This window comes from Mus musculus, chromosome 4 (genome assembly GCF_000001635.26).
Source record: "Mus musculus strain C57BL/6J chromosome 4, GRCm38.p6 C57BL/6J".
Taxonomy (NCBI): Eukaryota; Metazoa; Chordata; class Mammalia; order Rodentia; family Muridae; genus Mus; species Mus musculus.
Window position 1 is genome coordinate 148,234,907 of NC_000070.6, and position 70,955 is coordinate 148,305,861.

General features: G+C 50.9%; 1 protein-coding gene across 6 annotated transcripts; it reads right to left on the bottom strand.

Moving 5' to 3' along the window:
- Positions 1-1,526: 1,526 nt before the first annotated feature.
- On the bottom strand, positions 1,527-53,290 carry Disp3 (dispatched RND transporter family member 3). Of its 6 annotated transcripts, none has more exons than NR_149755.1 (21): positions 52,817-53,059; positions 36,535-37,498; positions 35,471-35,690; positions 26,158-26,294; positions 25,574-25,708; positions 24,924-25,084; positions 23,793-23,932; positions 23,183-23,331; positions 22,843-23,004; positions 21,882-22,043; positions 20,215-20,328; positions 19,329-19,465; positions 17,788-17,911; positions 15,979-16,109; positions 15,713-15,885; positions 14,835-14,956; positions 14,234-14,379; positions 9,200-9,359; positions 8,425-8,538; positions 7,839-8,005; positions 1,951-6,712 (listed from the first exon to the last, which is right to left on the bottom strand). NR_149755.1 is itself a non-coding variant. In NM_001083342.1 (21 exons), exons 2-21 carry the CDS (start codon positions 37,493-37,495, stop codon positions 6,350-6,352), a joined length of 4,044 nt encoding a protein of 1,347 aa, NP_001076811.1. In that variant the 5' UTR covers positions 37,496-37,498; positions 52,817-53,059; the 3' UTR covers positions 1,951-6,349. The 6 variants fall into 6 exon arrangements, 3 of the variants coding, with proteins under 3 accessions (XP_006538922.1, NP_001076811.1, XP_011248556.1); NM_001083342.1 differs by having other exon boundaries at positions 14,835-14,961; positions 17,788-17,972; XR_390748.4 differs by having other exon boundaries at positions 5,358-6,712; positions 17,788-17,972; positions 52,817-53,290.
- Positions 53,291-70,955: the final 17,665 nt, after the last annotated feature.

Consider the following 70,955-nt stretch of genomic DNA (forward strand, 5'->3'; position numbering starts at 1 on the left):
GTTTCTCTGTGTAGCCCTGGCTGTAGACCAATTTGGCCTCAAACTCAGAAATCTGCCTGCCTCTGCCCCCCAAGTGCTGGGATTAAAGGCATGTGCCACCACTGCCCGGTTAAACCTGACTTTTTGTAAAGATTATTTTTATTGTTTTTTTAAGTGATGGGGGGGAGTGTGTGTGTGTTGTGGGTGGTGTGTGTGTGTGTGTGTGTGTGTGTGTGTGTGTGAGAGAGAGAGAGAGAGAGAGAGAGAGAGAGAGAGAGAGAGAGAGAATAAGTTTTTGTGTATGTGCATGTGTGTGCAGTGCCCCCAGAGGCCAGAAGGTGTTGGGTCCCCAAGAACTGAAGTTGTAGATGGTTGTGAATAGCCCAACATGGGTATTGGGAGTCAGACTTGTGTCCTTTGGTAAGAGCAGCAAGTGATTTTAACTGCGGAGCCATTGCTTTAGCCCAGGGTAGTTGTTTTAAGCCAGTAGACTTTGAAGTGGTTTGTTAGACACCAAGAAAGAACATATACACAAGTCTCAGAGACAAAGGGGCATGTTCAAGGTCAAAGCACTGAAGCTAGGAGTCAAGTGGTTCTGCCTCTAGGATCCAGCAGTGTTGAAACAAACATTCTTGAGCCTTTCTAGAGTCAAAGCAAGAACCTGGGCATGGTGATTCAAGCCTGTAATGCCAGCACCTAGGAGACAGAGGGAGGATCAGATGTTCAAGGCTGTCCTTAGATACACCGGCAGTTTGAAGCCAACCTGGTGATATATAGCTGCAACTTAAAAAACAAAAAGAAGGTAGAGGGTGGGGTAAAGACACCATGATACCTTTTACCCCCAAACCTTGCCCTGTCCCTGTGGATGTTTGAATGAGCCTATAGGCTCAGATATTTGAATGCTTAGTTCCCAGTTAGTAGGCTATTTAGGAAGGGTTAGGAGGTGTGGCCTTGTGGAAGGAGGTGTATCACTAGAGGTAGGTTTTGAGGTTTCAAAAGTCCATGCCAGACTTCGTCTAGTTTTCTTTGTTTCCTGCTTGAGGGTCCGATGGAAGCTCTCAGCTACTGCTCCAAGGATCACATCACGCAAGAGCTTGGATATCCATCCTTTGCCTGTATGGAGCACTCCCTCATCCACTGGGGTAGACAGCCAAGTATCAGTCATTACAAACATGGCAAGGGGAAAGCAGCAAGGTTCTATGTGGTGACTAACCCACACTTGGGGTCCCCACAAAGGCTTCTGAGAGGAAGCCGACTCGTTCAGGGCAAGAAGGCACTGCACAGTGCAGTGTGTTCAAGATGAGGACAGCTGCAGAAAGGCTGGGGGTGAGTCATAGCACCGCACGTGTTAGGGGTGAAGTTTGGTTACAGAGGCCTGAGAGCCAAAAATGAGGGTGTGGCTTCAGATGATAATGGGGGCATGATTGGGTAGAGCTTGCAGAGCCCCGAGGAACCCTCAGCTTAGTTCTAGAGGCTCCAGGCAGTAGTGCTTCAGTCAGTTATTGCTGTCATACTGCTGCATAACAAACATCCCCAAACACAGGGTCTTCTAATATTAATCATTTATTGTTGGCAGGGAGTCTGATCTCTGCTTGATCATGGCTTGGCATCTCAGCTTCCTGGAGCCAGTAAGGTTGGGGACCATGCCCTTTAACTCAGAAAGACAAAACACAGAGCACAGCAGTATTTCAAGACTTTACTGTTCCCTGCTTGCTATATCCCATTGAGTAGCATGGGTCCCACAGGCAGGCTTATTTTATTGTCCATAGGACAAGGAAGCATATTCCACCCCAGTCAGAGGGACCGGGGAGGGTAGCTCCTGCTTACCGAAGAGCTTTGGAATGCTAAGCACATCCATCTACCCAGGGTTGGGAGAGACCTGTCTGATAAGAGGGACGGCAGGGAGGATGGCATGACAGGTATTACCGTGGCTACCGCTTGGGCAAACATCATCTTATTGAAACACAAAGGCCACGCTCAGTGGGTATTATTCTATTTAACGGATGAGCAAGCATGTAAAGACAGAATGTGTGACTTGCTTGGACACAAGGCCAGCAGAGGCAGGATGAGGGTGACACTGTGAGAACATTCAGGGGGCAATGAGCCCAGCTGACCTGCTACCCAGGGCTGCCCGATCTGAGCATCTCCTTGCCCACTTGTCTACACCTGGGCCAGGGACTGCATCAGGCCACCATCTTTGACCACTTCAGCCTCTCTAGCTCCAGCCCTGACCTTGCTTGGAGAAGGTGGCAGGGTACCAGACATTGCCACTAGCAGCTCCTGGAAGGGTATCAGATGTAACAAATGTCAGCTTGTGTTAGGGCCTTTCGGGGAGACTCCTCTCCTTCCTCCTGAAGCTGGAGTGAGTTTCCCAAGAAGCCAGTGTCAGCCACCCCTCTCTTTACAAGAAAATCATCTCTGCAATCGATTCCTGCAGTTGGAACACCTGAGCACACAGAGATTTATGGTGAGGTTTCTGCCTCCTAGTAGCATCCCCCTCCTTGCACACACAGGTAACCACTGTTGCAGTTTCTCCTTGTATTCTTCTCCAGGATTATTTAATGCACATGCAAACAAAAATGTGCACACGTTCGCCCCTGCTTGGGTCGTTTTCAAACACATAAGCTGCATAGTTTTACATTCTCTCTCTCTCTCTCTCTCTCTCTCTCTCTCTCTCTCTCTCTCTCACTTAATCTTCGTTGGCAGTTTTTCCATCCCCCAACGGAGGAAGCACCCTTGTTCATTTTCAGCCACAGAGCACAGACCTACATAGCTCACTTTCCCGTCCCTGTGCTGATGCTGTTGGATGTGTGGGTCTCTGGTTCATGGATAAGCCAGGCTGGTCTTCAATGCACACCTTCTGCACTCTGACAGGGTTAAGTTTACCCTTCAATTTGCAGGACAGGGGTGCTGAATCCAAAGGGAGGCGTGGCTATAATTCTGCTACTGACAAACTGTTCTGCATGGCTGAACAGATTACACAGGCGAAACCCAAAAGCCTGCTTTCCCACAGCCTCACCTCAAAACTTTTAAATCTACCAACCAGATAGAAAGTGGCCTCTATTTGGAAAAGCATGCTCTGCACCCCCACTCTCCCCAGGACAGAACACAGCATCTTTTGGCAGATGTGGAGGTGGGCATAGTTCTGTCCATCTCATAGCTATGGTCAGCTAGAGGGGATAGAAACAGCTTCTGACTGCAGCTTCCTTAATGGAACACAACAAAGACACTTTCTTGAGGCACACTGGGCATTTTCAAAGGGGCAGGGGGCACCCCTTAAAAGCAGAATAGGTACCCCCTAAAAGCAGCTGCCATTGACATCTGGTCTCAGTGGAGAAGCGGGGGCCATGGGATGCTTGGTTGGTGAAGGGTTTTCATTCACTCAGATCCCACTCACGCCCTTGGCTCCTCCTCCACACAGGACTGTCACCTTGGCATGTCGACGCCTGTACATCCTGGGATGCGGAGCTCAAGTGAACAGAGATCTCATTAAGCTCAGTGAAGCTCATTAAGACTGCAGCCCACATCGTTGTCAAAGGAAGGTCAAGCTTCTATTCACGGGAGTTGGTGCCTCTGGGACCCGGTGGTGCCAACAGTTACGAGGAAGATGAAGGGGATTAAAGAGGCAGACAGCTGTGTGGCCCAAGTTCCCTAGGGCACCCAAACTGTCACCACCTCCTTTTCCCAGGCCTGTCCCTGCCCCAGGGAGGCCCAGGTGGGAACTAAGTCTATCAGCCACCACACAGCGCTTCCAGGAAGGAAGGCAGCCAGGGAAGTGGGGCTGAGAAGAGACAATTTGGGTGTTCAGAATGCCATCTTTGTAGGAGAGAGACAGTGAGCATGGCCAGAGGCCAGGCTGCACATTCACTTGCCCTCTCTGATAACCAGACTCATCATCTGTAAACTGACGGTAGTCCCACGGGTCACAGAGTCGCGCAGAAGCTACTGAGCCTGAGTCTGTCTCCTCCATCCTCCGCCCTCCTACACCTACACAGCTCTCTGCAAAGGTAGAGGTCTGCCCTTAACTGGGCCAGGCAGAGATCTCCCTGAGCCAAGCATCATGTGGACAGCATGCAAACGACCCAGCTCCAAATTAAACCGAGTTACTGGGAAGATCTCAGAACAAGAGCTTGCCGACATCCATCCTGAAATATGCTGTCAATCTGACAGGCCCCTCCCCCCAACTCTCTTAACCTCTCAACACTCCACGTTGTGGTCAGTTTCATGGACCCTGTACACAAGGGGATCCTGAGGCCCTGGGTCGGAGCCAGCCTGCTTCCTGAGACCTTCCCCTCAGTGACAAGCCTCCCAGGGCTCCAGCGTTACTAAGTGAGGACTGAAGAACTTGCTTCAAGAGTTCCAGAGTAGGCCCCTTGGTCTGACTACAGCCTCCAAACTCTCTAGCAACACTGTCTGCCTTTGTGAAAGGCTTTTCTGGCGGTTGGGGATGTGCTTTTAGAACACACCTGGGCTCCAGGTCAGGCTCAGGGTCCAGGAAAAACCATTGCTCAGGCCTCGGCTCCCTTGCATGCATCTACACCTGATGATTAGAAAAAGAACTTATTCCTGCCAGGCACAGTGACGCTTGCCTTTAATCCCAGCACAGAGGCAGATGGACCTCTGAGTTTGAGGTCAGCCTGCTCTATAGAGCAGGTTCCAGGACAGCCAAGGCTACACAGAGAAACCCTGTCTCAAACTGAGCTGACTCCTGTGTGTGTAATGACCCTGCCTCCCAAGTATGCTGGGATCCTAATGCCTAGTCCCCAGGGACAGGAGCTTATGGGGTGGGACGGAGTCTCTATAGCCAACCAGGTTAAGATGAAGTCATTAGGGTGGGGCCAACTCCAGTATGACAGATGTCCCTCTTAGAGGAATGTGGACATGAAATGACAGACACACGGAGACCAGCAGATGCCCAGCAGCCAGCGGGCCTGGATCAGATCCCTTCTTTGGGTTCCCGGAGGGAACAGCCCTGCCGTCAGAGATGAGGGTCTTCTGCTGCAGACATCTGTGGTGCCATCATGGTGCCTCAGGGAATGAATACCAACTCCAAGAAGAGCGTCTGTTGTGTCACATGCCAGCCAGTACCCGCTTGATCGCTTCATTTCTTCACTGTGGATGGTGGGTCTAAAGGTTTGAGATTTCCTCAACAAACACTGGGCACCACGCCACGCCAGCACAACTAGGCAAGGATACAGTGGTCTCAGTCTTGCACCCAGCCTCCCCTTGCACATCTACTGGTGACCATGTGAGCTGGTGTGTAGACCACCCTGGAGTCCTTTCTCACCCTCAGGGATGTAGCCTGATCCCCGAACTGTCCTGTTCGGTCTATGTCCAGCTTTCTAAGACCCAAAAAGCACAACGTCTACGCCCAGGAAGAAGTCTGATGGCTGTCACAATGCCAAGCTTTTAAAAATGCTCAACTGTGGGTCCGGATGGACCCCATAAAGGCACAAACATCTCCTGGGTCCACCCACTTCCCACTAGGAGGCCCTGGCCTCACACTGAGCCCAAGTGCTCCCATCTCTGTACTGGACACCTTCTACCCAGGTCTGGTGTCACCCTCTGTGTCAGGCTGCATGTGAACACTTAGTTATTTCAATTTTAAGGACATGATGGAGCCAGCGAGGCTGAAAATGCTTGTGTTAATAGCAGCGGTCTGCAGTTTCGTCTCTTTAATAGGGACCATCTGCCACGAGCAGGCGGCAGGCATAGCCAGCTTCTCCCCATTTGTGCAGCACCCCGCCACACACCAGTCATTCACTCTCAGTCAAGTGGGGGTGCCGAGGTTTGGATCTGTAGGGATAGTAGAGCCACAACTCCAGGGAGGGATTTTGAGGTGCCCCGAAGGCTGGGGCTTGGGCTAGGACATGCATGATCCCGAGAAGTGCCTCTGTCTCTGCTGGCTTGGCCCACAGCAGGGTGACCAAGCACTGGCTGCATAGAGCTGGGGGGTGGGTGGGCCCCTTATCCTGGATTTGCTGTGCTCTTCCTGCCAAAGGCCCAGGGAGACCTGTGCTTTGAGACAACTCTGGCTCTGCCCTGATCCAGCACAGTGCAGTCCCTGCCTCCTGGTGCTTTAGTTTCCACATCTGTAGAATAGTTGGTCCTGAAATGCCCACCCAAGCAAGTCACGAACACTGAAGCAGTGAGAGGAGACCCCGGTAGGAAGCCACCTGCTTGGTGGTGACCAGGTATAGGAGGAGGGGCCAGGCAAACTTCAGTGAAGGGGCCCAGATAGTATAGGGGTATCTGACTTTACTTCCAGTCTGAGCTGTGCTGAAGGTGGTGTGGCCCCACAGCTCTGGGTCTCAGATGTCTCATCCCCCGCTGCAAGGCAAGTTGCGTGAGTCTGGACGCAAGCATAGGGCTATAGCGTGGCCCCGCTGGGCAGGGGGATCTTGTAGCCACTGCGCAGGAGCACAAGACAGGCACCCAGTCCTAGGGCTCCTGCCAGCAGCACAGCACCCAGGGCCTTAAGAAAGGAAGTCCTGGTCCGGGTGAAGGAACCGGGAGCCATGATGCCCAGCAGGGCGGTGCTGACGGTGAGAGTGTAGAGGATGGACACGCCTGTGTTGAGTGCCACGATCTTCCCGAACTTGGCGAACGGGGCGATGATGCAGAAGAAGAGTGGGACGGTGGCAATGACGGTGGTGAGCGCACTGGACACGATGGCCACGCCTACATGCCGGACAGCCTCGAGGGTCCTCCACTGGCGCTGAGAGCTGGGATCCTGAGACAGGAGAGAGAGAGAGAGAGAGACAGAGAGAGAGAGAGAGAGACAGAGAGAGAGAGAGACAGAGAGAGAGAGACAGAGAGAGAGAGGCAGAGAGAGAGAGACAGAGAGAGAGACAGAGAGAGAGACAGAGAGAGAGACAGAGAGAGAGAGAGAGAGAGAGAGAGAGAGAGAGAGAGAGAGAGAGAGAGAGAGAGAGAGAGAGAGAGAGAGCTGGGGCTTGACTGTGGGGGTACACCAGCGTATACTGCTGCCCCAGGCTAGCTCTGCCTGAGAGGCTCCCATCCCATGCTGATAGGCTGTAGGACAGGAGGGTAAGCATGGTGGATCCTCAAAAATGGGAGCTCTGACTGGAGTTACTCTATCCTTCTAACCAAAAAATGATTAAAATTGTAGATGACTTGATTTTAGTCAGTCTTAATTTTATAAGTCTTCACATCAAAATAGGAAAAAAAATGAAACTGTGGATGTTAGATTTAGTTGTTACCTTGACACATCCCAGAATCACTTGGGAGAAGGATCTCTGTGAGGGGCTGTCCACATTGGGTTGGGTTGAGGGGGCCACAGCCTACCATTGGTGGTACCATTCCCTAGGCAGGGGATTGTGAACTGTGTGGCAGTGGATTAGTCAAGCTGAGTGCAAGCAAGAGAGTGAGCCAGTGAGTGAGTGAGCGAGCGAGCGAGCGAGCGGGCGAACAAGCAAGAGAGCACACATTCAGCTTCTCTCTGCTCCAGACTAAAGAAGGATGCGGCTAGACGTCTGAGGCTTTGGCCCTAATCTGTCCATAACGATGGGCTACAAAGTGGAATTATAAGTCAAACAAACCCTTCTTCATCTGAACTGCTTTTTGTTGGGGTTACTTTATCACGGCAATAGGTATTTAATTAGAACAACTCTACCCCCAATCCCCTCCTTAGCTCCACGGCAAGCTTTGGCTGTGGTCTCCTGACTGGAAAAACACCCCGTGCACCTAGGGCTGAGGATTGAGACACTGCAGTCTTGGGAACAGGTCATCAGACATGGCTTGCCTGGTATGGGGGTGTCCATCTGTCCTTAGGGGCCCTGCCATTGTCCCAAGGTGGGAGCTGAGTCAGGGGTCAGGCGTACATGGGGGCTGCTTACCTCAGCCTGCTGTGGGGGTAGGTTCTCCCCAGCCAGCAAGTAGCCTTCTACCAGATGGACACAGTAATCCACAGAGGAGCCAACCAGGATGGACAGGGAGATAGCCTCCACAGCACCCATCTCCCAGCCGCTCCAGTACATGATGGTCACCACGAGGCAGACGATGCCTGTAAGAGGGACGGCAAGGGTATAGCCTAGACCTTTTCCCACCCATGTGGTACTAGAGGGTCCCTGGGGAATGGAGACATCTGGAGTCAAGAGGGATGCTGGTGCTCAGTGGCGTAGAGAAGGGACAGGAGGAGGGAGGAGGAAAGAGGGAGAACGCAGACACAGCAACATGTCACACCTACAGGATGCCACAGACAGATAGGGGTGAGGATTGCAACGAGGCCTTTGCTAAGACTGGGTGGCCAGAGGCTCAGAGAAAGTCGTTGCCTTGAGGACGGGAAGACCCCTACTTGATCCCAACCCCCACCAGCCTGTCCCACTGTCCCACCAACCACATACCCACACCCGGCCTGCTGTCTCCTGCCATGTGCCCTGGCCGATGCCATCCCTGGTGCACCGTCACCCTGGCCACACATACCTAGGATACTCAGGAGCACAGGCAGCAGCAGGAGGACATGGGTGGTGAACACGGCCACCGCAGCCACACAGATGAGTAGAGAGAGGACCAGGCCATACAGGGCACTCTGTACCCCTGCAAAGTATGAGAGAAGGGAGCTCAGGGGGCTGCAGGGCAAGGAGACTGAAGCTCCCCTTTCCCCCAATACAGAGGTCACCAGCATTGTACGAAGTGCCAGTCACAGCAGCTTGGCCACCCCGAGGCACATGGCCTCCCTGTTGCAGTGTGGACTGCACACAGGTGAATTTTATTTGGAGCTTGAGAAGTTAAACATGCCCCCAGAGAGCGGTGGCCTAGGAAGGGCCATGACATACTTTTTAAAAATTATTATTGTATGTGTGCAGGCACGTGCCCATGCGCCAGAGCACACGTGTAGAGGTCAGAGGACTTTGTGCAGCGGTTCATTTCTTCCACTGTGGGATTCAGGGGTTGGCTCAGCCCACCAGGCTTGCACAGCAAGGGCTTTTATCCACAGAGCCATCTCATTGGCCCCAGTGTTACTTTCCAGGTGGCCAAATTCAAGATCATACATGGACAGATGCAACCGGCAGGAGAGGACCCACACTCTGGCTTCTCGTCAATGGCTGCCAAATGTCCATTGACTGAGGTTCTAACCCAGGACTCGGGGGTAACAGAAGAGCTGCCCAGAGAGACCACGCTGTGCTCTCGATGTGGGTAGCTGCCTCTGTGTGGCTGCCCACCACCTGGCCTGGGGGAGGGGTAGGCTCACACCCACCTATGATCTCCATGAAGATCTGCTTCCAGTGCTCACAGGTCTGGAAGCCTCGGTGCAGGGCTGAGCCCTCGGGGAATGTCTGCAGCTGCTGCCGGAGGAAGCTCTCCCAACGCAAGTAGTCTGAGTAGGTCTGGAAGGAGGACTTGCCCTTGTATGTGGTCTGTAGGGGACACAGGGTGGTGAGACTAGTGGGTCTGCTCTGCAGCTCCTAAGGACAGCTACTCTGGCCACCAGTGAGGATGTGGGTGCTGAGCCATCCCATCCACTACCCTGAGATCTCTCAACATAATATTCTCTTAGAATATGCCATGCTCCCATGGGCCACTCTGCCTATGCAGGAACCCCTCCACATGACCCTGAGACATGACTAGGGTCCATCTCCTCGGAGGAGCATCCCTTTTGTCCAAGATGGGCCTTCTCTGGGCTCTCAAGCACCCTCCTTCCCAGCCTTCCTCACAGCTCTCAGTATATCTTGTCAGATGTCTGACTCTTGGCTGAGGATGCAAGCACACAGGGTCTTGGGCAGCCTGCTAGGCCACAGTACACCGTCCTAAAAGGGATCTAGGACTTTCTGCTCTGTTGCCTCCCTGACTCTGTTCAGCTATTCCTATGAAACAGTCTCAGCCTCAGCATGTTTACCCATAGGTGTGTGTATGTGTGTGTGTGTGTGTGTGCACACACGCGTGCACCGAGGGCCAGCTTGGCAGGGGATGCTGTGGTGGATGGTTGAGATGATCAAGAACATTTCTAATTTCAAGTTGACTGTGGCACCAGCCTCAGAGAAGGAAGGCAGTTCCACCACACGCTACAGTATGGCTGGACCTTGAAGGACTTGATGCTCATGGGAAGGACAAATCTGTTGGATTCCATTTGTGTGATATGCTCAGCGTAGTTAAGCACACACACAAAGTAGCATGGTGTTGCCAAGGGCTGGGAGGAAGGGTAGGAACTTGGAGATTGACATTTTGCAGATGGATGGTCTCAACAGTGACAATACGCTTTCCTTTCTTTTTTGAGATAGGGTCTCCTGGCTGGTTAGGAATTCCCTATCTAGACCAGGGTGGCCTCAAACTCACAGAAATCAATTTGCACTGGGATTAAAGTTGCATGCCTCCTTGCCCAGTTGGCAATGATTTTTAATGTCACAAAAATGGTTTAAATGTGGGGTGGCCAATCTCTGTTGTCAACTTGACTGAATTTAGAATCGACAAGGATTTGTTGAGACATGCCTCCGGATATGTTGAGGGTATTTTCAGGGAGTTAGAGGAAAAGAGGAAAAAAAAGTTGAGAGGAAAAGACCCATTTCGGATGTGAGCAGTACTATTCCACAGGCTGGGGTCCTAAACTGAATAAAATGTTAAAAGGAACATGCTATTAGAATGTCAACATTCTTCCTCTGCTTCATGGCCCACCATGGCAGGTAGTACTCTGTTCTACCACACTGCCTTGGCTGTGGTGGACTAAATTCTTCCTCCCTACTCCCAGTCAATAATTTGGGTTACAGTAATAAAATACCAATGATACAGAAAAATGGTACCAGGAGTGGGGTTGCTGTAACTATGTCTGATCATGCAGCTCTGAGGTTCCTAGAGGTTGTAGGAGGAATCTGGGAGAGCTTGGAGCCGAGGACTAGAAAAATTCTAAGCAGAGCTTACTGGGGCATTTTGGTGGGATTTTGGAAGACCAGAATGCAGACAGGAATGTGGGTGGTAAAGACTGTGTGCTTGACATTTCAGATGGGAGCAAAGAACTAGAGAATTAGACTAGAGTCTAGTTGAGAATAGACTAGTCTATTGGGAATTAGGGTAGAGTCCACTCATGTAATATTCTAGCAAAATAACAACAGTAAATCATTGTATACATCTTGTCTATGTCCCTGTAATGGATGTTTTTAATTGTCAATTTGAGATAACCTACAAACACCTGATAAGAAGCTCTCAGTGAGGGCCTGTCTATGTTAGGTGGGCCTGGGGCATATCTGTGGGAGGATCAGCTTGAGCACATTAATGAGATAATATCTACTCACTGGAGGTGGCACCATTGTCTCAGTAGAGATGTTTGAACTGTATTAGCATAGAGCTGAGGGGATGGAGAGATGGCTGGGCAGTTAAGAGTACCAGCTGCTCTTGCAGAAGAGCTGAGTTTGACTCCTAGCACCCACAGAGTGGTTCACAACCATCTGTAACTACAGTTCCAGGGTACTGGATACCCTCTTCTGCCCCCTGTGGGCAATGAATACTTGTGGTATACAGACATGCATGTTGGGAAAACGCCATTACTACTACTACTACTACTACTACTACTACTACTACTACTAATAATAATAATTTTAAAGAGTGGAAAGCTGAGCGCAAGCACACATGCATTCATTGTTCTCAGCTTCCTGACTACAAGTGCAGGTTGACCAGATGTCTTAAGCTCTTGTCATTGTGATTTAATTAGGATGGGCTGTAACCTGGGATTGTGAACTTAAGTTTCTCTCTTGAGTTGCTTTTGTCAGGGTATTTTATAACAGTGTGCAGGACAGTTTAATGTCAACTTGTCACAGGCTAGAGTCATCTGAGGGCATTTTCTTAATTAGTGATTGATGGGGGAGGGTCCAGCCCATTGAGGGCGGTGCTATCCTTGAGATGGTGGTTTTGGCTTCTATAAGAAAACAGGCTGAGCAAGCCATGGAGAGCAAGCCAGGAGGCAGCACCCCTCCGTGGCCTCTGCATCAGCTCCTGCTTCCAGGTTCCTTCCCTATTTGAGTTCCTGTACTGACATCCTTTAGTTATAAACAGTGATGTGACACTGTAAGCCAAATAATTCCTTTCTTCCCTAACTTGCTTTTTGGTCTTGGTGTTTCATTGCAGCAACATAAACTCTGAATAGGACAAACAGCACTGGAAATGACATTAAAACACTTGAGAGGAGGCATTTAAAGGTGGAGGATTAATTAATTTGATTGAGGACATTTCAAGACAGCATAACACTGAAGCTGTGACATGGTTAATGCTACCCACATTTAGCTGGATTTACAGTAAAAATTAGGATGAAACAAACAAAAACATAACAGAAGGATCTGAAAAATATGCAGTCTGTTCACAAAGGAAGCTAGTTGAAAGCTGCAGGGTTGTCATGGAGATTGGCATTATTAAGGAAAACCCAAGCACTCTGAGCTGGGACAGTAGGACAAGCTTTAATCCCATCTCAGGAATTATGACTCTACTCGCTATAGACTCCAGTGCATGAGAATGACCACTCACTTGAAAGACTTTTCCTTGACAAACACAGGGCCACCCAGGGAAGTGTTTTCCCAAGTTCAGCTACCTGGGCACCAGAAGCTACTGAAGCTGTAGTCCAAGGGCTGGAGTTGACCTTGGTATCATCAATATGATGCTAGTTTGCATGAATACAGGATGCAAACAGCTATAGATCATGGAGCTTGTAATTGTCTTTTTGATTTTACAGGGGCTCACAGCTAAGAACTTCCCTTGAGTCTCTGAGGAGATTCTGAAGTCAAGTCTTTTGAAAAATGTCAGAAATGTTAAGCATTCATTTTTCATTGTGAGATGGACATGAGCCTTTGAGGGCACCAGGGGTAAAAGATTATGGCTCAAACTGATACGCTATCTTTATTGTTAATGGTATCATATTTAGAATCACCCAAGAGATATCAAGGAAAACTTGTAGGCTTCTAGGAAATATTGAGGGAAGGAGAAAGACTCGTCCCACAGACTGGGGTCCCAGGAGCAACAAGAGAGGAGATGGCTGGAGTACCAGGGGCATTCTCATCACTTCGAGGTGTTTCCTCTCATGATGGACTGAACCCTCTGAAACCATGAATTAGAATAAATCTTGTCTTTCATAAGTTATCTCTGTCCTTCTCCCCCTGCCCCCTTTTTGGTATCAGCAACGAAAAACCAATTAATATAGGTACTAAGTTTTATAGAATGTTTTACCAAAAAATAAAAAAGGCAACTCTGACTCAGCCTGGGATTGTCCTCACTGGGTTAGGGCTCTCTAGTCCACCTGACCTGGATCAGAGGCGTCATGGTCTGTTACTATAAGTAACACTGACCATGGGAGATTGCATTGGGGGCTTGAGATCAGTCACTCCCCTAAACTTGTCACCTGGTTACTATTTCTGCCACTCTCAGCAAAGTGTGTTATCTCCATAACAGCCAGAAGAGAGAAGGCTTTAAAGAAAAAATTTTAAAAAGATTTATTTATTTTATGTACATGGATGCTGTATCTACATGTATATCTATCTGTACGCCAGAAGAGGTCATCTGATCCCATGAGACTACAGTTATTGTAGGTGCTGGGAATTGAACTCAGGACCTCTGAAAGAGCAGTTAGTGCTCTTCACTGCTGAGCCATCTCTCCAGTGTTTGTTTGTTCATTTTGTTTTTGATTTTTAAGATAGGGTTTCTCTGTGTATCCTTGGCTGTCTTGGAACTCACTCTGTAGTCCAGGTTGGCCTTGAACCCAGAGATCTGCCTGCCTCTACCTCCTGAGTGCTGGGATTAAATGTGTGTGCCACCACTGCCCAGCTAGGGAAAGGCTTTTAAGTCCTGTTTTGTAGGTGGAGAATATGAGGTCAGAGGGAACTGGGGATCTGATCCATGACATCAGTCAACTACACCAAGATCAGGTAAAGGCTGGACCCCTGCTTTCCACACAGAGGCAGCAGGACATCTTGTCAAGCCTGAGAGGCTAAAGTGCCAGGTCTCAGGGAAGCCAGGTTAGGGGATATTGCCTGTGTGTATACGTATGTACATGTTTGTGTACACATGTTCCTGTACCTTCTTTGGCAGAGCCACAGAAGATGAAGATGACCGTGGAGAGTCTCTTGGCCTTCCTTTATCCCTACAGTTGTTAGAAAGCATGAAGATGTGCAGTTGGATTGGGTGGTGCCTGACACTGTCAACTGCTAACTATGACCTCGGGCCAAAGCCTGGATATCTTTCTCTGGTCTGGGCTGAGGGACAGGAGTGGATGGGGACATGTCTTCAAGATAAGCACACTACATGAGGCTCCCAGGCTCACCGACTCAAAGGCCATGGAGATCCACTGCACACGGCCCTCTTTGACACCCACTGCCCCGTGGGATAGCTGCCCTGGCAGCAGGTTGGGCTCAGGCAGCTCCTTGCACTCGGGGTGCAACATCTGCAGGAAGGAAGAGATGCTGTATCCTGTAGGGAGAAGCAAAGAGGAGGTTGCAGCGGGAAAAGTGGTCAATCCCGTCCATTACACCTGGGTGCACATAGTCACCTGCCTCTCAAGCTTCCAGTGTGTTTGCAAACATCGGGCAGTTGTCATTGAGAGACCTACAACCCATACTTGGTTTCCACTGAGGTGGAAAGTGGCATTTTGGATCACTGCAGTCAAGTAGCCTTTGGGCGAGCCACTTGTCCTCCATTCCGAAAGAGCTCCCCCTGGAGGCCACCTACCTATACGGTTCACTAGCACACCCGGGCAGCATTCCGATTCTCCTGCAAGCCTGTGCACATTTGGAAAATGTGTGTACGGAGCTGTGAGTGCCTTATGGGCACACCCCAGTACAGACACCCAAACTCTAGGCACATATTATCTAGTCCTATCAAGCGGATCATGACCTCACACGGTCCCCAGCCGTGACCACACATACCTGATGGCAAGCACTGGGCCCCGCCTGGCTTCACTAGCTCCGAGTTGCCCGCGATGGCCTTGCAGAGGCGACACAGGTGCCCGATCTCTTTGAAGAGGTCAAAGCTGCTGTCGTAGATGACGCTGCCCTTTCCCAAAGAGACACACCGGCCCGGGCACTCAGTGAGTTGCGGACTCAGTCCCAAACTCCCCTTCCCCACCGCAGGGGACAGACCCTGCAGCAGCTCCCTTGTCCTGTGTTACCACCACATCACACCCTCACGTGGATACCCATGAGTCCCTTTGCTCGGCGCCTTTGGTGCCTCTGCTCCGGTAATAGCTTACCTTGAAGCCCTTTGTCCCCACCTCTTTTCTTCCTCTCAACTGGACTTAATGCTTTTCTCCCTTGCTTTCAGCCAGCTCTATCTTGCGTGCCTGCCTGTCCCCTCCTCAGGCTCCCACCCCTGCTCTGAATGTGTGCAGTAGCCTTCTGACCAGAAACACAAACATCATCTTCTTCCTTTTGTTCCTTCACAGGCTGTACCTGCCATGCCTGTGTCCAACCCAAATATGACCTCTAGTGACCCTGTAAGTCTACCTGTCAGGCCTTTCAGTCACTCATGGTCAGTGATGTCAACATACAGAGTCCACCCCAGAGGAGGACAGGCCTCACACAGGATTCCTCTCATCTGTTCTAGCCTCCAATGAAGACGAGGCAGCCGGTGTGGGTCCCCAAATGTACCCATATTCCTGAGTAAGTCTCAGTCAGTGCTCCCCCTCCAGGGGAGCAGTGCTCCCTCAGAGGCCCGTGGAGGTTCTGTGTGGGCTAGAGGAGCTGTGTAGTAGTCAAGAGTGTGCTGCAGCTGTGTGACCTTTCACATCTGCCCAAAGTGGCCGTACCGGGTCCCCGATAACGTGGTTGTCCATCTGTTGGGTGCGGTTGAGTCCAATGATGCCAAACACCACGAAGACCATGGCTCCTGTGTCCACCAGCGGACGCACCGCAGGCTTCCCACAGCCCGTGTTCACACAAGGGTTGAAGCCAAAGGTGGCAGAGATGCGGGCCTTGGGTACTGCAGGAGGGGAGTCACAGCCAATACTGAGGGTAGGCCCAGGGTTCTGAGGCTCCCCGCAGCCTCCCCCACCCAGGGACGGGCCCCAAGTACCTTTGTCACTAGGCACATAGAAGAAGCCTTTGGTGGGCCCATCAGGGCTGGAGCTGAGCAAGCACCCAGGTGGCGCCACACACAGGCGCCCGTGGAAGGGGGGCTTGTGGGACTGAGCAAAGTACAGCTTCCTGTGGAGGCAGGGAGGCCAAGTCAAAGGAGGTGGGATGAGGAGCATGGGCTAGGAAGTCCAGGAAAGGTCAGAGGAGGCGAGACACAGAGGTCACTTCAGGGGCCAGGGAGGGTGAGCTTTCCCCCAGCACAGGGGCATAGGGTGCCCGGGGCTGGGGGCTGGGGCTGGGGCTGGGGGCTGGGGCTGGGGCCCTGTTTTAGTTCCGCCTCTTCCAAGACCAACCTGACCCTGATCAAGGCTCTTCCCTCTGGCTCTCAGTCTCTTGCCCTAGCACAAGAAGGGAGGAAGTGCAAGTGTCCACTTTAAAACTCTCCCCTAGAGTTCAGGAAGGACTTAGGGAAAGCCTTAGTGGCTTCCACCTGCAGCCTATTGACCTACTGACCCATTGACCCACTGACCCACTGAACCTGAGGATTCAAGGCACCTTGAGTTTGCTACTGGATCCAGGAAACTGCCAGGCCCCAGGCCATGGCTGTACATATCGTGCTAAGCCCGGCCCTGGGCTGAGGAGTAGACAATCTACCCTGAGACAGGGATGCTAAGGTGGGAAGAGGACCCAGCTAGAGCCACCTCACCACCTGCTGCCTCCTCTCTTCACCCCTCTACTCCAAGTGGAATCAACCTGTTAGGGTCAGGGAGCTGAATGCCCTGAAACTGGTTCCTTGTCAGACCACAATCTCCAGGTAGCACACGCAGTATAGACCTGGCTTGGGATGCTCTCCTGAAACGGGAGCTGAGATGTTCCTGAGTGTGGCTCCTGGTCTGCCAGGAAGCTGCTGCCACCTCATAGCTGCCTGTCTCCCGGGGAGGTGCTCATTACCCCATTCTGCCCCTGGCACGCTGACACATAGCCACATGGGTGTTTGTAAAATTAGTGACTGGATACTTGGGCCAAGGCAGCCTTCCCTGATAAATAAGGCCATGTTTATAACTCGAGGGTGTAAGGCCTGGGACAAGACTGCCCTGGGGACTTGAGAACCCATGAGGTAGAGAACGGAGCTCTCATTCAGCAAGCATGAGTCACTTGCTGTGTGCCACGGGGTAGAGACTGAGAATAAAGCAGAAACGACAACGGATACAACCTATGTCACTCCCCAACAACCTAGAAAATGGGCACAGGAAGCCAGCTGCTTATTAAGAGTGGGTGAGCGCCTTGGACAGGAAGTGTGGGCACACATTCAGCCAGTCAGCAGAGACCTACTGAGAGCCTGTCACGTAACAAACACCACTTGAAGTGCAGCTTGAAGGATCCCTCAGAATGCCTGAGGGACACAGTGCTGGGGCTGGAGCGGTCACATGCCAGACCCACATGACTGCAGGTGGCAACTGGGGGCAGAAATAGCAGCAGGTGCCGCATGGAGCGTCTGAATGGGGTGATGTGGGATGGGGCAGGGGCTCTGTACAGGGACATCTTCCCCTGGGAGCTGGCATGAGGCTAGAAACTTGAATCCAGAGGCATAAGACTCCAGGACATGAGGACAATGTTCTGGGTACAGAGGATGACTGCCAAGGCCATGAGATCCAGATGGCCATAGTGACCCTGCAGAGTTGACAGGAAATGTGGCAAACTGGAGTGGGGATTGTGGGCCAGTCATCTTTGCCAGTGTCCACACTCTTAGAGAGGGAAGTGAAGCGAAGCCATGGTGGTCTGGGCGCCACATCTGTATGACCCTTACCGAGTGTGCTGTTGCTCCTTGGTGGCCACGTAAAAGCTGAAGTCAAACTTCCAGCCCCTCCGGGCGTCACAGGCCAAGGCCGTCACCATCCACTTGCGGGAGGGGCTCGCCGCCTGAAGCAGCCCTACTGTAGACATACAAGCGGTCAGCTTCTTGGTGAAGTCACCAAAAGGCGCTCTATACACCTAAGCAGTGGGTTGACAGAGACAAGACACGTGACTCGGGGAGGCTGCCTCAGCCTGCCCAGCCTCAAGGTCTGTCCCCTCCCTCCTTGGCCTATCTCCCACCCTGTCCTGGTACCCGGAGCTCAGAAGCTTAGTTTTGAACTTGAAAGTGGTCAACTTCTCCTCTCTCCCTTCACCCCCTTCCTCTCTGAACCTCATTTCTTTTCTAGTGGGCTAGCCTTAACTGTTGACTTGACACAACCAAAAGTCATCTGTGAAGAGAGTCTAAATGAAGGACTGTCTACATTGGGATCGTCTGTGGACATGCCCTTGGAAGATAGCTCAAGTTAACTGATGTGGGAAGACCCAGCCCACTGTGGGCAGTACCATTCCCTATTCAGGGGCTCCTGAACTGTCTAAGAATGGAGAAATAGAGCTGAGCACAAGCAAGTGAGTAAACACGGACGCATTTATTTCTCTCTGTTCATTGTTCACATAGTCATGTGATAGGACTAGATATTTGAAGTTCTTGCCTTGATTTCCCCACAATGATGAACTGTAACCTACAATTAATTATAAGCTGAAGTAAATCTCTTTCTCCTCTAAGTTGTTTTTCATCAGGGATATTATTATTATTTTTTTATCACAGCAAGAGAAAAACTAGGATACTAGGTGTCTTCTTGGGACAGGCTCTGTGCCTGAATCTAAGGGCTGAGCCTAGGCAGGATGAGCAAGGCCTTGGCCTTGTGGAGTTGGCAGTGGGTATGGTGTCAGATTCTGGCTGGGCCAGATTCAGTCAGATAGGACCATCAGGTGAGAGAGGTGGGAGGGAGAAGGGCATCCTGAGAAGGGAGGCCAGGGAAGGGAAGAGTGGCATTTGTGATAGGTAGTTCCTCTGTGCCAGTCATCTGGATGGCGGGAAGGATTAAAGGAACAGAAATGATCCTGTTGAGGGGACACTGAATCTGGGTGTGGCCATGGGAGGTTGTCTTCTGGGCAATCTCTTTGTGATGGGATGAACTATGGGCTGCCATTGTGGACAGTTACTGCACTCCACTGTCAGGTGGTACAGAGCTCTTTGTTCCCTGTACAACCAACATTGTCTTTTATATCCCCATTCCGTAGATCAGGAAACCGAGGCTCGGAGAGACTGAATCACCTGCCCAACAACATCCAGGTTACACAAGGCAGAGGTAGGACTCAAACCCAGCTCTATCTGCAGACCCCGCCACCCATCTGACTGCTTTGGCAGACCCTCATGTGCCAGGAACAGCTCCATCCTCAAGGGCCCTGCTCCCTGCCTACATGGCCAGTATCCACCAGTATGGCACCAACAGCCCCTCCTCAATACCTAACGCCATGACAGCATGGGCTCACCTGGAAGGAGGGCACCTCTCCATCTCCAGGGGACACAGCTTGCCAGGGTGCTGGTAGGCTGGCATTGAGAGAGAGCCGGTAGACCGCTGGGTGGCCTTTGCTCTTCACTTTGGAGATGTACACGGTGCTCATGGACTCTGAGGGTAAGCAAGGGATGGAAGAGGAGAAGACGGTGACCATAGCAGCCTCAGGATGCGACAGAAGCCCACCTTGGCTCTGTCGGCTGAGGAGGTAAGTGCTGGTCTCAGGCTTATCCCCAGGTGTTGTTGCTGTCCCTCTGTACTAGAAAGGGTCCGTAGGAAGGATGGTGGGAGGTGACAGTCATGGGTGGGATGGTGGCAGTGATGGTGGCAGGTGACGATGACAGGGTGGGGTAGTTAGTGGCAGGCGGTGGGAGGTGGTAACAGTCACAGATGGAGTCATACTCATGATGGTGAAGATAGCAGCAATGGAGTAGGGTAGTGTTGCCATCAATGGGAAAGGTGGGACTAGGTCTGTTAATGACACGGTGACAATACTGTGGAGTGACAGGGACAAAGATAAATATCCACTGGGGTTATTTTCCCTTGTATATTTGTCCCAGCAACCTTTCTAATGGAGATCCCATGAGAGGTGAGCCAAGGCCCAGGACACCCCCATACGGACTCTCAGGATGGTGACCAGAGCAGGCTCATGGAGGCTGCGGTAGGTAGAAGCCTGGAGTTCTAGTCAGGGTGGGCGGCTGAGGTGAAGTGAGGGTTCTGAAGTCTACATATGCTGCCCCTTAGCCGACCCAAGGACACAGGTTCTGGTTCCCACGGGAGTACAGGCTCTAGATGTGACCCGCTCTCCACATAGAGGCAGACACGAGAGTACCAGGGTGCATCGACGGACCCCACCCACTCACCCTGTGCAGTGGTCTCAGTGCGGCTGGCCCAGGAAACCCCAGAACCTCGCTTCTTCTTCTCCAGGGATGTCCTGACATTGTTCTGCAGGCTGTGGGGCTTCTCCTGGAACAGACCTGCCCCCCACCGGCCCACTGAGTCAGGGACATGGGATCCTCTCTGGCCACGCCTGGGAGGCAAGGAGGGTAGGCCAGGATTTATGAAGGGCCAGAGGCTGGAGGCAGTGAACATCACACATCAGTTTGAGGGAGACTCAGCAAAACCAAGGAACATGTCAAATGCTTATCACGTCTCCATCTGGAAGGAGACACGCAGCGATGTTCCCATGTGTCCCCTTTGGAAATTGGCTTTCCCAATTCTATTGGGTGAGGATAAGGTTGGGCAATGGCTTGCCTTATGGTAGTCCTACAGGTAAAGTTTTTGTGTAACTGAGAGAGGCATCACACTTTAAAATAGCAGTCTTCATAGCCATCCCGAAGCAGGGGTTATCAACCTCATCGGCAGAGGAGAAAGCTGTGGTTTTGAGAACCAGGAACTGCAGGGACCAGGGAGTAAGGGGCGTCCAGGAGAGCCGCCCTCTTTGCTGCCACACCAAAGGTCTCCATGAAAAGGGATGCAGAGCGCATTACAGGTACAGGGGTAAGGTGGCTCTCCTACAGATGGCTGCTCTGGTTTCTGTCCTGCTGGGAAGTGGAGGTGGCAGGGGACAGGCAGGGGGTCCCTAGGAGTGTGTGTTGTGAACAGGTAGAGCCCCAGTGGAGACCCAGGGGGGCTGAGCTATAGCTGACTCTGAGATGCAAGGCTCTGGGTACCTGTCAGAGCTCCAGTCTGTTATCATGCATTCAGCTCCTGCCACGACCAAGGGAAGGCTGGGTTAATAGGAACAATGCCCTGATTAAGCGAAGGTAATTATGGCAGCAGCAGTGGAGCTCCTCTCCCGAGCTGCAGGCATCCAGTTCAGTTAAACCTTGTCTCTTCTCCCTTCTACCCACGGGAGCAGAATGGCTTGACCCTTGTCTGCCCTTGCTCCGCCCCCACTCTCCCTGCGCTAAGGGCTTAGACCAGACACCTTGAAAGCCACTCCCTCCTTCCGGCTCCTCTCTCTACACCTGCCCTGACAGCACCCCACATGTATTAAATCACCCCCAAACTGTGACACCTTAGCTCCTTTAAGACTCTTGTAGAGAAGGCTCCAGCCTCCTGCCCACCTCCATCTGGTCCACCAACCCCACACCCCCCAGAACCCTGACTAGTCTCAGCTCCTGCAACCCTCCCCTCAGTCTTGGCTCTGCCCTTCCCCATCACTGCCACAGCCCTCAGCCTAGACCCTTCCTTCCTTGTCCCTGCCACCCTGGCCTGACTGAACTTCTCCCTCTCCTTTGGGTCTAACCTACTCTTTCCCTCCCCAGCTCTATTCGTTTGATGACTCTCATGTTTTAAGTATCTGCTTAGACACCTCCTCCAGGCAGCCTTCCAGGGTATTCATGCCCACAGAGCACTAGATCCTTCCTCCACAAATCTGCTACTGTAACAGCTTGTCTCTGACTCTGTAGCCCCTGAGCCCAGGATGTCCGACCCTCCCACTCACTGCACCTCTGCCATCTCTCAGGCCAACAGTGGGCTCAGCCAGCACAGGAGGGAGGCGGGCTCAGCCGGCAGGGATCCTCACCTGAGCAGGTGATGCAGGATATCCCCTCGGCGCTCAGGTTGTACTTGAGGTCCAGTAGCACCTGAATGTTGGTGTCCGGCCGGAAGAGGAGTGGGGCCCGGCTGGCAGGGCGGAGCCGGCTGGCGAACACCAGGGACAGGATAAGGATGGAGGCGAAAAGCCCTGTGAGGAAGTGCTGTGTGAGATGATGCCCTGTGAGGGATCCGAGGCTGGCACCCCATCCTGGCAAAGTGGTTATCAGTGTGAAGGGCAGGGGGAGAGGGGAGAGGAGAGAGGGGGAGGGGGAGGGGGAGGAGAGGGAAGTGGGGTGGGAGATAGCCCCATCAGAGGCAATGACAGTGATTGTGTTGGTGGAGTTGCTGGGGTCTGGCTGTAAGCTACAAGCAGACTGACCGCTCCTCCACAAGGGCTAGCTGGTGTCTCAGGTATCCGTCCGTCCCAGAGGAGCTGGCACTTCTGTTTCACTGCAGTAGTTCTGATCGCACCGAGCACTTGGCAGGCCCCGCACCAGGCCAAGACCTTTATATGCGTCAAAATCCTTACAGTTTCTCTCTTCCTAGACCCTATTTCTTTTTGGTGCTAGGGAGACAGAACCCAGGTCTGGTATGTGCTGAGCTATGCCCTGGCCCCTGCCACTGCTATCACACTCATTTTTCGACCAAGAACTCAAGTGTTAGACTGGCTGGCACATCCAAGGGCAGAGGGCAGAACTGGGGTTCAAACACAGCCAGCTAGTCTACTCCAGGGTCAAGCCCGAGTACTCTGCTCTCTTGCCTGGTGCATGGCTGCCTGTAAGCAGAGGCCGAGGAGGCCCAGGGGCAGCCTACCCAGGAAGAGGAGGAGGCAGAAAAGAGGCTGTGCTCAGACCTCTGAGAGCTACTCCACTCTCAGTGCTTGCTGCTTGTGGGGTGTGGAGTATGTGGGTGTGTCAGCCTTCAGGAAGGGACTGGGGCACACTCACCTACGATCACCCAGCGGCTCTTGACGGCTGCCCATAAGACCCAGTGGTGCAGCAGCTCTTGCAGCTGGGCGAGGAGCTGGCCCCTGCTGTTTGCATCAGGGGTGGGCTGCAAACCCTCACAGTGCACAGAGACCAGTGACACATCTCCCAGCTCTAGGGACGCTGCCAGGCAGAGTGGGCAGCCAGTCAGAGTCTGAGCCACAGCCTGCCCCAGCCCACTGGCAAAGCCCACATGCTAGGTGAGGGCCTCCACTGGCCTTCTGGCCTGGGTCCCTTGGGGCCAGCCTATCCCCGAATGTCCCCCTGAAAGCCACCCCCACTCAGGCCAGCCCGCTCTCACCTGGCTCATCCTCCACATTCAACAAGGGGATATCATCATCCAGATAGGGGAGGGGACCCTGAGCAGGGCCACCCCCAGCCCGCTCCGGAGCCGTGAACAGGTCCCCAGGAAAATGCAAGGAGCTCTTGCGGCCGCACTTCTGGTGGCAGCTGTGGAGGGCAGTGGACAGGCGTGAGGCTAAGAGTCGGGACAGTCAGACAGGATGGGGACAAGGAAAGGGTACAAGCCCAGGTAGCAAACGGCTGCTCCTGCCTTGCAGGAGAGGCACCAGTGACTATGATGAGAGCCGGGGCTGAGTTTCTTCTGGAGCCACTTACCCTCATCTGCTACTCTTCCTCTGGGGACACAAGGGGTGGCAGGGGGTGAGAAAGCTGCCCTGTGATTCCCTAGGTTAGGGCCCTGCATAGAAGGCTCACTAAGGAGATGGTGGTTTTAAAGACGTGTGGACGTATGCCCACCTCCTGTTCACATGCGACTACACTGCTGCTGGACAAGAGCTTTCCTGTCCCCTGCCTAGCCTAGAGCTCGGCACACAAGAATGCTAGAGGGCTGAGAGAGAGAGGGCGGGGTGTGGTGGCTACTTAGGATGTGAAGGGTGAAGGATGCTCACCTGTTCTGGCAGGAGCTCTCCAGGGGCGCCATGTAGAGGCTCCAGAGGCCCAGGGCCGCAGGCATGGTGAACAGCACAGCCAGCCAGCAGCAGGTCACAATGAGGGACATGAACAAGCCGAAGTCATGCACAGCTGGGATCTGCAGCCAAGAGGCAGTGAGGACAGGGCACCGTGAGTGTCTTGGATGTCTCTGTGTCCGGAGACAACCAGAAAGCTGGGTCTCTCCCGACTGACGTAGGAACAGTTTCCAGGACAACAGCACCGGGCCTGGAGGATGCCAGAAGCCACAGCAGCTGAGGAAGTGCTTGCCCCACCTGAGGGCAGAGGTTCTAGTCTACCTGCAGCCATATGGGAACCGCCAGGGTAAGCAGCTGGTAGTGGCCATTACGGACGACACATCACACAAACCCAGGCTGACGGATGATGAAGGGGAAGGGAAGGGTTGGTACCCAACATGGGGAAGAAGGGAGCCTGAAATCTCACGGGGACCTGCCCAGGGCTGTGGCGATTGGTGGAAACCCTAACCGATCAGCAGGCAGACCTGAAAGTTTGTGAAATCACTTCACTAATCTGCTCATCTCAGACCCAGAATTATCCACTGAGAAACTGAGGCCCAGAGAGGTTTACATGAGTTATGTGGCTAAGTCACAAGGTCTCCCAATGATGTCATTGCCTCATTCAGGAATACGGAAGTGGGAGTGGGAGGGGGGAGGGATAGGGAGAGAGGAAGACAGACAGAATGTAAGAGAGATCAAACTCAGGCATGAAGTGGCATGAAGAGCTCAGGCCAGGAGCGAGGAGACTGTTGTTGGGTCCACCACTTGCCAGCTGTGTGACCATGATAGAGTCCCTTTACCTTTCTGGGCCCCAGTTTCTGTGCTAGGAAGACAGAGACGGTGACACTTTTATCTTGGGTTGTAAAGATCAGATGGTAAAGAAATGGTGGTGCCCCAGGGCAGAGTCAGAGTGCATATTCACTAACCGGACTGCTGTAACCGCCCCACATGTTAGTCACAGAAGAGAACAGCAGTCACAGAGCAAGGACCTTGAGATGAAGGTGCTGGGGTCAGGAGTCACCCACGTGTGGGCGGATGGGAAGCAGGGACAAGGACCACGGGCAGGCTTCTCACCTGGGAGAAGACGTTGGCCGCATAAGCGGCGGCGGTGGTCAGCGAGGTGAAGAAGGTGGCTTTGCCTGCAGTCTGGATGGTGTGGATCATCCGCAGTTGGGGGTCTTCCAGGTGGGTGGCCTGGCGGTAAGTGTTGATGAATACAAAGACATCGTCCACACCTGCAGGAAGAACAGGCCAGGGTTGGGGGTGGGCAGCTCAGCTCAGGTCCCACTTCTGTGTGCCTCAGGTCCGGTGCCAGGTGGCTCACCTCTGGCTTAACAAGACCCTTTGACTGGCTCCATCTGGAGGTCAAGCCCCACCCACCAGACTCCTTGGCCCCATCCACCAGATTTCTTGGCTGCACCCAGCCTCTCTAAGCCCCACCCACTGTGGACAAGCATCACCCACCATGCACCTTGGCTCCACTCACTGTCTCCAAAAGCCACCCATAAAGTCTCAAGTCCCACCAACCAGCCTCCATGGCCTTGCTGAGTTCAAGCCCCATCCATCAAGCATCCCGGCCCCACCCGCCACTCTTCCAAAGCTTAGTTTCCTATCTCCCCACCACTCTCATCATCACCTAGAAGGCCTTCTTGGGAGGGGGAGGGGGCTGGAAGGGACAGAGTTCTCAAGTGGGAGTCCCCTGCCGTGGCTGGAGGACAACTCACCAATGCCCACAATCACAAAGGCGGCCACTCCATTGAGGATGCCCAAGTACTGGATGCCAAAGACCACGTGGTAGAGAAAGAGTGCCACCAGGCAGCTGAGACCGATGCTGGCGATCCCAAAGAAGGACAGGAACACTGGGCAGGGCAAGGAGCAGAAGGGACCATGGGGAGGGCCCTCACAGAACATCCCCCCACCCCCTTCAGTGACCCTGACCACAGCCCCTCATCCTGAGCTTCCTGCACCACCCGGTCTGCTCCTGGGCATGCGTATGGACAAGTTGCAGAATTTGAAGCCTTTCGTTCCCAGAGAAGGGGCTGGACAGGAGGCCTGTGTAGGTGAGCAGGTGAGGTGAGCTGGGGGCAAAGGGGCGGCTGCTATGGTATATAAAGTAGGCTCTTGAATGATTCACAACGGTCTAAAAATATCCCAGGCACCCAGACACAAAGTTACCACGGTGTCTGAGCACCATTTGGCCCAGCTCTAAGGAACCAGATTCAGGGCTATCCCAGCATCCTTGAACAGGCCGGTGTGAGCTGCTGGGAGCAAAGGCGCTGGCTCACGTGATCCTTCGGAGATGCGGTACCTGAGCAGGAGGTTAGGATGTAGACGAGGGCCGCGATGCAGCTACTGCTAATGAAGGCAAGGAGCATGTCGTTATTGAAGGTTCGGCGTACCTCATAGTCGAAGAGGTCTGTCCCCCCATAGAGGACCTGGACTTTGCTGGGGGAGGGAGGCCATGGAGAGAGGAGAAAGACAGGAAGGGGATTAAAGATGACTGTGGACACTTGATGCCCTTCATCAGTGACTCTTTACCTTGGCTGCACATCAAAATCACTTGAGCTTCCAAAAGTCCTGATATCTAGGCCCGATGCCATGCAAATTAAATCATAATTTCTTGGGTGGAGCTGAAGCAAGGTTTTTTTTTTTTCCCTCCAGATCTCCCAGGTGATTCAACGTGTAGCTGAGGTTGAGAGCTACCATTCGACACAGATAGTAATCAGCGACAATCAGCCCCTCCATCATCTTCCAGTTGTCAACTGTCCACAGCAGCCTACAGTCAATCAAACCAATTTTCCCCAAGAACCCCAGGCAGGCTGATCAAGCTGTTTTTCTTCTGTATGTATATGTGTATGTGGCATGTGCATACCTGTTCACATGTGTGTGCGTGCACATGTGCGTGTGTGTGTGTGTGTGTGTATGTGTATGTGCACCTCTGTTTGTGCGGTTGTGGAGGCACAATGTCTATGCACAGAGTCTCCCTTGTGTGCTACAACTTATTCACTGAGGCAGAGTTTGCAACTGAACCCAGGGTTCTCAGACACAGCTAGTTTGTCTAACCAGCTCACTCCGGGGGGGCCCCATCTCCACTGCCTAAGCTTTACAATGGCAGGTGGGCTGCCACACGGATCAGCGTTTCTGTGGGTTCTGTGGACCCAAGCTCTGGTCGTCACACTCAGGTAATAAATACTCTATCCACTGGGCAATCTCCCTAACTTCACACCCTCATACTGTAAAACATATATAGGTGAGACAGGGTCTCACTGTTTCCCTGGCTAGACTTTTGTTCGGTGCTGTGCTCTGTGTGTGTGTGTGTGTGTGTGTGTGTGTGTGTGTGTGTGTGTGTGTGTGTGTGTGTGCATGCTATGGACATATACCAGGCTAGGCTTGAACTCACAGAAGTCGGTCTGCCTCTGCCTTGGATCTTCCTGGGATTAAAGATCACACCCAGCCATCCCAAACGACTTATTTTATTTATTTATATGTATGTCATGTATGTGTGGGGTCCCACAGAGGTTCAAGGAAGGCAGCAGATCTGGATCTGGAATTAGAGATGTTTGTGAGCCGCCTGATGTGGCTGCTGAGGCTTGAACCTGAGTCCTCCGGAAGACTGATACATGCTCTTAACCACTGAGCCATCTCTCCGGCACCCAAACTGCTTTAAAAATACAGGCAATAGTGACATTTTTGGTAGTGGTGGGAAAACAGTTTCACATCAGGACTACCTGACTGCTGCAACCACAAGATATGAGCAAGTGGGGCTGGAGAGATGGCCGAGAAGTTAAGAGCACCCTATGCTCCTAACAGAGAACCTGGTTGGACTCCCAGCACTCATATGGTGGCTCGCAACCATACACAGCCCCGGTTACAGGGGACCCAACAAGCACAAAAGTGGGCAACATACACGCATACAGGTAAAACATTCATGAACATAAAATAAAAACAAACAAAGCTAAAAAAATTAAAAACCCCTTTGAGATACAAGAGAAAGCACATGACACAGGACCCTGGGCCCCAGAGCACAGAGAATGGCGATCCTCTGAGACAGGAAATAAAGCAGGCACTGTGGGTTCCAGGGCTGACGCCTCGATGGCATTGCTGGACCCCGGAGAGCCCCGCATATCGGCTAGTAGATGCTCTAGCAGCTGGAACATTCCGCAAACTCAACGAAAACTGTGGCCCTGTTGACCCAAAGGCTAAATAACTGAAGGGCTGCAGTACACACCGCAGATTGAACCGCTCGCACGTTCTCACCAGGAGAAAAACTGACAGAGGGGAGAAGACGCGTAACAGATCACGGAACAAAGAGAAGAACAAGGACAGAGTTGTCAGCGTCAGACAATGGCAAAGCCGTGTCCCCAGACACTCGGGGGAAGCTCAACTCAGAATGCTATACCCGGAAAAACACATTTCAAAAGCAAAGGCAAAAATCAAAACTCCGTCAGATGTACAAGCCCGAAATTACCTCTGGTACACAGACACTACTGAAGATGCTAAGGGGGCCCCTCTGGCGGAAGGAAGATGACAGCGTGCAGGAGACACTAAGGAGAAGATGCACTGTAAGTGGAGGTGTCACGAGGAAGACATGTAACATTTTTATTTATTGTTACAAAAGAAAACTGGCTATTTAAAAATAATACAGTGGCGTGGGATAACAAACAGATTGTGGCTCACAGTAGTGCAGAGGCCACTGGAAGCACGGAAGGGTACGACAGGGTGATATGGTACCATCTTAAAGATGTACCGTGATACTTAAGGAGGCATACTGCAAATCCTAAAGGAGCCACTAAGAGTTATGGCTACCAAGGAAAATAAGATTTAAATAAAAACACAAGAAATGTCACCCAGAAGAATTTTTTAAAAAAACAAAAACAAAAAAACCCTTCCATCTATTCAGCTCTAGGTTCTGAAGATGCTGGCCAGTGCAATCAGGCAAGAAAACAAGAGGTAAAGCGTGTCTGTACTGGGAAAGAAGAAGCAGATCTCCCATTATCAGTGTAACAAACGCTTATTTGCGTGGAAAATCCAATGGAATCTAAAAAAACCAATCGACAACAACAAACCCCAAGTTTAACAAGGTCATAAAACACAAAGTTGATTATAAATTTAAATTAACAGCTGGAGAATAAATCTTAAATGTATACTATGATAGGATCATGAAAATAGAAAATGCTTAGAGATAAAATGAAGTCATGTTTCTGGAACCAAAGATGCGATATTTTAAGATATATATCACATTCAAGATCCCAGGAGACTGACTTTCCTATTTCGTGGTACTTGGGATTGAACCTAGGGTTTCACACATACAAAGCCCATGTTCTACCACTGAGCAACAGCCTCAGCTACTTTTCATTTTTAAAAACAATTTGAGACAAGGGTCTTGATAAATTATCCAGGCAATCCTTGAACATACTCTGTAGCACAGGCTGGACCATTAATTTTCTGCCTCAGCCTCTCAGATATCTCGGGATTATAGATTTGTGCCACCGCCGGCCTAACTGGCCATTTATCTATTTCAGAAATAAAGGAGCTGATTCTAAAATTCACCTGGAAATGCAAAAGATCTAGAACAACTACACTTAAAAAAAAAAAGACAATAAATGATCTCAAGACAGACAGAGCAGGTTGTATCTCAGTGGTAGAGTGTTTGCCTAGGATGTGCTACACCCTGGGCTCAATCCCTAGCTCTGAAGGAAAGAAAACAAACAGGACCTGGTATGAAACAGGACCTGGTACGAAGTTATGATAACCACAACTGTGTAGTTCCAAAGTGCACGTCCATGGAACAGAACAGAATGGCCACATTTGTGGGCAGAAAGTTTTGTCCAAGGCAAAAGAGAAAGAGGCACAGAGAAAGAAGTGCCCTTCCAACACCTGACACCAGGGTTATTGTAAGAATAATACAGCTCAGCCCATAGCTTCTCCATACTCAAAAGCAAACTCAAAATGAAACAGAAAAACCCAACCAAAAGTGGGCACAAGAGAACAGCAGCCAACACAGAAACTCACACTTGGTGACAGCACAGAGAATAAACATTTGTAGAATGTCAGTCACAAACAGGACGTACCACCAAGGCTCAGGGAAGATGGGGAAAGAATGAGGTGGGAAGACTTTAAAAAAAAGACTCACTTTAATTTTATGTGTATGAGTGTTTTGCTTACAGTATGTATGTATGTATGGTATGTATGTATATATGTATGTATGTATGGTATGTATGTATATATGTATGTATGGTATGTATGTATATATGTATGTATGTATGTATGTATGTTATGTCGGTATGTGTGTTATGTATGTATGTATGGTATGTATGTATCTGTACCATGTATGTATGTATGTATGTATGTATGTATGTATGTATCTGTACCATGAGCGTGCAGTGCCCATGGCAACCAGAGAGGGCATCAGAGCCACTGGAATTGGAGTTATAGATGGTTGTGAGCAGCCATGTGGGTCCTCTGCATGAGCAACAAGATCTCTTAATCACTGAGCCACCTCTCCAGTGAGGTGAAAAAACTGTAGAAGACAAGAAGTAGAGGAGGACCAGAGAAACGGTATCTTCTGGACATGACAGGGACTCTGCACTCACGGATTCACATCATCTGTGTCTGCCTGCACAGAACTACACAAGATCAAGCCAGTCAGCCTTTCGGCTTGAGCCTCATGGGAAGGGCTCATGAGTCCCCAGCCCTGGCTAAGCTATGGGTGCTGACAGCTTCTGGGAGAGGAGAGTCAGTTCTCTTTCAGGGTCTGGACCCTGGTAGATCTACTGTACTCAGAGGATGGTCCTACATCCATGAATATCTGAGCAGCACAAACTGGCCTCAGTGGTCAATGAAATGAAAAAGACATTACGTTTGGTGCTGCTGGTGGCGGTAGTGGTGGTGGTGCTATTGGTGTTGGTGCTGATGCTGGCACTGGTGCAGGAGGAGGAGGATCTGGGAGGAGTTATGGGAGGAGTGGGAGAATGTGATCAAATACATCATATCCATGTATAAAATTCCCAGAGGATACAAATGTTATTTTACAGTGGACACAAGATCTGCATCAATATTTCATCAAAGAAACTAGAGGGATGAAATACGCTCCTAAGCCTCTTGTTCATTCAGCTTCCATCACCGTGAGGTGAGGTGGGCAGTTTCCCCTAGCCTGTGTTTCCAGTACAATGCTCTGCCAAACCACAGGCCCAAACCAAGGGGACCGGAAGAAGCCAAGGACTGAGAACATGAGCTGAATAAGTCCTTTCTCCTTTAGAAATACGACAACGGATGTCCAAGTCATGACTCATTAAAAAAAAATGAAAACCTGAGACAGCAGGATTGCTAATACACACCTATTAGAATAGCCTCATTCATTCATTCATTCATTCATTCATTCATTCATTCATTCATTCATTCATTCTTCCTTCCTAAATCAAGAACAGTTTAAAAACTGTACTACCTATATTTGCTGGTTAATTTTTGTCAACATGACACACTAGAGTCACCTGGAAGAGGGCACTTTTATTTTATTTTATTTTATTTTATTTTATTTTATTTTATTTTATTGAGGAAATTCCTCTGTCAGACTGATCTTCAGGCTTGTCCTTGGGTGTTTTCTTGATTGTTAGTGTGGAGAGTCTGGTGTGGGCAGTGTCACCCCTGGGAAGTTCTGACAGGTATGAAAAAGGTGGATGAATATGAGCCAGACAGCTGCGCTCCTCCATGGCCCCTGCTTTGGTTCCTTACCTCCGGGTCCCCGACCTCCTTCCGTGATGGCCTCACTGTCCCCAAGTGGGTTAGGGCTAGTGTTTATCACAGCGACAGAGAAGCAAACTAGAACACCCCACCAAGTTGAAGAGAGGATGGAGGAGACCGGGAATTCTCACCCTCACTGGGAGCACAAAATGGTACAAGCCATTTGGAAAACTCAGCAAGTCTCTCCAGTTAAACAAATGCCCACCATTATTGCCTGGTCATTTCACTAAGAGGCTTTTTATCTAAGGCCAAAGTATTTGTTCACGGAAAGAGTTACACACAAACAGTCGCTGGAGCTTTACCAGTAAAGGTTGAACCTGGAAAGGACGCCATCACTCAGCAACGAGTGAACAGATGGGCAGAATATGGTATGAACACGATTCAGTGCTCAACGATAAACTGTTGATACACGATGAGGCATGGGTACAATTCAAATAAGCTAGAATGAACGAACGAGTTCCGTCAAAAAGGGAACATGTTGGGAGATACCTTGCATACAAAGCTCTTAAAAAGGATGGTGGAAAGCAGAAAGTGGGTCTGCAGACGTGGCTCAGCAGTTAAGAGTCCAGCCTGCTCTAGCGGAGGACCTGAGTCCGATTCCCAGGACCCACCCGAGAGCAGACAGCTGTCTGCAACTTCAGCTCCAGGGGGTCTGATGCCCCCCTCTGGCTTCTCTGAGCACTGCATGCATGTGGTGCCCTTAAATACACACATGCATAGAGTTAAACAAAACAAGAACTGGGAAGTGATTGCTGGGGTGGGGGCTGGGAGCAGGATGCAGTCTGAGCTGGTTCTCTGGGCATAGGGAAACATACTGGGATTTTATGTTCTTGACAGTGGATGTGTCAGGACTAATCAACTTTAAAATGCTAAGTATACATAGTTGGTCGTGTGCCAATCACACCTCACCAAATGTTTTATTTTCTCAACCTCATACATAATAGCCAAGAAAAAAACAATCTCTGACCGTCTGACTTTGATGAATTAGATAATTTTTCTTTGAGTGAAAGAGCTGAACATTAAATCAGTCATTTACTGTGTATACATTAATTTATATAGCATATACAGAGTATTTTATGGGGAAAGGGGGCTGGAGAGATGGCTTAGTGCTTAAAAGCACTTGCTGTTCCTGCGGAGGTCCTGAATTTAGTTACTGGCACCCACATGGTAGCCTACTATTGTCTGTAACACCAGCTGGAAGGGATCTGAGCCCTCTTCTGGCCACCATGGGTGCCACACACACACACACACACACACACACAATTCACAGAAATGCATACAGGCAAACACACACACATAAAATAAATTAATCTTTAAAAAATAAACAAATTAAAAGCAGAGGGAAAAAAACCCAGTCATTTTAAGAGAGCAACAATGGACAGGCAAAATGGCTCAGTGGGTAAAGGTGCTTGCTGCCAAGACGGACGGACAGCAGGAGTTCTGGAATCCACACAGTGGAGAGAGAGAACAAATTCTTGCAAGTTGTCCTCTGACTTCCACACGCACACAGTGGCACACACGTGTACACACACACACGCGCGCGCGCACACACACACACGCGCGCGCGCACACACACACACGTACACGAACACACACACACACACACGTACACACACAAATGCAATAAAACTTTTAATAGGGAAAAAGAGCAAGGAGGAAGACTTGCAGCTGACTTCTCTACAGAAACCGATGGAAGTCGTGTGACAGTGGAGTGGCGTCTTTCAAACAGTAAACGAACACAGCTGACAATTTGGAATGCCACACAAGTGGGACAGATTAGAAAAATGAAAGTAAAATAAAGATTCCCCCCACCCCACCCCAAGCAAACAAAACACGAGTCACCAGAAGCAAACCAGCATGCAGAGAATACTAAAAAGAGATCTTCAGACCCGAGGAAAGTGGTCCCAGAGGGACGCATGAAGCTGCAGAGTAATGAAGACCAACAGGAAAGGTAAAGACTCAGATATACAGAAAGGAGCAGAACCTGCAAGACAGAACTGGCTGTGGGTTTAAAATGCACATACAATTAAAGTGCACACAACCAAACCTCGAGGGGACGGAGAACAGTAAATGCCACGCCAGTGCTCTCAGTCCCCGGTGTGATCAGCGAAGCCGTAAAAGTGACGATTCGTGTAACTCAGCGTTAAGTCAAGGTGTGTTTTTCTCTCGACTCACCAAAAATACAACAATGGAAAGGATCTTGTGAATCGGAAAGAAGGCATTAAAATCAAGTCCTGGGAGGGGGTGCGGCTGACACTTCAAATGTGGCCAAACATTTCAGCCGAGGTAAGCGTTGCTATCTGAAGTGCCCCCCATAGTCAGCTCCTATCAGGTGCCTTTCCTTGAGGTATTTTCACCCACCCATCCATCCATCTATCTATCCATCCACCCATCCATCCACATATCCACTCATTCATGCCTTAGACCAATCTTTACCAAGTGGTGCCAGGCACCATGCTGGGGCTAGGCTTACAGAAGTGAGCCAGAAACAAGTCCATCTCCAAATCAGATCTTTCTTAAATGTGTGTGTGTGTGGTCATATGTGCATACTACAGGGTGCTTGTGAATGTCAGGAGATAACTTGTGGGAATCAGTTCTCTCCTTCTTCCTTATTGGTTCAAGAGATTTAACTCAGGTTATCAAGCTAGGTGGCAGGCTCTACTGAGCCATCTTGCTGGCTTCTTAAATGGTGGGTGTGTGTGTGTACACATATGTGTACATGTATGTTTGGAGACCAAAGATGAGACATCTACCTTGAGTATCTTCCTGGTATTTTCTGCCTTTTTTTTCTCTCCCAGATTTAATTTATTTTCTCTCTCTCTCTCTCTCTCTCTCTCTCTCTCTCTCTCTCTCTCTCTCTCTCTCTCTCTCTCTCTCTCTCTCTCTCCGTGTGTGTGTGTGTGTGTGTGTGTGTGTGTGTGTGTGTGGACATGATTGCAGGTCAGAGGCCAGAAAAGGGCAGTGGATCTCCTGCAGCTGGATCTCCTGCAGCTGTGAGCTGCCTGGTGTGGGCGCTGGGAACAGAAGCAAGCACCCTTCACTACCGAGCCCTGCACCCATTGTGCTTTAATTCGCTGAGTCTTACCCAAATGAGTCTTCTCCTCAGCCCCCACTTGCACACAAATTCCCCTGGGGGTGGGGGCTCGCCAGCCTACATTCCTAATACTGGGATTACACCTGGGTTTATACGAGTCCTGGGAATGTGAACGCAGATCTTCATGCCTGTGTGGCAAGCACATTACTAACTGAGCCATCTCCGCAGGCCCTAGCTCCTCCATACGTCTTTAAAAGAAATATTCATCTTATGAGTGTTTTGCCTGGGTGATGTGTGTGTGCACACCATGCACATGCCCTGTGCCTGCAGAAGTCAGCAGAGGGCGTAGGATCCCCTGAAACTGGAATCGCAGGTGTGAGCTGCCACTTGGTGCTAAGAAGAGACCCCAGGTCCTCTACAAGAGCAGCAGGTGCTCTTAACCACCTCTCTGGCCCTGCTCTCTCTTAATGACCAGAGTAATAGGAAACACAGTCCCATCTTACAAGTAGGGACACTCAGGCCCAGAGAAACGAAGCGATTCGGCCCACGGACCCTATGCATATTAGAGGGAGAGAGGGACTGCCTCCTTTCTGGACAACCATACCCAATCCCTCTGAGACAGGAGTTTTGGAACTGTCTCCTTCCTTCAAAGCCGTCATGTCTACTACTGATGAACTAATGGTCAAGAAAAGAGGCCTTTGGGAGGGTCCAGAGGATGTTCTTAACTCAGCCCAGACTTGGAGATAAAGACTTCCTGGGGTTCCAGTTGTGAGGAAGGAGATTTGGGCTTGAGAGGCACCCTGTTGCCTACACACAGGCACACACAGTGTGAGGCTGGACTTCCTACCTAGTGGACTGCTTGGCGAGCATGGCCACATACGTGACTACGAAGCTCTGAAACTTGGCTCTCTGCTCCTCCCAGCGATCATCCACTGAGTAGTAGTTGGGAAGCGGCGCTCCAAACAGGATCTCACTGCGCAGGAGGGAGCTCTTCAGATTATCCACGGAGAGCCCCTCATCCACATACCAGTAGAACTCAGGGTGAGTCATGGCCAGTTCTAGGGAGCCTGCAAGGGGGCAGGAAAAACCAAAGAGCTCAGTGCCCAGCTCCCACCAGTCCGCTCTGCCACTGCACCATCTGGGACAGAGGAATGGCTTAGAGAATCCACAGCTTCCTCGCCAGAGCAGGCAGTTCCCCCTAGGTTTATTCTTTGATTCTAGTTTGAACCGCACCGAATTCCAAGGCTCTGTCACTAATCCCATAACCCCGCCTGCTGCAGACCCACCCTGCTTGTGACCTCCCTCCACCCAAACCCCACTCTTTAGCCTGTCTCACCTACCCGAAAGGTACCTTTAAACTTTCATGCTCCTCCTTACGGTATTTTAACAACTTGACACAAGCTAATGTTATCTGGGAAGAGGATACCTCAACTGAGAAACCGCCTCCATCAGATGGCTTGTGGGAACATTCTTTTCTTAATTGCTACATGGCAGAAGAGGACCCAGCCCACTGGGGTCAGTGCTATTCTTGGGCTGGTACTCCCGGAGTGTTTAAGAAAGGACTCTGAGCAAACATGCCAGTAAGCAGCTGCCTTCCATGGCCTCTGCTTCAGTTCCTGCCTCTAGGTTCTTGCCTCGAGTTCCTGCCCTGATCTCCTTTGATGTGGAGGATGGAATAAACCCCTTTGCTCTGCAAGTTAGGATAGAAACCTAACTAAGACAAATTTCCTTCCAGGTACTCTCAAACCAACCCCATCCCTAAGTCTCACTCCACGCTTTCTCTCTCTGGACTCAACCTAACTCCCTAAATCCCACAATCCCAGAGGGTGTCCTAGCCGCACATCCACAGACATCTTGCATGCTGGCCATCCTAGCTCAGCATAGTACCGTTCCATCAGTGTGCCTGCTCACCCCGGATATCCGCCAGGTCCTGGCCCATGCCGTCGTAGTAGATCTTGCCGCCCCTCTCGGTGGGGAAAAAGTAAGTCATGAGAGAACTAGGCGGGGAGCAGTAGGAATAGGATCCGAGCGGCAGGTCCTTGAGCACCTCATGGGGCTTCCAGCAGAACTCCCGGAAACCCGGGTGGTCCATGATTTTACGCTCGATCTCGTGGATCGTGACTAGACGCTCGCTCGTGAAAATGTTGCGCTCCGCGTCTCCGCGAGCCAGAAAGATGAGCTCGATTCGCCAATGCGCGTGTGTTTGGGTGTTGGCGCTCACATAGGTGCGCGAGTAATCCCAGCGCGAGGCGCCCCGACGGGCCCGGCTCTGATTGGTTACCTGACCCTCCGGGGACGGAGCCTCCCGGCGACGTCGCTCACTCGAATTGGCTGCTGATGTCTGAGTGGCAACAGTGTCCCTCGGTGCTGAGCGAGGAGCTCGGGATGCAGGTCGAGAATGATTCCCCAGGTGCAGCTGCTGAAGCTGCTCTGAGATGAGGCGCTGCAACGTCTCGGAGGTGAAGTCCGCCAGGTCGCGCCTGTTGCGCCCCCAAGATCCAAACTGGGACTTGAGGGCCAAGGCCAGGGCGTCAAAGCGCTGTGATGCCTCGTGGTTGCGGATCTCAAAGGCGTTGTAGGAGATGTCGATGTCCAGGGGCGGGTAGTAGAGGAACATGAAGGCAGACAGCACCATGGGGATGCTGCAGCCAAGGAACAGCACCAGCCCTGCGCAGCACGGGTTGGTGAAGGCCCAGCCCAGAGTGCTCCAGAACCCCAAAGTCGGGGGTCTGGAAGGCAGTGTCCAGCGTCGCCAGCAGCCCTGTGCTCCGGACTGCAGCCCTGGCCCGGGGATACCCCTGCAGGCTTCATCTTCCGGCTGTTCCTCTTCTAGCCACACATCCTGCAGCAGGGGATCATCCTCTGAGTCCATACCCTAGGGAAAAGGGACAGGTCAGCAACCTTGACAGGGCAGGCTTCACCCAGCCTAGGTACCACAAGCAGAGACCAGTTCCACTGTGGAGTTGCGTCATATGTTCACCACGCTCTAGGGAAGCCAACAACGTGTGTTCCTCCCGGGAAAACCGCATTGCTTTGTCCCATTAAACCCAATGAGGTGATTTTGTCTTTCAAGATCAAAGAAAAGGGAGAACTGGGGCTGGAGAGATGATTCAGCGGTTAAGAGCACTGGTTGCTCCTGCAGAAGACCCAGGTTCAATTCCCAGCACCCACATGGCTGCTCATGAAGGTTTGTAGCTCTAGTTCCTAGGGGCACACATATGTGCACATACATACATGCTGGCAAAATAGTCATGTGCATACATTTAAAAGCGGGGGTGGGGGTGGTCTGTAAGCCAATTGCAACAGAAAAGACATTTATTTATTTTGGTGGGTAAAGGCCAGCAAGGCTTCTAGCTCTCTCTTTCTGTGTGTGTGTGTGTGTGTGTGTGTGTGTGTGTGTGTGTGTGTGTTTTCAATCTTTACTGTGTTCCTCTGTCTCACTTTAGAACTCAAGGCTGCTCTAAGATGTTAAGATGAGGCTCCATAGCAACTGCTTGTGTATAGTGAACAACTAACCCTAAAGGACCTTCAGGAATTTGTCAGAGTAGAGGGAGAGGAAATGATCTCTGGAATCAGACAGGCCCTGATTTGGGTCTTGGCAACTGGAACACTGGCAAGATTTGGAGTCACCCTAAACTTCAGAGTTATCGTCCATAAAATGGAGGTGGCCTCAAAGGACTGTGGGGTCAGAAGTGGAAGTACTCTGCAGTCTGTGTAGTATGTTAAGTATCATCTGCCAGCAAATTAGATTCCTTTCTTCCCCTTGCCCAGAGTACTGTGCCAAGGCTAGGTGTCTGCCACAGAGCCCTCAGTATATCCTCAGTTCTTCCCTGAATGCAGCAGCTGCAGCCACTGTTTGTCAAGCTTAGACCACTTAGTATGCAGCCCCAGCAACTGCAGCCCTCTGAGCACATGCAGGGGCCAGGCACCTCTCAGTGAGATGTGAGGACTCCCACAGGGTAGCCCAAAGGCCACCTTCGGTATCCCTGGGGTAGCCAGGCCCTTGATGGAGGGAGACTCCTAATCCAGTTGGACATCAGGCAGAAAGGGAAGAGGCAGCTGGGCTGAGGATGTCGAACTTCCCACTGGCATTGTCTGGAGCATTTCCCTTCCTTCAATTAGCTGGGCAACCCAGGAATGAGAGAGTGCTGTCAGTCAGAGAAAGTGGGGAAGAGGATGGAGGGAGGGATAAGGCCAGAGAAGAGAGTGAGGCCGGGGAGTGGGATAATGGGAGGTGGGGTGGAGGAGAGACAGACACAATAGAAAGAATGACCAGTCCAAGACTCGAAAGAAGAAGGGGGAAAAAATCAAGAGAATTGTCCCTTAACAGGGAGCAAAGAAGGAAAATATGTACCAAGTTCTCTTTCTCCCGCCTTCTCTCTCTCCCCTCCTGCCTTTCTATTACATTCTATTCTCTCCTTTCCCCCACTTTGTGTAAGTGTACATATACCCACCCATGGTACCTCCACTTTGTGTAGGCATGCCGAAACCCACCCATGTTGTGCACATGGCATTCAGAGGACACCTTGACGGAAGTCAGTCCTCTCTTTCCACGATGTGCGTCCCAGGGATTGAACTCAGTTAACTGGCTTGCCTTTACCTCCTACCCCATCTTACCAACACTCCTGCTGTTTGTATTCAGGTCAGTAGGTGTGTGAGTCTCTGTGCATCACGAGTGTGCAGCTGCCCACAGAGGTCAAATGGTGTTGGATCCCTTGGACCTTGAGTTACAAGCAGTTGATATGGTTTCTGGGAACTGAACCTAGGTCCTCTGAAAGAGCAGTAAGTGCTCTTAACCACGGAGCTTTGCAGTTCTGCCCTTATGGTTTTTTGAGACTGGATATCATGTAGCCTAAGCTTGCCTCAAACTCTATATAGCTGAGGATGGCCTCAAAATCCCTATCCTCCTGCCTCTACTTCCCAAGCGCTAGAATGCCAGTCATGAACTACTGTACTATCTGGCTGATACAATCAGTTTCAAGGCCAGTCTTGCTGTAACTCAAAGCCATATCCAAAGCAAAACCCCACTTTTATAACCAGGATGTGGGAAAGGAATCTCACACGTATATATATATTTTAAATACAACTCATTCCAACAGAATGGGGCCAGGATTCTTGCCTGGAAGTTTTCCATCTTGTCACTAGATCCTGGAGTAGGTTTGTTTGTTTCTGTTTTGTTTGTTTTTTTGGCAATGCCAGGGGACAAGCAGGCCTGGAGATGATAAACACATTAAAAATGGAGAAGCTGGGTTTGAACTCTGCAGGGAAAGGACCTTTGGTGGGAAGTGGTGTTAACACCTACCCAGAGCCCTACTTCTCCTTCACGGCAGTGCCCTGGCAGGAGGCCCAAGCCAAAGCTTTCTGTTTGCAACTTTCTTCCTAGCCAGGGATGGCAGACTCCTTCCTTCTTCGTTCCCTCATCCCAGCCAGACTATTAAAATGTAATCAAAAAATCACATTAGACATGCAGATTCTACTTAAAATACATATATGTATATATATAATTTAACGGCAATTAGGAGCTAATCAGCTTTTTCTTCCTGACTCGCTGTGTTTTGCTTCCCTGGTTCAGCTCTGGTCCACAAACAGCTTGGAGCCCTTAGAATCCTCTCACGTTGGGGTTGAGAGATTTGGGCAGAAGTTCAAACTGAGATGTTTTGAGTTAAGTAGTTCCACTCTGCTGCTGCTGCTGCTGCTGGAGTGTTCTCTCTCTCTCTCTCTCTCTCTCTCTCTCTCTCTCTCTCTCTCTCTCTCTCACTTAAGCCCCTTTCACAAGTCCAGCTCATGGGAAAGAGACGGAAGCAAAGAGGTCACAGGCACTCCTAGGTACCGCTGTCCTGAGACCTGGTTCTACCTTCCCAATGTCCGCATCCCAAGGTTTTTTCTATGACTTGGAAACTCTGTTTCAAACTCGGAGTCTGCTGATGGCTTAGATGCTCAATGGGGGACAAAATCACATGTGTGGGTCGAAGCCAAAGCCTGGCTAGCTTAGCTAGAATCTCTGACACTCGTTAAGATAATTGCAACATCATAATTAGTTCTGGTTCCACTGTGCTATGAGGATTTTTATCCATCTCTGTCGGCCTCATATCAACTTTGCAACAAAGGCATGTGAGCAGCCCCATTTTATAGGAGAAAACAATTCACAGAGAATAAATATATATCCAGGAGCTTTGTTTTGCTAGAGAACTCTAATATAGAGGAATAGGAAGCAGAGAAAAAATGGGGGAGGGGTGCCTATAGTAGCAACTAGGGCAGTTCCTGAATTTTCTCTCAAGAAACCTAGGTCCTAAGATGGAGATATAGCTCAGCAGGAAAGTGTTTGGCATGTGTAAGGCTCTGGTTCAGTCCCCAATACCAGAAAAAGAAAATTTCAGATTCTAAACTGGTGAATACTCTGCCTCAGCCCCCAGTCCTATAAAGGAAGGCAGATGGTATTTCTCAGAACCCTCTTCCTTCCTCCAAAAAGACCCAACTGAGACCTCTCCACTCATCCTGGGGCAAAGCTGGCTGTGCCCGGCTGGGGCAAATGTCTAGACTTCCTGCATGAGATGTGCTCCCAGGAAGTATCATCCTGTTGGCTCAAACGGACCTGAACTTACTGACTGGGAGCCTAGGTGGGGTGGAGGAGGAAATGGAGGGGCTGTAGAAAAGGCTGTGTTAAGCCTGCCCAAGCCCCTCATTTCTCAGAAAGGGCAGGCTGCTGAGACAGAGCAGATGAAGGACGGCCGTCCTCCCCAAGCTGACAGCTGCTGAGAAAACTGGGCGCTGACTCGTAAACTCAACAGCTCAATATATATCAGGCAAACAAGCCTTGCTCTGGGCTGTATATCAGCCAAGGGTACTGTCCCAGTGTCTCCAGAGAACCCTCACAATGACATTTCTGCCATTCTGTTGATTCCCTCTGGTGGGCTCCATGGGACAGGAGTGGTCCCCGCCCCCTACAGCAAGAGGCTATTAGAGACTTAAAGCCAGGGTCTGATTCTAGGGCTGAAGGGTGAGCTGGGCAGAATTGTGACGTTAGAAAGACCTGGGTTCGAGTCGCAGCTCTGCCACTAGCTGGGTGTCTGAGGCAGGAATGTTTCTCCATTGATAGTATGGTGGGATGCTTACTGACAGCTGAGCCCTACTGTGTAGCCTGCACACACTATGTGCTTTTTAAAATTTACATTTACATTGTGTGTGTGCGTGCGTGCGTGTGTATGTAGGTCAGAGCATACCCTGCTGGAGTCAATAACTTCCTTTCATTACGTGGATCCTAGGGCTTGAACTCCAGCCCTCAGGTTTGGAGGCAAGAGCCTTTAGTTGCTGAGCCATCCCTCTGTCCCTGCTTTTCTCATTTATTCTGTTTCTCATCTGCTCTCAGCTCACAAAGCCCGTCAGCTGCCTGCAGCTTGAGTTTCTGCAGGCTAGAGGCAGGAGCCATCCCTTTAGTCACCCTGTTTGGCTGCCAAAGGGACTCCACCCACTGATCTCTCCTCCTCTCCGCCTTTCCTCTCCCCTACCTGTGCAGCTCAGGCCTCTTTCCAGACCCATCAATCAGCCCAGACTCTGGGGCCCTTACAGCAGCCTCAGCATCACAGAGAACAAGACAATGAAAGCTTAATGTAACCGGCAGCATGAATAGAGATAGAAATTAGAACACGATCCCAGGTACTCCTGCTGGGAGGGGCAGAAGCTTCCAGAAACCCCACCCTGTCACCCCTTCCCAACACACCCTGGGAACTGTCACAAGTGCCAAGAGGGGCTCTAGAGCCTGGGACCCCTGGGGCTCAGCAGCCTCTGCAGTTCTCTGGGCTAATAAAAAAGAGAAGAGCCCACAATGGAGGGTGAATAACCAGGGCTATAAAAGCCAAATTGGATTCCTTCCTGGCTGATGAGCCCAGGGCTCTTCTCTCTCTCTAAGACCCTATTAGCAAATATGTAAAACCACTCTTGCTTCCCCCTGGTTCCAGGCAGCTCTTCCTGGTGCTTGCTCAGGGACCAGGGAGGTGGGTTGCTCAGGGGCAGGCGATGGGCACCCAGAGCAGCAGAATGGGACAGGGGCTGGAGCAAGGTCCTGGCCTGTCACAGACCTGCTGTGTGACTTAGAACAAGCTGTCTACCATCTCTGAGCTTGTAGGTCCCGCACCTACCAGATACTGAGTGGGGGAGAATTACCTTAATGGAAATGGGGAAAGCAGGGCTGGGGGAGCTCCGCCCTTACTCCTTCCCCCCCACCCCCACCCCCCATCACAAGCTACTGTGTAATGGGGGAGAGGAAGTGGCACTGCAGGGCAATGCAGTAACATCAGACTATGTAGCAGAGATTGCTGAATAGCCAAGTAGGTATGTGTTGGGTGCCATCACCTCCTCTGAGACATAATGCAGCTGTGTTCTGGAAAAGGCCCCAGACACACCTACACTCCACCCATTAGTCCAAGCCCGTGGCCTCTCAGAGAGAAGCTGGAGGGAATAGAGAAGCTCTAACATGAACAGGAGCCTAAAGTAGGGTGCTCCAGCTTTGGGGGAGCCCTGTGACTGGTTCCAGGTGGGAAGGGAATGAGACCTCCGGGCAGAGCCCCTCCACTGGAGAACGCAGGCTTGTAGAGCACACAGGATGCCAGTCCCAGATGAGGGACGCAGGAGATGGGAAGAGGCCACCCAGGCTCCAGCTACCCACGCCAGAGCCATTTCCGCCCATCCTAGGTCTTCCCAACCTAGGGGACTCGGACACTGCGGCTCTGCAGCAGTTTCCAGCTTGCAGACCATTAGGTCTCATGTTTTCCACCCCGAGGAATGATTTCCAATTTGCAAAGCAGAAAACTGCGTCTTTTAGAAGACTACTGGGGCTCATTTGGACCTGAACTTTTCACTGTTAGGTTTTACTTGAGTTTGAAATATTTGAAAATGCTGGGCTCTAAAATCAGCCCTTCTGACCGACCCTCACTGGTGTGTGGTGTTCACATGCATGCACTGTGCGCTGGCTGGTGTGCACACCTAGCATCTGTCTGAGTCATACTAGGTGCAATCTTGGCAGAGTCCCAGCTGGGATGGCAGGACAGCAGCCCCAGGAGAGAGGTGAATGGAAACTTCAACCTAAGAGACTGACATCCTGCTTCGCACTAACAGTGTCCTGATGAATTCTCCTTTCTGTACCCTGCCCAAGTCAGTGGCTTTCCCAGTGACCGCTGATTGACAGCTCCATCATCCATGGAAGGAGTGTGGTTAATGCTGGAGGAGAGCCTAGTATTCCTCCTTACCTAGGATTGGCCAGGAGTCTGGCACTGCTCTGATCCTCAGCCCACCTGGTGATGAGTCCATTGTCCATTGAGACAGGTAGGAATGGTCAGAGCTGAGCACCTGAGGTCAAGAGATCTGGGTAGAGAGAGGAACCTCAAGAGTGCAGCCTCAACTCTGCAATTTTTATATAAATAAATAAATACTGAGGCGGTCCAAGGCCCCAGGGCTGACAACTGCTGCTTCCAGTCCCAGAGATCTGGAAAGACCCAGTAAGGCCACCTGATCCCTCTTCCAGCAACCACCCTTCCTGTTCACTCTGAGATACTACCAAAGTCTCATCCCTGTCTCCTGTTTGCCCTCTGTCAAACGGGTAGGCTGAATCTAATGAGCTTCAAAGACAACCCAGTTCTGTCTTCCAGAATCCCTAAAGGGTCAAGATGTAGGTAGTGAGAGAAGACTGGAGCTTGCTGGGAAGGGAGGTCCCACAGCCAGGAGCCAAGGGAATCCCATAATGGAGGGTCCTTCAGAATGGGGTGAGGCAGGAGATGGAGTGAGAGAATGAGGCTCACAGGATCAAATCTCCTCTCCTTATCAGAAGGCTCCATGTCACCTCAGGGCAGGAGACCCACACAATGAACAGGACTCCAGGCATGCTTTGATGGTGGACTGCCGAGGAAGGAGCAATCCACTTAGTCTTCTGGGCAGGTGAGGGCGGCAAACAAACAGAGCTGATTCTTATTCAAACGCTGCCCCTGGGTAAACTGGCAGTAGCAGGAAAGCAGCTGCTCCCCACCCCACAGTGGCAGGCCCTGCCATGACCCTAGACTTGGACTTGGCTTCCTCTACTATACATCCCTCCAGGAGAGGAATTTGTCAGGGTCTCTAATCTAGAGCCAAAGATCCCTCCCCGGGTTTCCCAGACTCAGGACCTCCTCTAGTAACAGGGTAACTCTTCCAGGAGTAAGGGAAGTTCTTTGAAGATAGGGATAGGGACAAAGACCCTTTCCTTTGACAGTACCTGGGGCTTGGCCCTGCCAGTCAAAGCCCTTATCATCAAAGTCCATTAGCTCCATCCATCCATCTATCCATCCACCCATCTATCCATCCATCCATCTATGCATACATGCAATCACCTATCCATGTGCCCACATATGTATGTATTCATCCATCATTTACCTACCCAGCCATGCTTGCACCTACCTACCCATTCATCCATGCATCCATGTAGACATCTATTCATCCATCCATCCATCCATCCATCCATCCATCCATCCATCCATCCATCCACTCATCCACCCATTCATCCATCTATGCATCTATCCACCCACCCATCCACCCATCTATCCATCCATCCATCCATCTATCTGCCCACCCACCTACTCATCCATCCATCCATCCATCATCCAGCCATCCATCCATGCATTCATCCATGCATGTGTAAATCCATCCACTTATTCATCCATCCATCCATCCATCCATCCATCCATCCATCCATCCATCCATCTATCTGCCCACCCACCTACTCATCCATCCATCCACTCATCTATCCATCCATCCATCCATGCATGTGTAAATCCATCCACTTATTCATCCATCTATCCATCCATCTACCCATCCATGAATGTATGTATACATCTACCTACCCACTCATCCATCCATGCATTCATCCATTCATCTATGTATCAACTTGCCCACCTACTCATCCATATAGGCATGAAACCATCTATGCATCCATCCACCTATGCATCCAGTCCACCCTGTTGGTACTTTCTATATAAAAGGACTGTTGTTTTTGTTAAACCATCCTAGTCTTGACTTTGTGAAATTCTTCTTCCCAAAGGATTCATGAAATTCACACCCTAGACCCATTCTCAAGTTCTTGATGCCCAAGAACATCTTTGACTCTGACATCTCCCTGTTTATTGTAGATTGCAGCTATTACTTGGGATGGTCTGCTCCAAGCCTCTGTCAGACCTGCTAGGGCAATCAGGCTGCCTTGCAGGTAGCACGTAGCAGTTACTTACAACTGTAGTATTTGTCTCCAGACACACCAGAAAGGGTTTTATCTGGTGGCTGATGCTTTTACAAAGCTGGATTTCTTTCTGGTTTAATTTCTCTCAGGTCTGGACTGCAGGCAAGAACCAAAACCAGTATTTTATTTTTTGTGAACCACACAATGAAGCTTTTAAACCAAGGCTTTCATCCAGGATGCTATTATACTCAGAGGGACCTGGGACCCACCTGTGTCTACAGCGGGTGGAAATGGGGAACCATCTGGATAAAAGCCAAAGGATGGCCCGTCAGTCAGCCAGATGCTGTCCACATCTGGATATCAGAAAAGTGATCCATTTGGCTGCTTGGCAAGTCAGGAGTGCAAACAGCCAGTCCCCATCCAGAGCCAGACATACAAACCACCAATTACTGAGGATCCAAAGGTACTTTCACAGAATGTGTTATCGAAGGCCAAGCTGCAGAATTCTTCCTCACACAGCGGTCTGTCATCACCCTGTCTGAGTTCGAATCCTGTCTCTCTTGTTTCCCACTTCACCTCTCTGCATGTCCTGTGTCCTTCCCTATGATGGACATAGTAGATGTCATCTCTTGCCAGGTGAACACAGGATGTCAGCTGACTGACAAGACAAAATCTACAGAATGCCACCTGGGTCGCAAAGACTCAAAGTCTGCTGCCTGGGGCTGCAGAGATGACTCAACAGGAGTGTTTGTTTTTGCAGAGAACCAGCACCCACATGGTGGCTCACAACTCCCATAACTCCAGCTCCAACAACCTCTTCTGACCTCTGTGGGCATTATGCACACATGTAGTTCACATATATACATGCGAACAAGACACTCATACACAGGAAATAAATAACATTTTAAAACCTCAGGGTATGCTGCCTGTTTTGGGGAGTCATTCTTACCACTGAGGTGTCTACTCTGCAGCTCAACTCCAGCAAGGCTCATAAGAAGCCCCTCAAGATGGTACCAAGGTCAGGACAATTGGGAAACATCACTTCCCAGTGTCCCAATTTAGCATCATCTTTCTGTCCTTGGACTCCATGTAAGTACCGTCCCCAGAGTCAGGAAAGTACTACCTTTCCTTCAGGGCAGATCTGGCTGCCTACTGCCTGTCGTGCCTCTTCTACTGACCAGGTGCCATATGTGTGCTGGATATCAAGACCAGATGTCATCTGGGAAGAGCTGGCCCCATGGTGTCTCCCACCATGGCCACCAAGACAGGAAGCTGAATAACATGCTGGTTACTATAGCACCCATGGAAACTCATTCCTGGAACTGGGAGAGACCACTTGCTTGGATCAGGTCCTCAGTCCCAGAAAATTCTGGGTCCCTTTTCTGTGTCTGGTGGGACACAAGAGAGCAATAACTTATATCACCAATCGATCACCTTTGTTCTTGGGGGCAGGAGTCAGGGGTTGGGTAGGGGACGGACTCCATGGTACTCTACAAGTCTCCAGTCAGATCTTTCTATCTTTGAACGTCCGGTGCTTGGCACACCATGGGGCTGTACATAGATACTCAGGGTTGCAGAGGATTAAAGAAGACTTTCCCAGGAGGTTTAAGACCCTGATTCTGCAGCTCAACCGGGATAGCCTTGCCTGGCTCTCTGTAGGGGACCCGGATGGCACAGGCTGGCATCGAAACCCATACGCATCTTTCCATTGTCCTTACCTCCTAGGTCTCGATACATTGAGACCTGAGCCTGTTGCCAGAGCAGTTCCAGACTTCCTAGGTTCCCAGGACGCCTTCCTTAGAGAGAGAGGCATTAAAAGGAGGGAGCAGGGTGCGAGAATCTAGGGCACGTGGGCCCACATGCCATGATATCCCCTCCTAGTGGCTTCTCTACCTGGAGTTAAGGTAAGATGCTCATGCCCTGATCCCCCTAGGGGTATCCTACAACAGCATGCCCTAGATGCTTCCCTGGGTCTCCTCCTTCCAAGGATTGTCAGGAACACAGAGGCTGCTGGTGCCAGCAATGGACCCAAGGCTGGAGAGGTGTCATAGAAATCGCCTGGGCTGCCCAGTGGCCACACCTTCCCTCTGGCTCTGGTCCCAAATCCTCCCTCTCCTCATCTCACAGTGAACCTGCTTGCATGGGCTCTGCCGGGCCCCATCTGCTCCTTAACTAGCGATATGACCTTGGGAGAGTGACTCAAGCCCCCTAGTCTCATTTGCTTCCTTCCGTTGTGAAATAGAACAAGAATACCTAACTTCGGGGTGGCCGTGGGCATTAGAATACAAAGGGCATTCAGCAACATGCTTGACACATGGCTGGCATGCTGTATGCCCCTCAGTTACTGGTTGTTGTAGGCCTGGGGTAAGAAGAGTTTCAAGCTGACATCCACAGGGATGCAGGGATGGCTTGAACTATAACAGGAGGAATTGCATCTCTGCCCTTGAAGGGACACTGCCAGGCTCACTGCCTGTATGTATCAGTTCAGTCCACTAGGGCCACCTGGACTGCTCCAGAACAAGCCTCTTTGAGAGGTTCTGGTATGAGAATGCTGTGTGGCCATGGAGAACTTACTTGCCTTCTCTGAAGTTACTTCCCTGTCTGCAAAGTCTGTTTGGCCCCAACCTCTTCTGGATTATGCTGTCTTTTTTCCTAGCCCAAGATTTACAGTGGGACTCCATCTCTCAGGATGCTGGTTGGGTTTCCAAGGCAGGAGACAGAGGCTAAGATGCAGAGGTGAGGTATTCAGGCCTAGCCTCAGCCTAGTCATGGCTCAGAAACCACAGGTACCTGGTGCAGGGTAGTGGCTCAGACTACTGAGAGACATTTGCAACAATGCTAACGTGAACACGCAGGCGGAAAATTTATATTCCTTGTAAATTTTCACATAGCTGGGTCTGTTTTTTCGTTTTATTTATTTTTATTTTTATTTTTATTTTTTGGAGACAGAGTCTCATTACATAATCCAGACCAGGCTTGGATTGAGTAGCCTCCCTGATACTGAGATTACAGCATGCACTACTACACCAAGTATAAGTGGTTTTCTTGACAAAGCATACTAAACAAACAAGAAAGAAATAACTACAACGAAGCAGAATCCTGGGCAAAATGGAGACTTCTGCTGCATTCAAATCAAAATTTGGTCCTGTCTGATATGGTCATGCACACCTTTAATCTTGGCACCTGGGAGCCAGAGACAGGAGGAATGCTGAATCCGAGGCCAGCCTGGCCTACAGAGTGAGTCCCAGGATAGCCAGGGCTGTACAGAGAAACCCTGACTTGAAAACCAAAACAAACAAAAATTCAGTCCCAACTTGGACACTTCGGGTCGTGAGGTCTTTTACTGTTCAGAGGCTTGTTCTCCTACAAATCCCCTGAGGACAACAGCCCCCATGCCATGAGAAGATCTCAAAGCTTAAATATGACCGCATGTGTATATGTGTTCAATGCCTGACACACGGCAGGCACCCAGCTATTGGCAGCGGCCGTTACGGGTACAGCCATTGCCATCCTCTCACTGTAAACAGGAGACAGGAGACCACTGGCTTTGTGTGTCCCTTCCCAAAGAACTGGTGACACAGCCCCAGGAACACATTAACTACCATCTGCCTACTGGCATCTTCCAGCCAGGGCAGCCGGGGAGTGTGACCTTGTGGTCTTCCAGTGTGAGGCATGAGCTTGCTGGAAAGATTCCGCTGGCTTCCCTGAACTGGTCCCGGCAACAGCAACGTCCCTGCCTCCGGCCTTTGTTGAGCATCTGGAGCGCGTGCTGCACTGCCTGCCCGTGGAATGCGACTCGTGGAAAACATGCATATTTGCGACTGGGTGCGTGTTTCTATTCCGGGCTGCTGCTGCTCTTTTTATTTATTTTTCTCTGGGATATTGGTGCTTTGGAATCTAGCTTTGGAGGGTGTTTTGACAGACTTTGATGCCTCTTATGCTCCATGGGCAGAAACAGGCTCCAGTGGGGGGAGGGTGGGCAGCGAGAGGGAGGGTTTCAGATGACAAGCCCCCTCCCTCGCTTGCTCACTCGGCTAGGACAGGGACAGTGATTCTCACTGCCCACACTTGAGCACGTTGGAAAGGGAGCACCGAGGGGGAACTGCTGGGGAGATGACTTCAAAGAGGAGAGAAAGGATCTGGAGATAGAGAACCAAGCTTCCAGTTAAAATGCTTAGGCTGTCGGGTATCAACACCAAGGCTCTTACTATCAGCTCCTATGCCACTGCCATGACCATCATGTTGGGGTAACTATATTTATAACCAGTGGTGGGTGGGTGGTTCCCTTGGGGAGCCCGCCATCTCTCTAGGCACCTCACTTTTCAGCCCTCAAATCAAGACACTGTGAGAAGCAGCCTAGCCAAATGGTGCCGAATCCTGTCTTCCTCAATGTGCAGATCAAGAGCAGCCTGCTTGGTTGAGTCCTAGAGACTCAAGGCTGATTGTCAAAATCATACCGACTGGTGATCTATCTTAGACAGTCCCTTCTGCAAGACCATGCGTCTGGGGACAAGGACCGTCAACCCAGCAACTCCATCTGCCTTTATGGCCAGGTGTTCAGGGTAGTTGGGGACATCCTCATTTCCAGAAACAAGAGCTTGGCACAGTGGATAGATACACAGACAGCCACATCAGTGCCTGCCTCCATGGAAACCGGGCCTGAGCGGTGTGATGTAAGAAAATTACTTGGCATCTCTGGTCCTATTAAGAAAATGAACTGAGCCTCCCTCACTCAGGAACAAGGTGTCTTTAGCAGAGGTGAGGAGTTCTCAGGAAGCAGTGGGAGGCACCATAACCTTTGTGAGTTACAACCCTGGTTTCAAGCTCATTCAAGTTGGGACATTCACTATAGAGTCAGCACTCTTCATAATCAAATCCAAAAGCAGTCCCATGGGCAGCCCTGCATAAGCTGAGAGTATGGCGGAAGTCTGTCCAGGGGAACACTGGGCACCTGTGACCAATTAAAACCAGAGTCTAGGAATCCCCATTTCTGGTTCATTTCTCCCTCAACTCTCCTTTCTTCCTTTTCTCAAGCCTTTCCAGGGTTTTAAGGATAACAACAAGAGAGTGTCAGAGGGCAAGCTGGGCTATGGGTCTGGATCCTTCAAAGCGACAGCTCTGGGCGGGGGGGGGGGGGGAGGCTGAAGGGGCAGTGATGATGAGGCTCCCTGTGACCCCAGTACTATCTCTCGATCTCCAGGTTCTGAGGCCCCCTGAGACACTTTCCTGAGGCTCTGGCCCTGGAAAATTTCCCAAGATTGTCAGTAAAAGCTGCCGAAGCTATTGGGCAGAGAGAGGCAAATATTCAGAGAGGCAGGATCGGGTGGATGGAAACTGCAGATGAGGAAGCAAACCAGAGTCGATGGTGCCCCAAGGGCCAGTGGTGCCAACATGGGTGTCAGAGCACAGACTCCAGCAAAGGAAAGTCAGGAAAAGGAACGAAGGCGGCCAGAAAGGATGATGGACGGGAAAGAGCAAAGGGTGTGCATTTGAAAGATAACCCTGGGAAGGAGAACAGCCAGCAAAGAGCACTAGCAAAGATTGCAGACCCTGGAGGCAGAAGATATGCCAGGAAGAGGTCTGAGTGGTCATGGGGGCGAAGAGTCTGAAATGGACACTGAGCTTCAAACCAAGACTGTAAGGCGCCTGCCTGCCTGCCTGCCTGCCTGGCTGGGCTGCTGCCCGGAGCTTCCCTTGAGCCTAACAGCTGCTTCTCTCCTTTTGGCAGATACTCTGATTCGGGGAGGTCTGCAGTAGAAGAGGAGGGGGCTGATTGAGCCTGTGTGTTTGTGTGTGTGCACGCCAGTGTCTGTGACCCACACAGCCTGAGCTCCTGCATGTCATGAGGTATCAGCGAGGGTCCTAGGCAGTGGTCTCTGGTGTCCGGTTTATTTTAGCATCCTCCAGCGAGAGCGTGAAGAGGGATGAGTCCTGGCCCACAAACTGGGGCTTGTGGGAAGATTAGGCTTGTCCACGTGGGAGTGAATCCTGGGTCTCTGTGTGCATTGTGTGCGCCTACGAGCCACGATGGGAATATATTTATCAGAAAGGAGTGTGGATTTGTGCGTGGAGTGTTCACGAGTGCTCTATACATAGTGTGTGTGTGTACTTCATTTGTGTGTGGAGCTTGGGGCTGGTGGGTTCAGTGCGCTGTCCGAGGTACTGACCGAGAGTGCAACCAGACTAGCACCCGCACCCAGACTCAGGAAGCATCCCTGTACCAGACAGAGATCCAACAGAGGAAGCCTCCGGGGAGGCGTCTCCTAGGAGAGTTGGGAAAAGTCCTCCCAGCGGCAGGGCTAGCTCTCGGGACTCGCCGCCACTCGTGCTGGTCATCTTTTCCTGACTGTGCTCCACGGCTACTCAGATGCCACCCCATCACAGTCCTTATGGATGTTCTGGGTCGACCCAGGGACCCTCTAGCGCTCCACTTCCATCGCCTGCCTGAGCTTCAGAGGTCCTGGCTGGCACGCAGCGGCACCTGCAGCGGGTTCACCGCAGCCCAAGACTCAAAGAAGGTCCCACCAAGCGCGTGAGTGCGCTCAAGTAGGGGGCAGCTACAGGGGCCATCGTTACCTTTTCCTGTTCCCTCCCTCCTCTGAAGTCCCGGCGGACAGCCGGATTTGGGATGGCTTCAGGCTGACGCTCAACTTTTATGAACCCAGACAGACACCTACCGAGACGAGCAGGGGTATGGAGATAGGGAGCCAGGATGATTCTGGACATTAAACACGCTCCCGCAGACCGAAGCTGCAGCCCGTCCCCAGCGTGTTGGTGCAAGCTTCGGGGGCGCAGGGACAAGCTCTGAGATCTGAACTCTGTCCCATTAGCCGGCTTTCTCAGGGCGTTGAGGCCGGGGGTGGCCTGAGAGCGAGAGAACTTCCCGCACTCCCCCCTCTCCCCGCCCCCAGACCGGGCGCATGTGGCACGTTAGACCCTTCCCCTCTCCAGAGTAGCGCATCCCCAGTCCCGATGGCGCCCAGGGGCAGTCTCACTCACCTCGCTGGCTGAGCCGAGCTAGGCTGATACACGGGTGCCGCAGGGGTTAAGGGGCTTCGGCCACCCCGCGGCGAACACTTGTCCCTTGAGGGTAATTTCAGGAGGAAAGGTCCTCAGAGCTGTAGGAGGCCAGCGGCCCCCAAGCTCCGCTCGCTGGCGAGCAGACCGCCGCCAGGTCCGTGACAACTACGTCCCCAGCGCGCACGCGAAGCACTCGCCGCCGCCGCCGCCGCCGCCGCCGCCGCCGCCTTTTATCTGCTGCCCGCCTTTGTTTGGGTCCCGGTTCCTACCACGGGGTGCGGGGGTGTCCCGGGCAGCCTTTAGAGTCGCGCCTCCCCCCGTCCACTGGCGCCTCCAGCATCAGCGCCTGCGGGCTCTGCGTCACCGTCCGGCTTAGGCTTGCTCTCCGCCGCGCGCTGCTGTCTCCCGATTCCGCCGCCAGGCGCCGCCCTGGCTGCCGCTCCCCCTGCGGGAGCCGCGTGGTGGTACAGCCAGCTTCCCGTGTTGGCGAGCAGGGACTGAGCACAGCGCAGCGACCCCTGGGGGTCAGTCTTAGTCTCTGCAAACGGACCTGGCCATGCCCCCTACTGGCCCCCGAGGTTTCTGGGCACCCAGGCCTTTCCCAGGCGTGCGCTCCTGCTGGCTTCTCTCAGCCCCATCTGCCCAGCCTTGGCACCTCACCAGCCTGCTGGACACTCGAGGGCATCCCCGGGTGCCCTCCGGAGGTGGTTGCCAAGCCCAGGCGCCTGGCACCATCTCTTCCTCCCTCCTCTATTCACCTCTCTGGCAGCAGAGCCCAGAGCTCTGCCAGCCCCTGGGACCAGGCACTCGTCCAGTAACAGCAGAAGGTCCGCCTGACACCCCCTGCTGAAAAGATACCCAAAGAAGAAAGAGCCTAGAAACCAAGGCTATCCCTGGTTTCATTTCTCTTTCAGTGCTCCAAAGACATTGGCCTTGATGTCACCCAAGGAGAGCCAAGGGAACCCTCAAAAGGACCTGGCGCCAGCCTCCCGCTGCAGGAGGGACATCACTGCCGGCTGAGAGGCCACCCAGATGATTATGACACGGACCAGGAAGATAAGCATGTAAGCCACAATCTTGGCCTTCAAGAAGTCCCCATTCTATACAAGAGAATGCAGGATCATTATGAAATAAAAATACCGAAAGCCCCTAGCTCTTTGCTGTGTAGCCCATGCCCCCATCTATATTTTTGAAAGAGGAAACCTAGGGGCCTGGGAAATGGCTTAGCAGGTGTTTGCTGCCAAGCCTGACAACCGGAGTTCAGTCTCCAGGGCAAACTCACTTCTGCGAGCTGTCTTCTGACTTCCACTCGTGCCCTGTGGTACACATGCACATCCCCTCCAAACACACATGCCATACATACATACATACGTACATACATACATACATACATACATAGTTTTAATTAAGAGGGCAGTTTGGGAGTTCTCTGAACCCCTCTCACTTTGGGGTTCTACAGGAAAATCCTGTACCACCCGTCCAGCTTTCTCAAACACAGTCCCTGGGGACTGCATTCACTGGCTGGCGGTCAGGTGGACATTTAGCTACTTATGACCCTGGATGCCCCGGAACTCATCTGTGCAGATGCAAATGACCAGAGCCAATGTTTCTACCCAGGTGTTCTCGTCCCTGCACCACATACTCAGAAATGGTTTTTCAGGGGACCCACTGGCCAGCCATCAAGCCTGTCAGAAGATCTGCAGTGAATTCATGCCATCCTGAAGACATTAGGGTTATGAAATGCTCCTGGCAGGAAGGATCCAAGAAAGGGGAGAGAGAGAGAGAGAGAGAGAGAGAGAGAGAGAGAGAGAGAGAGAGAGAGAGAGAGAGTATGAATAGATAGATAGATAGATAGATAGATAGATAGATAGATAGATAGATAGATAGATAGATAGATACTAAGACCTAGAATGGCGGGTGTGTATATTACTGCCACAGGAGCAGAAGCCCAAAGTGGTACTCTAGATAAAACAGCCCCGAAGTGCCTTGCAAATGTCCAGCTCCACCCAACATATCCCAGGGGAAGGCAGAGAAAGAGGAGCCACGGGGGAGGGTGGGAGGAAGGAGAACCAGGGTAATATTTGTTTCTAAGGGAGCAGTGGGAGACACAAAGTGTTCCCAAGCCCAGCTGAGAGCAGAGGCTGCTTTTCTTGGTGAATGGCTCAGTTCTTCTCAGTTTGTTTCAAGGAGCCTCCTTAAAGATTCCCCCCAAAGTCCCTGTGCTGTTCCCTGCAGTTTGACAGAATCACAGGACACCCCATTTGTGTTCCTAGGGTGCTGTGCCTCCCACCAACTCTTGCTTGTTGATATGACCTCCATTCTCCCGGGAACTACATTTAGTAGATTTGATATGGGTCCTGATTACACTCTCCCTGCTTTCATTCGAGTCATTTCTCCCCTCTCTAGACCTTCAGGTAATCTCCAGAGGGCCACTTCTAGTTTTGCCTTTGGTAAGGGACCTTCTTCAAAGGGAATGTACAGAAGCAGGGGACCTGACCATGGACTCTGTGTGTGTGTGTGTGTGTGTGTGTGTGTGTGTGTGTGTGTTGCAGAGTGATGTTCAGAAATTCTGAAAGGATCTGATTTTCCCAGGCCATCAGCAGGGTTTTAAAATGCAAATAGAACCAACCAGGCCTTTGAAATATGTCTGCTGTAAAGGAGAGCCTGTTGTGGCAGTGGAACAGGTCAAAGTGTGGAAAGCGGTGAGAATCCTTCTCTAGGGCTGATCTCAGCTTTTTCTCTCCTTGTCTAATCCCCTTATATGAAATTATTGTCCCAGCTCAGGCACTCCCCTGAACATTCCCCTACACCCCTCACCTCCAGAAGCTCCCCAGAGGTGACTCCAGTGGCCCTGTGATGGGCCCAGCTGTGAGGTGGCAGAGAATGTAGTTCCCCATTGTCCTCTCTGGCTCTGTAGTTCCCTCTGCCAGAAGTATTTCCTGGGTCTGATTTAAATGCCTCTTAGTGCCCAGGGGCTATTTCTCGAAAACTCTGTCTTCCTGACTAAATGAAAAGTCTTCTTTTGAAAGGGATGGGAGCCATAAAGGGCCACTTTGTCCCCGGCTCTCTTCCTTTAATGCTCCTCTGTCTGGTCTGCAGCTATGCACAAGCAGGACCTCAGAGCTAAGCCTCCCAGTCCACTCCTTACAAGCTGCGGTGTGCCCTTGGGGAAGGAAGTCACTTCCCCTTGCTGAGGCCCCACCTCCCCTCTTATTTATAAAATGGAGCCTGTGAAAGTACCTGCCTCCCAGCATTAGCCATCAAGGTTTACCAGATAAGAACATCTCTATGAAAAAGCAGCACTTAGCACATTGCGTAGCTGTGGATTTGGGTAAACATCAGGGTCTTCTTCAAACTCCTACTAAAAAAAGAGCCAGGGTACCAGTTTCTCCTGTTTTTTTGCTCCATCGGTGAGAAAGATTGTGCACAAATCAGGTTACTTCACCAGATGGCTAAGCAGCTGAGGGTTAAGCATATGGGGAGGGTTGGGAGTGTTTATCTTTAAAAATATGGGACATTAACATGTTGTCCCAGCATGGTGGAAGGGAATAAATACCTTTGGAAGTAGTTCATTTTTTTTTTTTTTAATCTGCAAACACTGTGACTTTGGGGAAATCTGGGGTTGGTTTGTGTGCATGTGTGTTGCATTAACTGTGTGAACTTGGGCTCGTTAGCTTGCTTCACCTGACACTCAATTTACCCATCTGCAAGATGGGATTAATGAGGAGCTCTGCCTTCTCTACACTTGCAGCAAGTTTTATGACAGATTAGGATGTGTTTCTAGGCAACTGTTCGATAGTCTCTTGTGCAGAGTTTAATTTGATGCAGTCAGAAAGATAAATAATAGAATGATTGGTTGTGTTTTAGCAGTTGTGAAATTAGTTAGGAAAGAGCTTGGTAAACTCACCTGAGTTTGCTTAAATTGTCCTCTTGAGGTCACACAAGTTAGTGGGGGAACTTGGGTTGAATTCCAGGCCTTCTGGGGTCCAGGTTTGCACTTCCCCTGAAATCTGCTCTTTCCTCTGCCTGGCCTGCTCTTCCCTAAAGCTCCAGTTGGGAGTCTGAGCTTACAGAACTCCCCTAAGGAGAGAGTGGCTGAACTTATCATTTAGGAGAAGAAAGAAGTTTGGGGGGAGACGACAAAGCCAGCTCCAGTCTGGGTTGCTTTGTACAGGGCTGGGGGGGGGGTGGCACATGGGCAGCACTGCCTTTCTTCCCCAGCGTTCTGCAAGCAGCCGGGCCTCGCATTCCTTTCCCAGCCTCACTTGCCTTCTCCAAGGAAGCAGGCAGCCTGCGCCAGAGTGAATACAATCCAAGTTATTAATTGCCTGCAACAATTAGCCTCAGCACTGGGCCTGCAGACGCTCAGTCTCTGAAAGAGGGAGCCAATTACAGCTCTATCAATATTCACGCTGCCGCATAATCGTCTCCTGACAAGATGCCCCACAGCCCCCACCCGTGTTTCTGGGGGTCTTCACTCTGATTTCCAACACCTTCAGAAGACCCAGTCATGCTGATGCTTTTGAGAATGAATGTCACTTAGGACCAGACCCAGAGGGACATTCGTGTAGCAGAGTCAAAGCACCGAGAGAGAATACAAAGACCTGAATGAGTGGCTTCAGCTGGAACAGTCACATTGTGGGAGGATCATTAGAGTCTCCAGGTTGTGGCTGCAAGTAGATCCCTTGGTGCTCTTGTTGCTATGATGGATTGGGAAGGGAAGGGAAGAGACATCCCCAGAAGTTCTAGGGCTCTTATCATGTACATTTCTGTGCCTGGGTTAGGGTGCATGTGCAGGCCATACATCCACATCAGGGGTCTTCCCCTATAGCCCTTTGTCTTATTTTATGAGATATAGTCTCCCACTGTCTGTCCAGCAAGCTCCCGGGATCCTCCTGTCTCTCTCCAGGGCTGGGATTGCAAGCATACAACGTCACTTCCAGTTCAGTCTATTGGTATCTAAACCCAGGTCCTCAGGCTCACACAGAAAGCACTTTGATAACTGAGCCATCGCCCCAGACCAAGTTCTAGTTCATTTTAATTCCAGTTCAGTCGCATGCCTGTTTTGTGGTCTGGTAAAAGCCATTTCCCATCGGGGCTTCCATTCTTATCTGCGCCCCTATGAGGGGGTGATTCCAGAAGAGGCTAAGCAAAACATACATCCGGTAAGTGGTACACAATGAGCCGGAAATAAAGACAGTGCTTTTGTTCTGTATAGAAAAAAAGATCTGAAAGGAGAGACCATGACCCCCAGAGAAGAGTGGGGTGATGGGGATGAGACAGACAGGCAGTTAGAAGTGTTAGGTGCTGGCCCCAGATTTACTGGAACCCACTTCTTGGATTTAGTGTCCTTTTGTATCTGGCCTCTTGTTCCTGCTTGCCAAGTGAGAACACCAAAATAGATGCACTCAGAGGTGCCCTGATGGAATCTCCCAGGAAAGCGTGGGAGGAAGGAAGGATGGATGTGCAATGGGCTCACAGCATCAGAGGAATAGGGAAGCTCTAATTTCCAAAGGGCAAATGGCAGGGGTAGCTAAATGCAGCGCAATGGCCCAGAGAACATGAAATTAAGCACACAACTCTCCCAGCAAATGCACACACCCTTGTTTTATACGAGAGCAAAAGAAACCACACACCTCTTTATCAAGATAGGAAATAAAAATTATCTCCTGGTCTAGAAATCCTGAGAGAGGCTATTGAGGAATCCATAGACAGAGGCCAGCCTAGGGGCTGTTTCAGCACCACGGACAGTGACTGGCACCTGCTGTGGTTGGCTAGAGCTTTGTAACTGCTGAGTTAAACCTTGCAAGTGTTATGAGGCTTGGAGCGAGTGATGTTGTGCAGTGCTCAAGTTCAAGTGTAAGTTAGTGCTCAGTGAGGCCACCCAAACCTAGAGAGGGCAGAGGTCTCGCCCGTAGCCTGCCTTTAGAGGTACTCAAGGCTCCAGGCAATCCTGCATCTGTGGCTCAGCATGAAACCCCAGTCCATTCTGCCCTTTGCCTGTCCTCAGCTTCCTGGTACAAGCTGGCCAGCATCTTATACTCCACCCAGCTCTGCTGGCCCACTGGCGCCAGGAGACAGGCCAGCTTTAACCCTGACCACTGGGACCCATCCAGATCTCTGCAGCGACAGCAAGAAAGAACTTTTCACTGGCATATACCCAGTGAGGAATCTGTGTGGCTCCGATGGGCTGCCACCCTGTGCCAGCTTCTATTCCTGCACGTCCTGTGTGAGCAGGGTGCAGAGCACTCTACGCCAAAAACACAGTGGTAGGGCACTGAGCTGGACACATCTGAATTTCATTAGGTCATATGCCCTTTAGGCAGCAAGGATGCTGTCAACCATGTCTGTTGCGATCCCGATCAATGGCTGCCATGGATTCGGCGCCATGCCCTGTCCATATGCCTTTACCCAACCCCTGCCACCACCACCCAAGAAGTGCATCTTTTTATTAATCTATTTTCAGAGGAGTAATTAGTGGCTTTGGATCGCCAAGAAGATAAACTGAGGAGTCCAATTTAGGCAATTTGATTCTGTAGCCCAAGTTCTTTCCACTCTACGGTTGTAAAAACAGAGTCAGAGACGTTACAGCACTCAGGAGCATAGACATGACAGATCCTGCAGCAGATTTGACCTGAGGTCTGCCACCGTCACCTCTCTATCTCTCCATGGTGAACACATGTTGGGCACCCTGTCTTCTTGCTCTGGTGTGTGGACTTCAGGTCTCGCCCGAGGTCTTGAGCATACTGTAATAGCTCCACACATCTTCAGGAAAGTCATTGCCAAGACATTTGGTCTAAAGCAAAGTTCACACTCAACTTGAGACTGAAATTGAGATTGCCTGAATTGGTTAAGACCTGCTTCAGGAAACTAGAGGAACCAGCCCCAAGGAAAGAGAATCACATCCAGTCTTCCTAGTGTTGTGTTCGGCCAGCAGACCACAACCTGGGTTCTAGCCTGGAAAGGCATTTTGGAAACCTGGAAGAGAAGAGGGGCTAGGTGGCGAGAGAAAGAAATGTAGCCAAGACAGTTATTCTGATCAAAGCTCAAATTTTATTGTTGCGACACTAGTTATGAAGGAAGGGGGAGGGGACCCGATTCCCGCCGAATAATCTCTGGTCCAGTAGAAAGGTGCACATGTGTGGCTCCGCAGGTTCCAGCAGTGGGCATGGCAGAACGAATGAGCAGGAAGCTCCACCCCTGAGCAAGCAGGTTTCAGGCTGGGGGAGAGGAGACTACACCTAGGGAGCCAAGGGGCAGGACTAAAGGCTGTAGACACACCACAGCACTGGCTTCCTCTGGCACAGGCTTCCAGGTCATCTAACCTCTTCAAGCGAACAGCAAGACCAAGGCCCTGGACAGGTGTTTGTTTCCTGGCATTGCTGCCCTTTTGGCCAGCTCTCTTTTGCATCCTTCCTGGCATCTCTGAGTCCTCATTTTGTATCTGGGCACGTTGGGGGACAGCTGCTCTTGTTGGCAACCCAAGCCACATCTGGCAGATGTGTCTGCAGGATGCAGAAGGAATGTGTGAGTAGCCTCTGTGTGTGTGTGTGTGTGTGTGTGTGTGTGTGTGAGTGTGTGTGTGAGAGAGTGTGTGAGTGTGTGTGAGAGAGTGTGTGTGAGTGTGTGTGTGAGCGGCCTAGCCAAAGCTGCTGCTGGCTGTACCTGAAAAATTAGTTTGATGATTTTCCCCTCTTATTTTCTTTTCTCTCTCCTCCCTCTCTTCTTCTTTCTCCTCTTTTTTGTCTCTTCCTGTGTTCCCACACTCCCTGACCTCTTCCTTTTATACTGGTTCCAGTAATCCACCACCATCTTCCTTCTTCTTCCCATGACCCCAAGGGAATAATTATCTTCCTTTTAGGGAGATAAATGTAATGGAGAAGTCACTGTTTGCAAGGCCCAGTGAGTTCAAGCCCAGCCCAGGGCTTTCTGCTCTCCCAAGAGGTGGGGGATGGTAGCACCACAGTCCTGTGGACTAGAAGACCAGAGCTGGTGAGACACTCTCGTTGTTGGGAGGCTGTGTTTCCTTTGATGCTTTGAGCTGATATCATCACCCAGCCTAGACTGTGAGTCTCTGAACCCCAGTTCCCCACCCCCACTCCCAGCCAGCCTAGGGCAGTGAAATTTATCAGATACAAAGCCAGAGACGCAGAAATGGAGTCAGAAACAAATACTATTCCATGGGGACCCAGGTGCCGAGGACTTTTCTTCCCTAGAGACTGTGCGACTGTGGTCAGGATATGTGGTCTGTGGCTCAGACCACAGCACTTAGTACTCAGTGAACTTGATGGCTGCATTGCTCACTGGAGGCTGTTATCAGTATTGCCTTGCCTCTCTGAGTTCACCTTCAAGCTACCCCATGAAACAGCTGTAGCTGCTCATGGCAGCCATGCCTGTGACGCCAGAACTCAGGAGGCTGAGGCAGGAGGACCTTATGTCCTAGGCTAGCCTTGGCTACATATTGACGTGCTGTCTTTTAAAACAACAAACATACTGAGCTGTGGTGGTGCACGTCTTTAATTCCAGCACGAGGGATAAGAGGCAGGTGAATCTCCGAGAGTTTGAGACCAGTCTGGTCTATCTGGTCTACAGAGTGAGTTCCAGGGCAGCCAAAGCTACACAGAGAAACTATGTCTAAAAAAGAAAAGTAAGTAAATGAAATACAAATGGAACAACAAACATACAAGTGGTTGGTAAAGACAAGCAAGGTTACCTGCGCGCTATGTGGGGTGCATGGCAGACCCTAGGCATCGCCACTGCTGCCTCACAGATGTAGGGGGCAGTGGTACAGCAGCAGTGGACTTAGGACAAAACCCCAACTGCCCAGGGACATCGCCTCAGGACCTGTTTCACAGTCAGCTGTTTGTTCTCAGTGTCCATCTGTCTGTTTAGTAGGGTTTTTAAAAAGTCCTCGAAAGCAAATCTTGATGTGTGCATTACATCGTCTCACAGAGGAGGTGTAGGGTCAGCACTCAAGCCCTGGAGTCGGAAGACTTGAGTTCAAATCTCACTTCTTCCAGTTACTTGCTGTGTGACTTTAGGCAAATTATTAAACCATTCTGTGCATCAATTTCCCCATCTGTAAAGGGTCTCATAGCGGTGCCTTCTGACGAAGGCTGTGCAAAGGGTGTGGGAGATAGAAGCATGATTAGTAAATGTTGCCCCACATTGTATTTACTCCCTTAACAATCTTGGAAGGTTTTCTAGAAAGGGTGACAGAGTCAGACATGGGACCTGTAATTACAGCACTTAGGAAACGGAGGCGGGAAGATTAGAGGTTCAAGGTCAGCCATGACTACGTAGCAAGTTTCAGGCCAGCTTGGGCTACATCTGACCTTGTCTCGAAAAATAAACTTATCATCATCACTACCACCACCAAACCAAAAGAGTTAACTATGAACTTGAGTCACCAGACCAAGGTCACACAGTTAATAGATAGCAAAACTGTTGGAATGCAGGATTTGAAGCCAGGTTTGACTGGTCCCCAGGCCCGTGCCTTTCACACAGCAGCCACACACCAGGCAGCGTGCACAGGACAGAGTCCGTGGCTCCTCTAGGGCTGCGCCAGCCCCTCGCTTCCAGTCACCCTATCTTCCTGGCTGCTCACTTATCCACTGTATCATTCATTTAAACTCCACTCCCCCTTACTTAACTGCAGCAGCTCCCTCGGGTCCTCCCACCTGCCGAGCCTGCTTACCTTTCAGGTCCCACGGGCTCTACAGAACCCTGAGCCCAACCCTTGTTTGCCATCTGGACCTGGTATGAGGAGTTGTGAGAGCCAGGAGAGTTCCCTTCCCCCATCCTCTGATGGTGGTGGTGGTGGGGTCTATGTTCCAGAGGCTCCATGCCCCACACTGCCTGGCCCTCAAGGTCCCTCTCTTCCTCTATGACCTCCCTCTGATCCTATAATATGCCACTGGCTTGTCCTCTGTATCGCTCTCCAGGCCCCTGTCATACACACTGCTCAGGCTCCTGGGTGTTCCTGCTGGGCTTGCGTTCCTTCCGCCACCTGAAATGCCCTTCTCCTTCCTCACTGCCAGGAGAGTCATCCATCCTTGGGCCAGCTCATCCTGTCATCGGAGAATCCACCCCCATCCTCCCGCACCTTTTCTCTCCAGAGTGCCACCCCACCCCCTCCTGGCTCCCAGAACAAATTCACACATCTATTTCTGCACTTATCCCAGCCTGACTTGCGTTCTATATGGAGGCTGTTCCCTAAGTGTGAGGACTCCTAAATTACTGCAGGGGGCCACTTCCCAGGCAAGGGTTCCAGGAAGGTTTAGGGGGACCTTGGGCAGCAGCAGATCCTGGAGCTGTGGATCCCACAGTCAGGTTAGATGACCCCACCACCACTGCTCTCCTCACCTCAGAGATGAGTTGATGGACATGCCGTGAAGTTAAGACTGTCCTATGATTACAGGCCTTTTGTGGAGTACCACAGACCTGAGCTCATACTGTCTCATCCCTACAAGGCTCCAAAACCGTGGTGCAGTGCTGGGCTGGGTCACACCAGTCTCCAGCTCTCACTGGTCAGTTAGCGCCACAGCAGTGCTGCGTCAAGAATCCATTAATGCATTGGACAAGAAGTTGCTGTTTGCCTCATTGCTCTAAGACTGGTCGGGAGCTCTCTTGTGGGCCATGAGTCAGGCCACCTCTGCAATGGGGGTCCTTGAAGGGTCCAAGGGTAATTCTATGTCCCTCTTCTCACTAAGTTAGGGGAGCATAGCAGGCCAATGGAGACCCATAAATAGGACCTTTCCTAGGGCTGGAGACATGGCTCCGAGGTTAAAAGCACCCAGTACTGTTGCTGAAGACAATTCAAAGCTGAGTTCCTGGTGCCCACACTTAGCAGCTCTCAGCCACTTGTAACTACAGCTCTGCCCGAGGGGAGGTAGGCTCCACCCAGCTGTGGCCTTGGCAAGGGTGAGAATGTAAAGTTCCACTTCAAGAGACCCAAGAACAGAGACCAGAAATGCAATCTTTCAGGCTGCACCTATGCCTCCATTCCCACTTACAGATGAAACTGATAGCTAGATGTTCCTTTAAAGCCACTAGACAAGTTCCCCAGTTTTCTCCCATTTCAACTACTACCTACAGAGTCTTTGGCTCATTCTCACACTCCCCATTGGAAGCCGAGCCAGGCTGGCTGGAAATCAGCAGATCAGTGAAGAGAGAACGCCCTAACCTCAGCAGTGCTTCCTTGAGTGGGGACACGGGTGCCTGCTCACTTCTGAAGAGGCAGAGAGCTGGGACCACGGGCCATTACCACACTACCTTGTGGCACTGTCTGCTGTCCAAATTCTGGGAGGTTTGAGGACCTTTCAAAGCCTCGAGTTGGGCTGACAAGTGACTCAGCAGATAAAGGCACTTGCTGCCAAACTCGATGATTGGAGTTCGATTTCTGGGACCCAAATGTCGAAAGAAAGAACCAACCTTCACAAGCTGTCCTATGACCTCGTGTGCAATGTGCATGCCCAAGCTTGCACATAAACACACATACATTCTCACACACATGTACACACACACAGACATGCACGCACGTACACACACACACACACACACACACATGTACATGCACACACGCACATGTACATGCACACACACACATGTACATGCACACACACACGCACACACACACGTACATGCACACACGCACACACACACACACGTACATGCACACACGCACACACACACAGAGGCAGTAAGCTTAAAAAAGCTTTACCTGACGTTCTCCTAGCACCATTGCTCAGTGTGGCCTGAGAAACTGTGGGGATTTTATTTTTACCTTCCTATATCTGTTTACCTTCTGTTTAAAAGATATCTATTTTTACTTTTAATTATGTGTTTGTGTATGTTTCTGTGTGGGTTTGTGTACACAAGTCCAGGTGCCCAGGGAAACCAGAGAAGTTGAATCTCCTTGTGAAGGTTTATACATGCTCAGCCCAGGAAGTGGCGCTGTCAGAAGGCGTGGTCCTGTTGGAGTAGGTGTGTCACTGTGGGCGTGGGCTTAAGATCCTCACCCTAGCTGCCTGGAAGCCAGTCTTCTACTAGCAGCCTTCAGACGAAGATGTAGAACTCTCAGCTCTGCCTGCACCATACCTGCCTGGATGCTGCTATGCTCCTGCCTTGATGATACTGGACTGACCCTCTGAACCTGTAAGTCAGCCCCAAATATATGTTGTCCTTTATAAGACAACATATATGTAAATGTCCTTTATAGCTTGGTCATTGTTTTCCATTCACAGCAGTAAAACCCTAACTAACACACTTCTGGAACATGAGTTACAAGCAGTTGTGACCTTCCCGATGTGGATTCTGTGAACTGAACCCAAGGGTCCTCTGGAAGAGCGCTGAGTGATTTTAGCCACTGAGCCATCCTGCCAGGGCCACATCCACCCGATTTTGATAGCAAATGACTACCACCCGTTTCCCTCACACTTGGTTTGGATGGAGACATGCATTTGGGAGTCAGGGTAAGCCAACCAGAGTAGTCCATTATCCCCCTGACCACTGTGTGTGGTGCATGGCCGTTATGGCCTGGTGGCCATTTTAGTAATCGACCCTAATGTTGTCATCAATTACTCGGCCCTCAGTTTTCCAGGAGGACATGAGATTTTTCCTAACCACAGTATTGGTTCTAAGAATACGGGCACCTGGAACCGAGTGGCTGAGAAAGACACAGTTTGAGGTGCCGGATCAAGCTACGCCTAGAGTCTTGGTTCTACATTTGAGCTTTTCTTTGTCACTTACAACTGACAGGGTCTGATTAAATAAACTTGAAACCCAGTGTCCTGGGAGAGGTGAACAAAACCCAGGTCACTCCAGATAGGGTGCCAACAACAGACCAGAGAAAGAATCCCACCCAAGCCTAGATTGGAGACCCAGTGAGTTTATTGGGTTTGCTTACGGGAACTTATAATATTGTTAGTGATTCCAGATCAGCCACATCTCCAAAGTGTCTCACCCCAGCATGGATGGCAGTCTCTCCATAGCTGCATAGATAGGGCGCCTCCATCTCGATGAGGGTCTCCTGCAGGGAGTCTCAGCTGCTCAGAGTAAGATGGTAGTGTCTGCCATGCCTGGGGGACTGTAGTCCACAATGATATCATCATAAAAATTTGAACAACCAGAGCCAAGCCAGAGTGCTTAGAATCATAAATTTGTTGTGTTCCAGAGATAAAGGCCAGAGCGATTAAACCTATTTGGGGGGGAACCTGGGAAGAGCTTTAGCTGTGCATGTGGAGAGCCAAACTTGCCCTACTGCTGTTATTGCCGGGGCAGACTATCATCCCCTTGCACACAGTTGGTGCTCAGTAAGTGCATGGATTGACTGACATGCCCTATAGGCAGCTTGGGCAGGAAGAATCCTAGGCAGAGTGACAGTGGGATTTTGGGGAAGAGCCGGCAGAAAGCGAGATGTCGATTATCAGCCTAAGGGCTGGCTTTCCATGCAATGAATCCAAAAACCCAGAATGGAGATGAAGGCAGAATGGAGTGGCTGGCAAGCTAGGCTCCTGCCTGCAAAGGCAGCTGAGGCCCTTGGGGACTATGTTTGGGTGGTGTGCTCCGGAGGGGTCCCTGCATTTCCTGCTCAGGGCTCACAGAGAGAGAGAGAGAGAGAGAGAGAGAGAGAGAGAGAGAGAGAGAGAGAGAGAGTGTGTGTGTGTGTGTGTGCCAGGGATTCTGGGAATTCCATCTGGGGAGGTCTTGCAAATACTGACATTGACATAGAACTCTCTATGTGCAGTATCTTTAAAATATGTCAGCCTGGGGCTTACACAGAAGTCTCTTTCTCTCCTCTGGACCTTGTTTCTCAAAGTGCATCCCATGGACCAGCAACACCAGCAACCTGTAGGCATTTGTTAAAGTTCAAGGGCTGGGAAGATGGCTCAGTTGGTAAAGTGCTTGACACTTAAGCGTAAGGATGAGAGTTCCATCCCTGGTAGCTACATAAAAATTCTGGCGGTGCTCACTTGGAATTTAAGTACAGGGAAGGAAGAGATAGGTAGATCCCTGAGGCTTGCTGGCCAGCCAACCTAGCCTAATTGATGAGCCCCAGGCCCAGTAAGAGACCCCGTCTCAAAAACCAAGGTGATCAGCTCCTAAGAACACATCCAAGGTTGTCTTCTGGCCTCCCTATAGAACAGAGAACATGCTTTACACGCACACACATGCATGTGCACACACACACACGCACGCACGCACACGCACACACACGCACGCACATGCGCATGTGCACACGCACGCACGCACACGCATGCATGCATGCACAGATTTTAGACTTCTGGCCTCGTTCATGTCAGCTGATCCTGGTTGTATTTTAGACTAGATTCTCCCACTCACTCTCAAGCTGGTTAGAGTCACTCTGGCCGATGTAGAAAACATTGTTGGCTGGATTCCCCGACCCTTAAGGTTCTGACTCAGCTGCTCTGGGTGACAACCTGACATTAGGACCTCTGAAATTGTAGCAGGTGCTTCTCGTGTGCTTAAGTTAAAGACCATAGCTTGAACTTCTTTGGGGTGTGCTCCCAAACATGGATGAATGGGGGTGACTCAGCCTCCCTTGCTGCAGCCCTGAGAGCCCAGGAGGGTGTGACTAGCTCCAGAGAAATACAGCCAGGTTCTCTCTGGGTGAGTATTGGGTAGCAGTTCCCAAGGTGAGAGTCCCACGCTAGCCGTGCAGCTACCATGTAGCTCACTGGAGATGAATTCTATAACTTGGGACTGGGGTCCATCATTTGTGTTTTAATAGGCCTTACAGGTAGTTCTGCCATATGCCCAGATTTAAAAATCCCTGGTGTAGTAAGTAAAGTCTTAGAGGAGGTCAGGTTCAAACACCTCACTCTTGAGTGTAAGAGTACATACGTACATATATACATATATATGTATATACGTGTATACGGGTATATGCGTGCATACATATATACACATATACATACATGCATACATACATATATACATATATGTATGTATGTATGTATGTATATGTACATACATATACATACATACATACATATATATATATATATATATATATAGTGTGTGTGTGTGTGAGAGAGAGAGAGAAAGAGAGAGGGATATCTGCATGGATCTGTATGGTCTACATGCGTGCAGATATAGTGGAAGGCACTGGTGTTAAATCTCCCTTTAAAACTGGTGTTACAGACCATTATGAGCAACCATGTGGGTGCTGGGAACTGAACCCAGGTCCTCTGGAAGAGCAATGCGTGCCCTTAACCACTGAGCCATCTCTCCAGCCCCTACATATCGTCTTTTAGCTTCAGTTCCATGTGGGTAAAATAAGAGAGGGGCAGGCACCAGCTCAGAGCTGCCTTGCTCCCTTGCTGCTCCCAAGGCAGGCATGGCTAATCCATCACAGCACTCTGGATTTCCCCCAAGACCTTTCTCACCACCCTCCACCTGTGGAGATGTGAACATCCAGCTTGGTTAGGTCAGCACTGGAGTGAATGCTTCAGGCTGTGGCTGATCTCTGAGATCAGGGGCAGGCTTTGGACCCTATGTTCTGTCTCTGCCTCCTTCTCCTTCCTTTACTGTAAGAAATGAAGAAACTGGTGCATCTATGAGGCAGGTCAAGTGTCAGCCCCTTCTACACACCTCATACCTCCTCACTTTGGCTGGGGCTGGACCCTGCCGACTGGGATTTTCTTCATCTCCTCCTCTAGAGTGACCTGCAGCCTTTAAGGCATGGTACAAAGGCCAGTTCCACAGGGAACTGTCATGACGCCTGCAGACCAGGACCACCCAGCAGCTTCCTGCCCACCCCGTGCACCTGCTCTATGGGGAGCACCAGGCTCTGAGCAAGGGCTAGAACCAGTGGTGAAGACAGACAAATGATTTGAATGGCTGGATGAAGGAGGTGATAGTACAAGGTGTCCTCTGGCCATGGCACCTCCCACACAGCACTTGATTGGCAGTTGGTCCAACTCCCACCTATCAGTCCTCCATCTGGGTCCAGTGCTGGCCCTGGCATGGACTAGAGGTGCCGAGTCCGGAGACTGCCAGGGTGCTCGGCACAGTCTGAGTGCCATGCCTAGCCTGGATGCCCTGCACAGCCTGGCTTCTCTGCACAGCCTGATGAGCCAGCTCCCTCCCAAGGAGATAGTGAAACAGAGGGAGACGGGAAAGATATCAGACCCGTGGCCATCGGCAGGGAGCTAACAAGCAGGTTAGTGAGGCATTAACTATAGTCAGACAATAGACCCCTGAGGGTGGGGTAGTCAGACCAGGACTATAATTGTGCTTCATGTCAGGCTGAGTTCAAGGACAGGAAGAGGCTGCTTCTCTGCTCCCCTTCATACCCCCACCCACTACACTCAGGAAAGAGGATGGGAGAACTCCATTCCAGCCACATTTACTGTGCCCATACTGTGTGTTCGACCACCAGAAGCCATGAGGACTTAAAAGGCACAGGCCCCGCTCCCAAGGGAGTGAAGAAGAAACACCTGTGTAGAACCCAAGGACACATGCAGTCCTGTGTTAGGCAACTATATACTTAATACCATCCATGCGATCTTTGACTGACAGGAGTACACATAGAACACCTACTGTGTGCAGGTCCCCAGGGACTATGGATAGGGCACCTACTGTGTGTGGACCCCTGTGGGTTGCTTTCTGGGCCCTAAGGGCAGAGAATGAGAATGGAGGCATAATGTACACGGAGAGAGACTGTCACATCAGGGAAACCCTCCACAGGCCTTTCAGAAGCATGGCTGTATGCTTTGACCTCCCTCCAGAGACCTATTTTCTCCTCTACCAAGGCCCAGTTCCTAGGTCATGCTGTCACCATGCTGAGCCTGGCTTCTGCCTCGGCTTGCCCTGTACTTTCCCAAGGCAGAATGTCCCAATAGCTCTGATGCTTCTGTGAATATGCTTGTCATTGAAGAGATGGTGCTCTCCCGCATGAGAGCATTTCTCTCTCCTCACACTATAAAGGAGGGAAGGTTGCCACTCTCTTGATAGTCCAGGAAACTGAGGTTTTAAGAGACCTGTGGGTCTTACCTGAAGCCACACAGCCAGCCAGTTCAGAGAGCTACATTGTGACCCCCAGCCCAGCTGTCCCAAGGGACATTGGTGAGTGACCTAGATTAACTACAGGCCACTGATCATGACCGGCCCCCGAGAGCACCTGAGAGCATTCTGCCAGCCATAGCTGAGCCTTGTTCCCAAGTGGACTCTGTTCTCCCTGTTACTCCCTAGATGTCTGCCCAGGAGCCCAGCAGGCCTGCGGGCGTTACATTCCCAAGGGGCGGCACATGAGTGCATTTCTGAGGGAGAGACTGGCAGTCTTGGGGGGCTGGGCCCCCCGCCTGTGGGAGCTTGCAGGCTGCAGCTACTCATCAGGTTCTCTCGCCCATGAATAACTACTGAACAGCTTGCCTGGGAAAGAGAACTCCTGGATTATGGAGCCATGATTCTAAATGGCTTTTTATCTGTGTTTTCTTTCATTTCTTAGACAAAGCTGTTAAAAATTTAAGTGAGTGAGTTAAATACAGAGGAGTTAAAAAGCTGTGCACATCACTGCAGGGGGGACCAGCATCATCAGATAGCTTGGGAGGAGGGGAAGGGACGCATAATGGCCGCCACTGCCGGCTGGCTTTTTGGACTTATGCTCTGTTTGCCTGGCATGGCCTCCTTCTCTTCCTCCCCATCATACACGCAGGGAGACGAGAGCCCAGAGAGATCAAGTAACTGGACCAAGGTTGCACAGGCAGTATGCAGCCAGGTCACAATTGAAGCCAGGTGTTCGGTCTCCAAGGTTGTGTCCCCTGCTAACGGCCATGGAGAGTTGGCTCACTCCTCCTTGTGAGCCTCACTGAGAAGCTGCCCCATAATGATGCAGACAGATCCAGAAGCTCAGACAGAAGTGATGTCCTCATCACATGGCTGGTGGGTTAGAACCAGGCTCTGACCTCTGTGGGCAGTGCTCTGAAAGAATCCCACAGGGAGAAGCAGGGGACTTGTCCCATCCACCTCACATCTGGGTCCCTGCATGCACAGCATGGACACTCGAGCAGTTCCTCGGACCCTGGTGTCACCTCCCAGAGGCTGGGAAGGTGTTGTCTCTGCTGCTCAACCATATGGCCCTTTAAGGGATCTT

Bases quoted from the DNA above. Each gene is read 5' to 3' on its own strand.
- Disp3 (NM_001083342.1), bottom strand. From the start codon at position 37,495: ATGGACTCAGAGGATGATCCCCTGCTGCAGGATGTGTGGCTAGAAGAG. The intron at 17,973-19,328 runs GTGAGCCCATGC...CCCACTGCTTAG, and splicing joins GAGAGGTGCCCTCCTTCCAG to GTGTATAGAGCGCCTTTTGG. The intron at 14,380-14,834 runs GTATGTGTGGTC...TTCTCCCTACAG, and splicing joins GGCCCAGTGCTTGCCATCAG to GATACAGCATCTCTTCCTTC.